Here is a 71,597-nt window from a genome sequence, read left to right on the forward strand (position 1 = left end):
CTAGCAATAGTGGAGCCTGAACTGGCCATCTCCTGTGACCAGGCAAGATTTCCAGTGGAGGGACTGGGACACCAAACCAGCCACACAACCTTTGACCTACAGTCTGTCCTGTCTGTGGGATGTTTTGGGATTGGTGCCTACCCAAATTGTAATCACAGAGGCTTCATCCAGTACCTGATGGAAACAGATGCAGAGACTCACAGCCAAACATTAGGCTGAACTCTGGGAATCCTGCTGAAAAGAGGGAGGAAGGATTGTATGATCCAGAGGGGTCAAGGACATCAAAAGAAACCCCACAGAAATAACTAACCTGGGTTCATAAGAGCTCATGTCAACCAGGGAGCCTGCCTGGGGCTGACCAAGGTCCTCCACATCTATTTGACAGTTGTGTGGCTTGACCTGCTCATGGGACTCCTGACAATGGGAACAGGGGCTGTCCCTGATGCTTTGGCTGGCTTTTAGAAACCTACTCCTCATACTGGGTTGCCTTGCCCAGCCTTAATACAAGGGGAGGAGCTTAGTTCTACCGTAACTTGAAGCCATGTTTTGATGACACCCATGGGAGGCCTGCCCCCTTCTGAACAGAAACAGAGGAGGAGTGGGTGGGGAAGGGAAAAGGGGAATTGGGAGTAGGCAATGGGTGGAGAGGATGGAGGATATAAAATAAATAAAGTTAATTAATTTTAAAAAAGGTTGGGCATGCGGATTAGCTGGTAGAGTGCTTACCTAACATATATGAGGCCATGGTTTCAATTCCAGCACAATATAAATCAGGTGTCATGGCACAGAACTTACTCCCAGCCCTCAGAAAGTAGACACAGGAGAATAAGGAAGTCAAGGTCATCCTCAGCTATGTAGAAAATTCAGGGATAGCCGGAAGATACCTGAGGTCCTACCTCAAGAAGAAGAGTCATATATCTTGAATACATTCTGAGATGTTTACACAAATTTGACTATGTGTGTGTGCACACTATCTACATACTTATAGGCTAGGGGGCACAATCAGCCTAGGTAAGGTGTGTGCAGATTCTTTATGATTGTTGCTTTTCTTCAGTTTTGAAATTATCTCAATATAAAGAGTTAAAAAGAGTTACTGAAAAAAATCAGAAAGGCCATATCAGGTTAAGTTGCAAAGCATACCTTAGAATTCTAGGTTGTGAACATTCTGTCAATTCTTTCAGAAGAACTATTAGTCATTTTCTTGGCACTGTGGTAAGAAGCCTGAAGGCAGCGCCTGAGGGAGGAAGGACCTCCTGAGGGAGGAGGGACCTCTTTGGCTCATAGTTTAAGGTGATCCCGGTTGCCATGGGGAAGTCTGGCGGAGTTCAGGATGGCAGGCTGTTCAGCTGCAGCTGCTCTCACCCCAGGACCCAGTGGGGAGAGGGCTTGGGTGGGAACCCGGGCCCGAGGTAACCTATAAATCCTCCTTTTCAGTAGTTCACTTCCTCCAGCATGGCTCCAGGGGTACCATAGTACCTAAAGGTCTATGTTCTCCTCACGCCTGGGCAGCCAAGGCCCAAGGGTTCAAACACATGAGCTTGTGCAGGAGACTGCATGTTCAATGGGTGACAAATACAACCTAATCCTATGCAGCTAACCAGGGACCTTGTACCTGGTCAAATTAGCTCAGGGTTTTAATTTTATTAATCACATTATCAAGCTTCTCTGAGTTTATAAATAGTAAGCTAAATAATGCTTTTGAATAGTCACTTACACAACTTTTATCAAAGCATAGCATTTGCTGAACACCAACCAATGTCAAGGACAGGAAGGAGAAGGGAAGTGATGTGGGAGACAGGAAGGAGAAGGGAAGTGATGTGGGAGATAGGAAGGAGATAGGAGGTGATGTGGGGGACAGGAAGGAGAAGGGAAGTGATGTGGAGGACAGGAAGGAGATGGGAAGTGATGTGGGGACAGAAAGGAGAAGGGAAGTGATGTGTGGGACAGGAAGGAGATGGGAGGTGATGTGGGGGACAGGAAGGAGATAGGAGGTGATGTGGGGGACAGTAAGGAAATGGGAAATGATTTGGAGAACAGGAAGGAGGTGAGAAGTGATGTGGGGGACAGGAAGGGCAGAATGCATTCTGAAGTAGCGTGGGCAGGCTTCTCAAGAGCCCTGCACAGGGTCCTGGCAAGTACCACAGGCCCTTGATTTGGTTTTCTTTTTCCTGAGACAGGCCGTCGATGCTGTCTGTGCTTGTTGGCTTGGAACTCAGTATGTAAAGCAGGCTGACATTGAACTTGAAGTGATCCTCCTGTCCCGGCTAGTGCTGGTATTACAGCTGTGCTTCTTCCCACTCAACAGTTTTTGGAGATGTCACTTAAGGGTGGGAGGGGACTCTGTCTTGTTCTAACAGATATGTAGTAGCTGCTTAATAAATACTTATGAGGAAAATGAGTTAATAATTAAACATACGTAATTGTTTCGAACATATATAAATGTAAAGTTAAACATTTGATCATTGAGACAGGTTTTACCTTTCTTTTGCAAGGATTGTAAGTAGTGTAGAAGAAACAGTTTTCTTTGGGACAAAAAAGAAAGTTGTTTCTGTGATACATAGATGTGTGAAAAGTTTGTGTTAACAAAATCAATAGGGATCCTGGGAAAGTGTTGCAGAAAGCACTCCTAGCATGGTCTCTGATAGGGCATCCTCACATCATCATGCATTGCCTTTGCAGTGGGGTAGCGCCCAACGTGTTGGCAAGAGTTTCCACCTAAAACCCGAGAAAAGATTCTAAAATGGAGCTAAAAACAGCTTCCTAATTGTCTCTCTCAAATGAGCGGCAGCTGCTGGTTTGAGCTACTGGCGGTTCCTAGCGTGTGCGCTTGACCTGCCACCATATGGCGGGAATGAGGCCTCTGCAAGTGGCACATTAAGCTTCGTGGTGGATTTAGCCTTTGCTAGTACAAAACGAAAAAAGAGGTTTCTGGGCTACACGCTGCTTTGACAGAAGCATAGACCCTCTGAGAGTTGATGGCTCCCAGAGCTGGCAGAAAACGTACCACCGCCATGTTGGGAAGTTGAAGTGGGCGGAGCCAGCAGCCATAGCGCCAGCGCCATTTCAGGCTTAGAAGGCTGCAGTTTAAAGCAATAGGCTCAAGCTAATATAAAAAAATAAGCCACGTAAAGATGAATATTACACAGAGAATCTGGATTGTGTTGTCTTTGGGACTTTTAACTGCAGAAAAACATTTGATTGTAAAAGCTGTTGAGTTAAACCAATATGTATATTTTAAAGATACCTTGACTTCAAAATTTGGATATAAAGATGTGTTGCTTTGGAAAGGAGACTCTGCTTTTGTTCCCACAGAAAGCCAGAGGCTATGGATTTGTTCCAGATTAAGATACATCAGGTTTGACCAGCCAAGACCCCCTGAAAGGTCTCCGATGACACCAAGGCCCAGATGATCCAACATCCATAATGGTTTGAAGGCAACTGGCTCAGACAATACACCCTCACGGACTACTCCATAATCCTAAAATATTCTTTGTGTCCCCATAAGATACAGCGCCCCCCTCCAGCAGGAAGTAGTAAGAGAAGCTACGTCCAAATTCCCAAATATACCAAGCTGACTTTGGAGATGTGTAAAAGTTAAAACCTTCCTTTTTAAGAAAAGAAAAGGGGAAGTGCTGTGGAATGGTCTGTATGTCAAATGTGTTGCTGATTGGTCAATAAAGAAATCACTGATTGGCCAGTGGCCAGGCAGGAAGTGTAGGCGGGACTAACAGAGAGGAGAATTGAGAGAACAGGAAGCTGGGTGAGAGGGACACTGCCAGCCGCCATGATGAGAAACAGCATGTGAAGATGCCGGTAAGCCACGAGCCATGTGGCAAGGTATAGATTTATAGAAATGGATTAATTTAAGATATAAGAACAGTTAGCAAGAAGCCTGCCACGGCCATACAGTTTGTAAGCAATATAAGTCTCTGTGTTTACTTGGTTGGGTCTGAATGGCTATGGGACTGGCGGGTGAGAGAGATTTGTCCTGACTGTTGGCCAGGCAGGAAAACTCTAGCTACAGTGGGGACCTCAGGGGCAGGCAGATGAGGAAGAAGTAGTCGGTATAGTGGAAGGTGCTGAGTGAGGACAAGGAGGATGTGACCAAAGGGAAGAGAGGGATGTAGAGACACTGGAGAGAAAAGAGAATGTGGCAGACAGACGAATTCAAGCTCCAAGAGGAGAGAACAGAGGTGAGGGGCCAGGGGGACTTGCATAAAGCATGGACCTTGAGTAAGAACAAGCTCGCAACATCCATTCATCTGCTGTGACAGGAGTATGTCACTGAAGGCCAGAAGGAAAGGGAGGCTGGGATTCACCAGACACTGCACTTTCTTTTCAGATTTTTGTAAACCTGAAACTGCTGTGTAAAATAAAGTCTACTGGAATGGATGACTGACTGACTGACTGACTGAATGAATGAATGAATGACTGAATGAATGAAGACAGGCTTACTTCACGAGGAAGGAACATTAAAATTCTAGGAAACTAAGCTACTCTACTGGGCTTTGACACATGCATTTGTGGCTGTTTGAATCCTCTGTTAGGACACACCCACATGAGTAAAGCTCATGGTGGGATAGGAAAAGGAGAGGGTACAGTCGAAGCTCATCGGAAAGGCTAAAACCTCTAACAAGTATATTTTTATCATGCACCTTACATAGTAGTGTTAGATATATTTCCCCATCTCCAGTTAGTTTGAAATCACTTCTGCCCCCATCACAAAGGGCATTTTCAGAGTTCTTCAATGCTTGTTCCAGGAACCAAAGCCCTGCCTCTTTTCTAATGAGGTCAGGACAGTTAAATCGTTGTTAGAGGGAAGGTACCCATTCTCCTCTGCAGCTCAATGCACCCACCTACTATCTAGAGCTGGCCTCCTGGATATGTGAGCTGTGCAGAGCCTGTGTTAAAAATGTCTCACTCTATGATGTGAGAGGCAGCTTAGTTTGTAGAGTGCTTGCCTAGTGTACACAGAAGGCTTGGGTTTGATTGGTCCTTAGCACACACACTGGATGTAGTCCTGCGTACATGCATGAACTAGAGACAATGATAGGATATGTGAGATACTGTCTCAAAAAAAAAAGTCTCACTCTTGATTTTATTCTTAGTGGAAGGTAGCCATCTTCAGATTCCCAAACATCCTTGCACAAAGGGCCTGGCATTTTGATCTTGCATAAGAATCTTAGCAGGTCCCAGCCTCATCTTTGCCCTGTGACACACTATTACAGTAACAGTTCACTTCTCCCCAGTGTCTATCCAGGAGTTCCTACCACAGACTGATCCCGCAGGGACCGAATAATTAGGTGTCCCACTTGGAATGGGTCCGCCAGAGAGCTGGCAGTGCAGAGGGTCTGAGGTGAGCTGGACGAAGTTACAGTGAGAATCTGACTGAGTATCGCGTGGGATGTGTGCCTCCTACAAGCCAAGTTTTCCTATTGAAGGTGAACAAACAAACAAAACCCCCTAGAGATGCATTTTTATATCAGCCGTGAGCTCATTCTATTTTAAACTCTGACCCAATTAGAAGAAACATCTTCCCGCGTACCAAACAATCTGCTTGGACACCGCCTGGCTGAAAGTTTGTGGACGCTGGCTCAGAACTTCAGAACCACAAACACATCTCTTCCCTCCCTGTTTCTCATCAGGCCTGACTTTTGTCTCGTTCTTTCTCTTAGAATACCAGTTACTTGTGTAGTGTGGAGGATTCAAACCTTGGGAGTGAATGGCTGCCCTGGCCTGGGCAAGCAGGGACTTCCTCCTAGTTCCTGTTAAACCTGCAGGGCGCATCATGGCGGGCCGGTGCCCTGCCCCATGCCGGCCCCACTGCTCTGTGTCAGGGTCCCCGTTCACTTGTTTGGTCACCCTTCCGCCTATGTGCCTGGCAGATCACTCAGATTTCATTCAGTAATTTGGAAGCCAAGCCCCAGGCGTTCTAAACTCTGTTACCTTTCCTTGTCCCAATCCCCTACCTGGCAGGGGAGCTGTACAAGCGTTACATTTAATGCGCGGCTGCACAGCTTCAAGAGTGCCACAGTTGTGCAAGGTTCCAGCCACATGGCAGCACACGGCGCCAGGCCTTCCCGCCATGCCCTTCACCAGAGAGCAAACAGCAGTGAGCAGTGTGAAGATGGCAGACAGTATCTGACGCCCCTGCTCATCCAATGAGCCACAAGAAACCTACCGTGCAGCTCTGTCAGCCTCCGACCATGATGTTCTTTCATGCTGTCGTGAGTGTGTTATCAGTGAGTCCTCAGAGAGCTGGGTCATTTTATTGGATTCACTTATTTAAAACAATAAAGATGACCATTATGATTAACCTTCATTGTCAACTTGCCAACATTTGGAACCACCTATGATGAAAAAGATGTGTTTGTGGTAAGCAGCTCACCTTTGCCTGCCCCAGCGTATCTGAAACCTCTGACCTTCGTGGGCAACTGTGCTCATGTATACATATCCACACTCATACATATAACTAAAAATAATAAAATAGATCTTAATTAAATGGAAAAAAGTAATGTGTTTGGGCATCTGACTGACCAAGGTTGGACTTGTGACAGTTTGTCAGTTTGAGGAGATTCAGAATCACCCAGGAGACAACCTCTGGTGTCTTTGGGATTTTGGACAGGTTTAACCAAGGAGGGAAGGTCCATCCTGGTGTGGGTGGCACCATCCCGTGGGCTGGAGTCCCAGACGGAATATAGAGAATGGAGCCAAGCACAGACATACACAAAACTACTGTGAAAAGCCATTTACACTTAAGAGTTTCTCTAAAACAGAGAGGAATTAGCTCTTGCCCCCCAAGGGCTGATACATTCAGCAACCACGGCACTCTTCTAGAGAGTAGCTTTATAATGTGTGTCGGGCATGGTCGGTGCCAAACTCAGTCATCCTCCAGGAAGAATGGAGCACTGATCCCCAGGCCATCGATGCCTTCCAGTTCTGTTTCATTGCCTTCAGTAACGGATGGGTCACGTGCTTTTCCTTGGCTCCTTTTATTCTTATGAGTACAAAGTGGATTATTTTTCTCTTTGATCTCAGAATGTGAGTTGGAAATGGTTTTTCTTTCCATAGCATGTTGTAGGCAGTTATAAAACCTGTAAATAATTAAACATATGGTTACATATATGAGCATTCACTCTGAGTGAATGACTGAAACACACCTAGAACTGATCTATTTCTGAAGCTTGACAATGTCATGTTTTATAAATCACAAAGTCAACTACAACTTCCTTTGCCTTCATCACTGTAAAAATGTATTCTCACTCTTTAAGACGATATTCTCAGACACCCACTTCCAGTCCAGTGCTGTGCTCCCATCTCTGCACGGAGCACGCCCCCTCTTCCCCTTCAGCTCCCTCCACCACAGGGGTATCCTTATAAACCCTGCCCCAGGGCCTGGTCAGGGGTCCCTTCACCATACTTCTAACTGCATACTAATCGCCCATCTTGGAAACCCAGTGACTCCAAGGCCCATTTGGGCAGAATTACAGTTCTTCAGAGCCTGTCAGAATGCCCAGCTGAGCTGCTACAAAAGCTAAGGATCTACCTGGACTCATCTCTCAACTGCAGAGCCCAGCAGACCTTCCCATTTCACTGGCATCTATGTAAGTACTTTTTGAAAGAACACTAAGCACATTTCATCCTCATCCAGTCTACTTCCTTTATGACAATGGACAGGACACTGTTAATTTCTAGTGTCCTGTGGTGGTATTGTGTTCCCCAAAATATTGTGCACCCTAATAAACTTATCTGGGGTCAGAGAACAGGATAGCCACAATATTAAACATAGAAGTTAGGCAGTGGTAGCACACGCCTTTAAGTCTAGCATTCCAAAGGCAGAGATCCATCTGTTCAAGGATACAGCCAAGCATGGTGACTCATGCCTTTAATCCCAGAAAGCGAGCCTTTAATCCCAGGGAGTGATGGCAGAAAGTAGGAAGATATATAAGGCATGAAGACCAGAAACCAGAAGCATTTGGCTGGTTAAGCTTTCAGGCTTTCAAGCAGTTCAGCTGAGATTCATTCTGGATGAGGACTCAGAGGCTTCCGGTCTGAGGAAACAGGATCAGCTGAGGAATTGGCAAGGTGAGGTGGCTGTGGCTTGTTCTGCTTCTCTAATCTTCCAGCTTCACCCCAATACCTGGCTTCAGGTTTGATTTTATTAATAAGAACTTTTAAGATTCCTGCTACAGTGTCCTGCTGACAAGAACCACACACTGTCTAACCTGGAAACTGAGGTCAACACTGGGATGGGTTAGCTATGGAGTTCTCATCTGATGTGGAGTTAGCAGACAAAAAGGCAGCCAGAAAAAGATTTCACCAACCCTTTCTTACTCAGTCATTAGCCAGTGGTAAAATCACCAGCCAGTTAAAGTAAATACTCACAAAGACCTAAATATAAGAACTCAAACAAACAAAAAAAACAGGGAAATATCACCAGACTGAATTTGGCAATGAGGCTTTCTTGGGCTTAATACCAAAAACAGGCAACAAAAGAAAATCAGACAAACAGATTCATAAGAATCTAAAACTTCTATGGAAAGGCACTGCTGATAATGAACAGGAAGTCCACAGAATTCAGAAAGCATCTGCCAATCACACATCCGCTGACCACCCAGCATCCAGAGGAAACCCTGCATCTCAGGGCAGAACCACAATCCAGGACACGTGAACAGACACGTGTAAATATGACAGATATGCAGTCAATAAAGAGTATGTGCTCACCACCACCAACACCAGAGAACACAAGTCAGAGTCCCCAGAGGTGCCTCCTCACACTGCCCTGCTGCTGTTGGCCACGATGCAAGATAGAGCAGCTGCTGTGGGTGGCGGGGTGTGGCTCTTCAGGAAGTCACAGACAGTTTTACCACGCTACTCTAGTTCTGAGTATATACCCAAGAGAACTGGAAGTGGTGAGATGAGTGTGTGTTTGGTAAACAATTGTCTGTCAACAGATGAACACGGTATTGTAGCTTCTTTTAATGTTTTATTATTCAATAAAGCTTGGGATGGAGCAAAGATCACTTCACCCTCTTCACCTTTCCTATCAAAAAAGGAATCTTTTTAGCATATTTTTAGCCCCTCCTTCTTCTCTGCAGCCTTCAATCTCCTCTGAGTCAGCCAGAAAACTCTATGGTTCACTCCATGGGCGGTCTCAGAGTGAAAACACAAACAAATCTCTGCAACAGCAGGAAACAAAACATGGTCCACAGATACAACGGAGTGTTCCCAGTTTGGAAAAGAAAAGTGACTGATACATGCTACAGTATAGTAGAGCCCTTAAGGTTTAGCTAGTCGGGGAGATGTAGCTCAGTGGTAAGCCTCTTGTAAAGCATGCACAAGGCCCTAGGTTCAATACCCAGTACTGCAACAAACAAAACCACTACCGCAGCCCAGGAGTGCACTAAGACAGTAGACACAAAAGGACAGACTGCATAACCAAGCGGCCGGAGTGGCCAAGCTCCCACACAGAAAACAGTGTCAGAGGCGCTGCAGGAAAGAGTGAGGCCGGTGCTCCGCGGGGACAGTTTCTGTTCAGGATGATGACAGTTCTGGAGGTGGATGGTGGTGATGGTTATACTAATGATGTGGATGTGGATGCCACTGGTTAAAATGGTAAATTCCTGTTACACATATTTTACCACAGTAAAAAAGATTTAAAAAAAAATCCATCAGTGGAAACAGATTCAATTACTTTGTCTTTCTGATTTCTTTATTCTTAACAATATTATATGCCAATATATTCAGCCCTTTATTCTGTTTTATTTAATATTTTATTACACAGTTGATGAAAAGAAGAACATGGTTCATTTCTTTCTACTCAGTGCCATATGGCTCCATCGGATCTAGGTCCTGACCTGGTATTAACAGACAAAGAAACCCCTCCGGAGGCAGATCTACAAACTTCCAGTTTTCCACCTGGAAATTGTTATGTATGAAATATCTTTTGGTGTCTGTCAGTCCCTGTCTCTTCCAGTCTCCAAAGTGGCTCTTTATGAAGCAGGCCATGGTCCCCGGACTGCCCTGCCTGGCTCCAGATGCTGCAGGCCTCAGCTGCTCAGCTGGCCGAGTCCCTTCCCACAGAGAAGCAGGCATGGGAACTATTTTTCACAAACATGACCTCTCCTCTATTAGAAACATTTAGGGTTTGAGGAGATGGCTCAGTGGGTAGCGGCACTGGCTGCACCAGCGTCAGGTTCTGAGTTCAGATCCCAGCACCCAACCAGAGGCCTACAGCGACAACCCTGTGAGAAGCAGAGGCTGGAGGGTAGCTGAGACTTTCTGCCCCCATCCCAGCACCAGGGGTAGTGAGGGACCTGTCCCAAGGCAGAGAGTGAGAGAACAGGACACACAAGACTTCACACACACACACACACACACACACACACACACACACATACATAGGCACACATACACCACACTCACACATGTGTGAACACTGACACACACTGTGTGCCATGCACACATTATTTTTAAGTACTTTAGCTCTTAACTTTGCCGTGCTTCTGAAACTGTTCGTTGTTAGTGACTTTATTTGTTGGGTTGAGAGCTCCAATCCTTTTAGCTTTCTGAACCATGAAGAACCCCACCCCCCCATCCACTGGTATGGACGGCCTTTGCTCCTCCAGTACCAGGCACTCTGTGCCCGCATCTTCCAACACCAGGCACTCTGTGCCCGCATCTTCCAACACCAGGCACTCTGTGCCCACATCTTCCAGTACCAGGCACTCTGTGCCCGCATCTTCCAACACCAGGCACTCTGTGCCCGCATCTTCCAGTACCAGGCACTCTGTGCCCGCATCTTCCAGTACCAGGCACTCTGTGCCCGCATCTTCCAGTACCAGGCACTCTGTGCCCGCATCTTCCAGTACCAGGCACTCTGTGCCCGCATCTTCCAACACCAGGCACTCTGTGCCCGCATCTTCCAACACCAGGCACTCTGTGCCCGCATCTTCCAGTACCAGGCACTCTGTGCCCGCATCTTCCAGTACCAGGCACTCTGTGCCCGCATCTTCCAACACCAGGCACTCGGTGCCCGCATCTGGCTGATGTGCACACAGCCCCCGGAGGAGCACACTAATTTGCTCACACATTCTGAATCCACACGTAATCTTGTAATCAGGATCTTAAGACACTTTTTACCCTTCTTTAATTTTTCCCTGATTTTATATGATGAGCCTGGCTCTCTTGATAGCAGCATGTAGACTATCATCTCAAAATACATTTCTGAGTCAATAGATTTAACTCATAATTTGATTTTATGGTTGGCGAGCGTGGCTCAATTAACTTCACCAGGTGTATAGTTAGTTGATCTGGGGCTATATTTATAATCTTGTTGAAATTCAGGGCAGAATATAGAGAAACTGAGCAGTTGCTTCCTGTGTCTCCACAAAGGGCCCCAGTGGAGCACCCCAGTGGAGCACCACCTGTAGACGTGACACTCTGGCGGCAGTAAGCATCCGTGTGCAGTTCATGTCTGCAGCCAGGCATGTGTCAGGTGACTACCTGACAGCCTCACTTTGGTTAGAATGTCCATACTCTGTGGCCAGGATTCATGCCCAATTTTTCAAAACCAGGATCTACCTGCTACAATATTCTGAGACAGCCACTGTACATGGGGAATCGGCTTCTTTCCCCTGCATCTAATCTGGTACAGGTCACATGACTCCCGAGGGAAAGCTTTGTTAGTTCTAGAACTGTATGCTCCTGGAAGGAACTGCTGTGTTATGAGTGAATGAAGAGGAAGAGCTCTCCTGTTCTGAGAGGCCACGGCAGGCGCCAAGGCCTACCACAAAGAACAAGCTGTTTGATGACATTAGTAACTGTTCTTTGAGCTAGCATTTCTTCAGGTCAGAGACAACACAATCAAAAACAAGACAGTGACTTGGTAGACGTGGCCGAGGAACGGGTGGGACAGGGTTGAACTCGGGCTGCTACAGGGCCTAGTTCCCACTGCTCTCAGCGGCACCTTCGCTCTTAGCTGCAGCTGGAAATCCCCAGGTAGTCACGGGGTTCAGGCAGGCAAGTCAAGCCATGGGCTTCTTTGCAGTGTATGGACATGACCTGACCAATACCGAGATGACAGACAGACTGACAGACAGACGTCCTATCTACATCCTGCTCTGAGACCAGCCTGGGGGCTGCTGCACAGGTCGTGAATAAAGAGACAACGAAAATGGAAAGAAAAATGATGGAAGGGATATTTAGGCAGTGACGGGATGTGAGACTGACAAAAGGGTGGGAAGAAAGAAAAAGGGAAATTACAAATGGCGTCAACATGTTCACCGCTTGGTAACTTGGAAGTGTACAACTCGGGCTGGTGAGCCACAGTGAGATGGCGGTGGGTAAAAACGCCTGCACACAGACCTGATGGCCTGAGCTGAGTCTCTAAAACCCATGTAACCCAGAAAGTTGTCATCTGACCTCCACAACAGTGTGCTTTGGCACACACACACACACACACACACACACACAAAAAAAAAAAAAAAAAAAAAAAAAACAAAAAAAAAAAAACAAAAACAAAAACAAAAAAACAAAAAAACCCAAAACCAAAACCAACAGAGAGAGATACACAGCTTCTCTGGAGGACTTGGGTGGCACTGCTCACACACATGGAAGGCAGTGTTTACAGAAAACTCTTTAAAGGGAGCTGTGCCAGTCCATGTGCCAGGCAGTACAACTGAGGACGAAGAACAGAAGATGTGAATTGAAATCTAGTCTTCTTTCCAGTGGGCCAATGGTGCAATTCCGTATCTGCTCCACAGCAACAGCTGGCTGTTGAACTAGCCCGGGGTCTAAGACACCATCAGACTGAAAAGGGGCGTCTAAGCAACATGCAGGGCAGTGTGCACAACTTCCCTTCACCCTCTGCTCCCACAGCTGTTGGGCTCTTTCCCAAATGATTACTCTGTCGTTTTCAGTGGCCCTGCTGGTCACATGTGTAGCGGTCCCTGCAAAGCCTCCCTCTGCAATCTCTGAGTGCCCGTCACAGTGCGCTCCACAGTGTGCTCTAGTCCCACTGGTGACCTCAATCATCTTTCTTTTCTCCACAGGAGGTTTACAATTACACAGCAGTTTGGATTATAAACTTCAGGAGCATGTGTCCCTATTTTTAAGAATGACATAGGCATATATGAAAAACATGGAAATAGATAATTAATTGTACCTTCCAATTCTTTTCTTGTTTTCCTCCATTTTCTGATTTGCTATAGTCACCAGGAACTCAATGTATTCCTCTGTCACCATCAGTTTTCCCTGACGGCTTAGTGGAACTTCTAATCCATGTGTGCTCCGCACAGCCTAGAAGAGAGGCCGGTTAGAAACGGAGAAAAGAGCCCAATGAGAGGGTCCTAGACAGGGCTCAGTGGAAACAGGTAACTTCCATCAGAGCATGCAGGCCCTTGACTTGAGGTAATGAAACTCAAACAAATCAAACAGATTTCTCATCAGGTACAGCTGCTCTTCAAGAAGGGCACCTATACACTCTTTTTCAGAGAATCAGATAATATTAAAGAATTCAGTAACTTTGAATAGTTGCAATCCCACAATAGCTAAGAAAGCTTTAGTAAATGATTTTAAAAAAGGAAACAAATGAAACCTCCATAGAGGACTCAAGGAAAAATCAGAGTCTTTCAGCATCCGCTGGAGCTGAGTATGGCAATGGGGAAGCCATGCTTCCTCCATCATGCAGCGTGGCTGCCAATCTCAGTGACTCTGTCGAGGAAGCAGTCAGCATATCCCCTGTGCATCCAACAGCTGGGTAGAGGATAAGGACAGCAGAAAAAAAAAAGATCCTACAAACCCCACCAGTATCAAAGAATAAAAATTCATCTTTACTGAGTTTCTCTTAGCTCAGGCAACCCAACAAAGGAGCACATCCTGGTTCTTGCCTCTAAGAGCTCAAACGTAGAACCACACAGAACTGCAGTGCAACCCGGGGCTCCGACAGAAAAAGCACACAGATCCACGCAGCACAAACACACGTGAAGGATACTCCTAACATGACAAATGCCTGGTGAAGCCCGGGACGCAGCTCCACACAAACACCAGCACTGGGGCTGGCATCTCCAGGGACAGAGACAATTTCATCAGACATAAAAACAGGGAGTGGATGTTTTAGCCAGAGCAGCAACAGTTTTCTATGGCTGAAACACTGGTCAGGGATGGAAGGGCTGGAGAAAGCTCTCAGAAGCCAGCCCATCAGGAGACAATCTTAGGAACAAGATGGATGCTGAGCTCTGGCTCAGGGGCAGGGGGCAGATATGACCACAACAGCGACTAACTGGATACAGGGGACAAAGGAGAGAAAGGTAAGGACATATTTGTGCCCCCCTTGGGCACCAGGTGTGTTGTGGAGTGAGGGCTTTGATGACTGTTCAGATGCTTCCGAAGTCCTTTGTAAGCCACCTCTATTTGGGAAACAAGGTTTTTGTTAAAAGTGAGAGTTGAGAGCTAGAATAGCAGGAATTTGACAAAATCAAATACAGTATGTGCTGTGCAAACAGGGAACGCAACAGGAGGGCAGAACTGGGCAAGATTACTATGGGTTTGCTTGGCCAGGAAAGCACAAAGCGAATGCAGGATTGAAGACCAGGAGGACCATCTAGACTGAGGGCCGGCCAACTTTCTGTGAAGGGACAGATAATAAACACCCTTGATTTTGCAGATCACGCAGTATCTATTACTGCTCAGTTCTGATGGAGTGGTACAGAATAAGCTGTACCCAATCATGAATCAGAGGGTAGAGTGCAGTTGGCTCCCCAGGGGCTGCACTTGACCAAGAAGAGCAGTCTGCTGTGTGGTGATATTTCATCTGTGTACCCCAATAAAGCTTATCTGAGGATCAGAGGAATAGGACAAGCCACAGCCAACTTCACCTTACCAGCCCTCAGCCTCCAGAGAGACCTACTTCCTGTATACCCACACCTATATGCCTTTTTCGTCTCACTTCCTCTTTCCACCCAGCTACATCACTTCCCGTCTGTCTGTACAAACCTCCAGACTTCCATGGTTAGTGCTGAGATTAAAGGCATGTGTCAGCACGCCTAGCTCTGTTCCTAGTGTGGCTTTGAACTCACAGAGATGCAGATGAATCTCTGCTTCCCGAATGCTAGGATTAAAGGTGTGTGCTACCATTGCCTGACTTCTATGTTTAATATAGTGGCCGGCTTTTTCCTCTGATCTTCAGATAAACTTTATTAGGGTGCACAATAATTGGGGGACACAATATATCACCACACTGCTGGACCTCTGAGCAGACAGCAGACCCCAAGGCGTTAAAGAACTCACACAGGTTATAAAGCACAGCTGTGATCAGGTCACCAACATGAAGGACCCGATGTCTATGAGGCACTCTAGATGGTACAAGCATACTTATTCCATTATCCCTTGATGACTCAGGATGAGGCTGGGAGAGCAGAGAATCAGGTTCAAAGTAAGCAGAGAAGGGGGATCTGAAACAGGGACTCAAATAGAAACCGAACTCTGGACGTTCCACATAGGGAAGAGCCTGCCACTTAAGGTCTGGGGCCAGAGGACAGTAAGACATTTTGAGGAGGGAGGGAAAAAGTAGGAGTGACAGCAGGCAGCTCCAGTGATCTTTATTATGTCAGAACTGTTCTTGACGATGAGCCTTACCAGCATGGTCTTTCCCCGCTTTCCCACTGTGATGCCAGAGTTCCTGAAGCCAGAATCAATGGCCACCGAGTGCTGCAAGGAAACACAATACCCTAAGTCATGCCAGCTAGCCAGACCCTCAATTCTGTCTCAGAAGTGGCAGAAACAGATACCTGCAAAACCATTAATGCGTTTGGCTGTATGGACTGTGCTTTACAGCCCCATTATATGCCTGTTACACAGACCTGAAGAGCAGCTCTGGAAATGTCACCAAGAGAGGATAGAACAGGGACCTGGCCAATGACCACGAACTAAAGCATATGACCAAACCATATTAGACAAAAGCAAACTCCAAATGAATGAGGTGCTTTCTCTAAGAAAGAGCAAAGTTCCCTCAGCGTCCTTTCCAGTCCTAAAGAAAACCATGAGATGTTATGGGACAAGCAGTGATGGGCCTGAACAGGCTGAACCTATGGCCATGTCCAGATGTCTGAGTGGCCTCTACAGGACACAGGCCTTCCTTCAGCTCAGCAGTTCTTGACTTGGCATGGGTTTGTCCCTCAGGGGCATTCTGCAACATGAGGAGATATTGGGAGTTGCCAATCTGCCACAATTACAGGGCAGTGGTGGTGGTGGTGGTGACATTGATATACAAGTAGTAGTATAGCCAGGGCTGCTACCACAACATTCTATGGTGCAAAGAATAGACTCTATACAAAGCATGATCTGGCTTCAAATATCAGAAGTGCAAGCATTGAGAATTTACTCTGAGTGGCTCTCCTTTTGAGATATCACCAGTTCCCCGGGTAAGGCACCGTATGCATTGTGCTGAGGAGTCTCATTTCCAGTTCAGATCACTCATCCACAGTGGACTCTATGTTTAAAAATCCATTTCTCTTTCACCTAGTTTTTGACATCGGGCACTGTGCTGGTTGAAAGAAAATTGCCTCCATAAGGGAGTGGCACTGTTAGGAGATGTGGCTTTGTTAGAGTAGGTGTGAACTTGTTGGGGAAAGCATGTCACTGTGGGAGTGGGCTTTGAGGTCTCCTATGCTCAAGGTACTAAACCCAGTGTCACAGTTCACTTGCTGTTGCCTGCAGATCAAGAAGCAGAACTCTCAGCTCCTTCTTCAGCACCATGTCCACCTGCATGCCACCATGTCCCACCATGATAATGGACTGAACCTCTGAACTGAAAGTCACCCCAATTAAAAGTTTTCTTTTGTAAGAGTTGCTGTGGTCATGGTGTCTCTTCACAGCAATTAAAACTCTAACTAAGACAGGCACCATCATCCATTAAATGTCTCAGGCTCCAAAGTGAGCTCACTTTAGCTTTTTACCCCTCTACCTCGCACACAGTTCCTGTTGCTTCTACCTTCACAGCACACCTTGGTTCACCCAGCTCCACCTCTGTGCAGGCTGTTCAAGTCCCCATGACCCTCATGGACTTCTGTAGGAGTCTGTTTCCATCTATGCGCTTTAGCCCTTCTTATAAACCAGCCACAATGGAGTCCAAATGCTACACCGTGAGGTGTAACATTCTACATGATTGAGTCCCTCCTTCTCCAGTCTCATCTGCTTCCTGTCTGTCCTCTGAATACTCCAAAGCCTTTCTTGATAGCGGCCTCTATTTCTGATGCTCCCTCTGCCTGGACTATTCTGTGCTGGATTCTTATCACGTGTCTTGTTCCCATTCCCTCTCCAGCTGCCCTCTTTAAATCACAGCGCCCAGACCACACCCTAATCAGCACTCATCCCAACGAGAAACTGTTTGTCTTCTTACTGCATATCTCCCTCTGCAATAAATACAAACTTCTCTGGGGAGACAGCATGGGCCTTTTCTACTTTTCTCTAGCACCCCACAGACTGGGTGACATTAGGTGTGCTCAAAGGCAGGGGACAGCTGTGGCTCCACTGAATCAGCTCTGCATGTTAGACTCCCACCACAGCTCTGGCCCAGGAGAGTGCATCCAGGTGCCACTGGGATTAGAGATCAGAGCTGGACATGGGTATGGAAACTGGAAAGGTAAAGCTTAAGCTGCACTGGTGGTATGTTCTGAAGTTAGAGAATGTTAAGACATATGCAAATCTAGAGGAAAAAAAATCTCAGGCTGCTGAGCACTAATGCTTTAAGGGCATCTTCTAGGGGCTTCAGTTTCTTTTCACTTTCTCCACAGTGATTGTCTCTGGGTACATAGCTTTAAATGGCGTGTACTGGCATCTCTCCAGTGTGTATCTTCAGTCTAGCCTACACCCTGGAGCAGCCTCCTACACAAACACCAACCTCAGTTGAACTGGCCTTCAAGGCATCCATGACGTGCTAACCCCAGCCACAGCACTTGCAGAAAGGGCTTTTGTGTTGATAATGCTAGTGAGGTCTTCAACATGGGAACCTAAGCCAACAGGGCTAATGTCCTTATAGGAGATGCTAGTGGTGTACATTCACAGAGGAAAGGCCATAAGAGGCCACAGGAGAGAGGTGGCTGGAGAAACCAATCCTGACAGCCTTTGACCTTTGACCTCCAGCACAGAAAAAATTAAGTATCTTTTGTTCTAAATCATTCACTCTGCAGTATTTTTTTTTATGGCATCCCTGATAGACAGGCATTCGGCATTTAAGATGCATGCCTCAAACACGCTATTACTTTCCTGCACCATCCTCTTGAAGACACTACCTGGCACCCAGGTGCTCAGGCCAGACCTAAGACTTACTCCCTCAGTCTTTTTCTCCTTCAGGCCGTCTGATCCCTGACATCATCACTCTGTTAACCCGAAAGCTAGAATATATCTGACTCTGTCACCCCCTCCTGTTCTTCGCTGTCACCTAGGGCCATGCCACCACACCCCACCGAGCCCTGACTGCATCAACCCTTTACAACTAGCCCCTGGCTGAGAGAGAACCTGACTCTTCATGTTGGCCTAAGGCCTGAGGTTCCTGGCCTCTTCCTCTGCTCGGTGAACACACCGAGCCCTTTCTCGGAATTCCCTCCTGGAATTCTGTATTAGGGACATTTTAATCTGCTTGGAATCCTGGCTTCCCAGCTGTAGGCCTAACTTTTTCTGTTCTTTTTCAGTCTTACCTCCAGGAACCTTCTTCAGAGGCGCTTGTGAGAGGGGCTGGCGCACAGCTCTCCTCAGCTGCTCTGTGACCCACAGTGGAGTGCTCTTACTATTACTAAATTGCACTTGGAATGGAACAACTCAGCATGTAAACAAGTAAAAGGTGCAAAAACACAAAGGGGAATGTCAGACATGCAGTCCCACAGAGTTTCCTCCTAAAACTCGGCAAGAAAACCAAAGACACAAACCTATGAAATTCACACGCAGGACGCCAAGGAAGATGCGGCCCTGCATGGGTATGTGTTTTATTTTCCAGAGATTTCCAGGAGTCCCTGCTCTAACACTCGATAAATAGCTGGACTGACCAACCAGATGGAAACAATTAAATCAAAACGACATCAAATGATTTTAAAAGGTGGCTTAAGCCCAAAATGAATGTTACCCACAGACGTCTAGAGTCAGGAGGAGGCACAAAGTCTTACCAGGGTCTGTGCGTCCTGCAGTGTCCGGCACTGCACATGGAGGATAAACGGTTCAAACTTCAGAACAGCATTGCTGGTCGCACCCTTCAGTGCTGCCATCTGCAGGGACCAAAGGGCAGCATCAGGCAGGACCCCCTATGGCCTACCTTCTCTAGCTGTCCCAGAAATCTTCACACTCTGCTTTTTGGCATTCTTTCATTAACATCATTATATGCTTGTTTTGTTAATTTTTTTCTTTATATCTATTTATTTACTGGGTGGGACATCTGCACTATGACACCTATGAAGGTCCAGGACAGCCTTCCTTGGTTCTCTTCTTTTACCACGTGGGTCCAGGAGATCAGCCTGGGTCAGCAGACTTGGCAGCAGGTGTTTTAACCACTGAGCCACCTCATCAGGCCTATTTGCTTATTTTCTTAAAAAACTTGATTTCTAGTTTTCCCATAAATCTGAGCCTTCTGGTAAACTACCGTTTCCTTTATTTTCTTGAAGGGGCATAGTACACAAAGCCTGCCCTTGGAAGGCTGGTGAAATGTTTTGGGTTAGACTGAGACAGGGACATATGCATTATGAAGGACTCAGGCAAGGCCGATGTCTCCCCACTGTGCGCAGGAAGAGCTTGGTGCTGGGTATAAGATGGGCTCATAAGCATGGAAACGATGTCACACACAGAGAATTCAGAGCATAGTCAGTACTCTGTTCCCTCTGTACTGGGTACAAGTCCATTTCCTTGAATCATACCTGTCTCGCAGATGCCATAGCGTAAAGGTAAAGGTCTTTTAAGTGAAGCACAAAGTGGATGTGTGGACTACAGTGGTCCTTAGCTGCATTACAGCTCTAACAGCCAGGGTAAGCACACAGTTTTAACAGCTGGTACTCCACAGGGGATGGGCTGTACTCTCTTTCCCATGCCAGGTCTGGATCTTACTCCTCATTCTTGCTCTACGTAAACATTATACCATGGAAGCCTAGCACATGCTGTTTGTTCTTAGCAACCCTGAGTTATGTACCAGTCTCTTTCCTGAGTGGCATGTGGCATGGACAATTTATACAGTGGCACACAGTAAGCACATAATACTACATCTGAGCTAAAATTTATACCAGACAGTTACTATTTCTGTCTGCCTGGCATCCATGGGCAGCACCCTCTCCCCTTCACACCACTAGTTCTCTGAGCCATCAATTACAACCTGTCATTCTCACTCTCCCTATCAATCAGGAGCTTCAACTGCCTGCGTCTGACCAGAGACTATATCACCCACTAGCAAAAGCAGTTCATTTACCATGAAGCACTGGATCCACACAGGACAACTCAGAGTCCTTCTTTGGGATTCGTCCATGAATGTTAGGAAAACATTTCTGCTGGGATCGCTGGCAGTTCCCCTCGATGCTGCAAAGATCCTCTGCAGCAGAAGAGCAAGTGCAGGCAGGAGGAACACACAGCCTGCAGCTCCCAGACACAGAGGGAGGGTTCTCCCCATTTCACACGAGAATCCCTGGATCCGCCATGCCTCCCCAATCTCCACCTGTCCTTTCACGCTGTCTGCACAGGTGGGACGGATTTCTAAAAGGACCAGAAGGGAAAGGCACCTGCCTGATGGGACCTTCCATGTGCTCACCTAACACTTCAGTCTCAGAGAATAGACAAAGAAGGCCATGATCCATGATGTATAATTATTTCCAACACCAAAGCCAGCAGCGCAGAGAGGGCGAATCCCCTTCTATCATTTGTGCTACACACTCTCCGTTGCTGGAGAGGAAGCTCTGCTGAGCCGCAGGCACAGGGACACTTTCACACCATCACCTCCTACTGCCCAATGGGGCCAACAGAGTGAAAACTTCCTAGGCTTCACCACCTTCAGCCATTACAATTACACATGTGAATCTTCTATTCTTTCCACACATACTTAAGGTAACTGTGAATTTTTAAAGTTTGTCTTTTAAATATTAACAACTTACCACATCGTCTTTCCCACAAGGTTTGTGGGTGACCAGCATCCAGCAGCAGTGCTGTTTCTGAACCCCAGAACCATCTGTGCTCTAAAAAAAAAAAAAAAAAGACAATCTAATTATAATAGTTAACGAAACAAGTACACTGCATTGTATAATATGATGGGCATTCTTAAATTAATACTCATAAAGATTACTAAAAATAATTCAATATATTGGGGGTAAAAATAACCTAAAAGAAAAATCAACTAAAATAATTTAGGGCTTGAATGGTAACAGTACTTGTGTGTTCAGAAGCATGGCCATGTTTTTTGTTTGCATCCATGTTTGTGCTGTGATGCTAGGGATGGAGCCCAAGGCCTCATAAATGCTATGTGGGCACACTGACCATGGGGACAAATGCCATTGGTCATGTTTTTGTTGGAAGAAAGGGTGATAAGGGGTTCTGTGCTAGCAGCATCTGATCAGGAGACACCAGTACAACGGTCTGGCTAACACTACACAAAACTTACCATTTGCTGACATCTGTGATGGGCAGGACTTCCAACACCTCCCTCATCACTACTGGCATAACTTTGTGATTTCTATATTAGAATGTCTTGGCAAAGAAGCTAAGACCAAAGTGTCCAAGATCTGAAAGGGCTCCCATCACAACCTTGACTTAAACACTGTTTATTTGTAAGATCTAGTAGGAATATGTAGGTCCTTCCCCAAGACACTTGAAAGTGAAAGCAGGAGACCTTGGATAGGGAGATCACTGTGACTCTAAAATAATTATTTATACAAGGGCTCTGGAGGATACACTGCCATCTGGTCTCGGAAACATGTGTCTGAATAACTGGTTTCCATAAGAAGACTTTAGTCACATGTATTTGGCCTTGTGTTGGGTGCTATAAACCTCAGAGCCAAATGGGTGGTCCACATTTAACAAATTCATAGAATCTAATACCATGACTTGGCAACACCTGTGGCTCATCTATGTTCCTCTCATCCTGGTTTTTCACTCTCCTTCTTTCCTAATAAGTCGGAGTAAAATTAAATACCAGTAAAGCATAAGATACATTAGCTAAAAAGAGATCCAGATAGAGTCCTCAGACAGTTCAGGGTGAGCAGTCACTACTAAGTGGGTACTGTGCTTAAGTCTGTCTATCTGCACCTCTTTGGGTGTTTGGCAGAAGAGGGAAGCTTGGGGACTCAGGTCTCATATACTCACACCCTATAATGTAGATATAGGGAAAGCATTTACAGAAGCTGAGGCAGGAAGAACACAGGTTAAGGGCTTCCTCGGTCTCTGGAATGTGTTCCAGACCAGCCTGGACAACTTCAAAATAAAAGGCAGGGAGGAGCTGGGGACACGGCTCAGGTGCAGAGCTCCTCTGCCTAGCATGAGTGAGGCCCGAGTTCTCAGTGCTAACACTCCTGAATGAAGAACACGGGCAAGACAAGGTCACAAAGAGCCAAGGAGAAGAGTTCAATTTCGGCAATTAGTTAAAATGGGGATAGGGTTGCAGGACGTAGCACAATATAAATTTTGATTTTCTGAAATAAGAAATGTCACGACTTTCAGCACAGATGTTTAGCCAAGAAAATCCTGCCTTAAAAGGTGAATATAAAAAAAGACAAATGTGTTAATGTGTAACATGGTTTAGAGGAGAGAAAACAGTGTTTCAGAAACTCATTAGGAAAGTTCTGAAAAAACCCCAGATGGGGCAGTGGAAGAAGAGGCAGGGACAGCTATCTTTTGAGCAAGAGTGCCAATGCACAGAACCAGAACGGGATGGAAGCAATACAAACATGAACAGGTCTTGCTATTCCTGCAGTTTGGTAAATGATTAATTACGCTGGATCTAAAATCTGTACCCATGCATGCTCTGGATACAATAACAGTAACACAATGAACACGAGGCAACTTTTAACGAACAACGTGGGCCAGGCATGATGATCAATGCTGGGAATAAATGATCCTATTTCCTCCACACATAATCCTATGCAACAGATGTTGTCTAGTTATCCTCAGCTCATAGGACAGGAATTGATGAGAGAATGGATAGCTGGTTAGAGTTCTCGGCCTGGGCCTGTGCATCTTCCACAGGTCCTGCTGCAGTGAGAGCCGAAAACGGCCAGGGCTGCAATAATGGCGTGGGCCACTAGGAGGCTGTGACCCCTTAACTCCAGCGATGCTCATCTAAGGAAGCACCGAGACGTGGTCAGGGCGTGAACTTCCATTCCTCCAGCATTCTATAAATCGAGTTTTCCTAGCTGTCTCCGCTCAAGCTAGTTTCACCATCATCTGGGCGGCCCTGTTAGAATTGCAACGCCGATCGTAAAGCCCGGTAGTTAGCAAACAACCCCGTGGGGGCGGGTAACCGAGGTCCCCTGGCCGCACAGGCACGGCGGCCCCGGGCTCACCCCGTCCAGGAGGAGGATGCGGCCTGCGCAGGAGCTGGTGGTGAAAAACTCCTCCCGCGAATTCAGCAGCTCCACAACCTCGGCCGCGTCCTCGTCCACACTGCCTTTCCGGCTGAGGTCCGCCTTGCTCAGACTCTGCGCCTTCCATCGGCGGAACTCTGCGCTGCGGTCCATGCGCGAGCGACAGGGACCTGGCTCCCGGCTTCGGAACCCGCTCCCGTCTCCGTGGGCGCAGCCATATTGCCGCCACGGTGGCCGGAGAGGACCAAACTTCTCCATCTGTGCCATTGGCGGATTCCAGCCTCCGTCCCCGGAGGGTAGAGGAGGCGTTAGGAGGTGGAACCTTGCAAAAGTTGGAAAAGACCGGCCCGTCTCTATTGCCAGGGAACTTCTGGAGGTTAGGAGGTTTTGATTTCTACTCTAAAGAAGGGTAAGTTGTTTTAAAACGTCGATCTCATCCAAATGATCCGCGCTTGGTTTTGACTAGTTTTCTTTCCTTCTCTGTGCCCTGGGACACCAGCTCACAAACCTGGCGGTCTCCCAGGACTCCAAGCTCCTAGCCCTGTCTGCTGGGAGGCTTTTAAAAAAAGAAAGAAAAGAAACCTACCAATACCACCACCACCACCACCACCACCACCACCACCAAAAACAAGTCCTAGGCTCCAGGAGGATCTGCACTTGAGATGTGCACAGTAGAAGGCCGGTGGTTGGGGGCGGGGGTGATTCCTGCTGACCCCTGGATTCTCAACTCCCCAGCTCCAGGCAGAGGACTTTCTGTGCTCTGACCTCCAGTCTGCACGCAGCTGGAGATGTTAACTTCTTTTAGACTCCATGGCACTAACCTACCATAGTTCTCAAAAGAAAGAAGAGAGACCGAGACACAGACAGAGTGACAGAGAGGAAAAACCCTAATACTTTTGTTAACTACACCTTGCACGTTTACAGTTTGTAGAGGGCCTCAGCCCTATGAGCAGAAAAGACATGTTCATGATTGAAAGGTGCAAAGGTCAGGTGTGGACTGCTTGCCAGCTTCGGAGGAGCCCCCAAAGCCACCATGACGCCCTGCTGGCTTCTGCTCTGAGAATGTATCACACAGCAATGTCTTCCCACCCTCTCACACTGGAGCCTGGTGATATCTGTGAGAGCAAGACCATGACAACATCACACAGCCTTGAGAATTGTCCTGGCCACTTTAATTTTGATCATTTATTTGCATTTCCAAGTTAATAATAAGCCACATGCTCTGATGAGCCTTTCTAGAACAGTGGCAGTACATCTTATAACTGCTGGTCTCTTTCTTAGCCTTCACTTAAAAAGATCTCCAGTGCTGCGGGGCCCCAGGAATATATCATAAGAACTCAGCTGGTTATGGCAAAATCACTACCTGGAGGGATCAAGGAATTCCACCAGAGGAAGCCAAATTCCAAGGAGTTTTTGGTGTTATTTGGCTTGTTATATATCAGCTGTATTCTGTTACGAAAATCATGTGTGCCTTCATAGTTTTCCCAATTGACTTTTCCCTAAGAAGGGCTAACAGTGTGGACTGATCACTCTCCAGACATACACATTCAAGGTATTTGGAGAACAGCCTCAGGAAAGGCTTCCTCTGGAATCAGATATCTTCCTTAGCCACTTTCAAGGACTAAAAGTAATAACAGTCCACATGCGAGTCTCCTGATTTAAGATAAATTCCACAAGGAGACACTGCCTAGGTCAGGTGGACGTTAAATAATAGCTTTACACAGTTTAGCTTGGACCCTCCTTTCTTACAGCTTTACTAACTTTATAGACTTCTAACTCCTTACCTAACCACTTCTAAGAGTATTTAGATAACCTTCTGTGCTAACAGCTATGCTCAGCCCGAATCCCAGTTCAAGCCTCCCTGTAATTATCATCATTGGCAGCATCCGGCCAGGTCCATCCCCAGATGGAGGAAAGTACCTTATCAGAGATACCTCTGTACGCTCTAAGAACAGACTTAAGCATCCAGGCTACCTGTTTGAGAAGGCCTGGAAGATGTGCCAGTTAAGCTTACCTTCCTCCTTTCCCAGAGGCTTCTAGCTGTACACAGATTGCCTAGTGACCAAGCACACTTTCCCCCACCCTGCAGAAAAAATGGCAGATAGCTTGGACAGATAGGAGCCACAGGAAAAAAGAAGGCAGTTTTATTTTCTCCCATTAACCAGCAACTTATAGAGTCTTAACATTTTCTACCAACCACGTTTAAGACTATAGTGAAGCACATAAGATCCCTTTTCTTAGATATTACCCGAATTTAGCCTTTAGTTAACTCATTTCCTCCTTAGTCACTTCCCTTTTGGGTTGCAAATTATAATTACCAATTACTGCCCCTCTATGTGATTCTTATCACCCCTCCGTTTGACCCTGGAAGCCTGGCTTTGCACTGCCAAGGGATTACTGCTTGTAAGTGTATATATATCAGGACTTCCAGGGAACGAGAGGACGGAGAAGAGAAAAGAGAATGGAAGAACTAGATGGGTAAGAAATTGAGAGGAACAAACTGAGATGGGGGAAGAACTAGATTGAGGGACTAGAAGAGAGTACTAGAGGAACGAGATGGAAGATGAGGAAGAGTCAGATGGGAAAGTCCTAGCTGGGTAAGAACAAGGCAAAAAGGACCTAGATGAGGCAGAATTAAGATGAGAGAATTAAGATAGAACTTGGAGCAGTAGATAAATATAGAGAGAAATCAGGCAAGAAAGTGGCTAGGCATGAGAACAGAATTGAAGCTGTGTATATAGGATGTTATCCCAGAGGAATTAAAGCAAGTGGACTATAGAGCTCAGTGTGCTGAGATTCTATTTCCCAAAAATAGTCCTCGCCATTAGTAGTTCTCTCTCCTGAGCCCCTGGGATGTATAGTATTAAGGCTGGTCCCTCTAATATTATACAAGACTCCAGAAATTCTTAATTTATTTTATTCTGTTCTTCTTCTTTTTAAAATCTATGTATTTTGTGTATATAGGCATGTCTGCACCATGTACATGCCTAGTGCTCTCAGAGGACAGAAGAGGGTGTAGGATCTCTCAGACTGGAGTTAGAGTTGGCTGTGAGTCTGAGCCACCATGTTGGTGCTGGAAATCCAAATGAAGTTCTCAGCAAGAGGACAAGTGCTCTATGCTGCTAGCCCTAGCCTAACCCCAGCCCCTCTGCTCTTGGTTAGTAATGTGGCATTACTCTGATGTTGAGATATACTTCTAATATTTTTCCTACCTCTTCAATTTTCATTTAAACATATGAATGATTTCAAGCATAGCTTAGAGGAGGAATTTTTAACTGTGTGTGTTCTAGAAACAAAAGCAAAATAAAAAAATAAATCAAGGTACTATAAATACTTTTCATAACATAGGTATTTGATAAATAGGACAGTCATTTAAACACGGCATAGTTTTAAAAAAACAGAGCAGCCAGGCAGGGAGTTACATGCACTAGGAAGGCTGAGGTAGGAAAATCACCAAGACTCCAGTCCAACCTGGTCTACAAACTGAGTTCTAGGTCAGCCTAGGCTACATTGTGAGATGCTCCTAAAGTGGCAGAAGGCTCCGCCTTGTCCAGTGTGAGAGCATGGGCGATGCTAAAGTTTACTGTCCTCCAGGCATTCCATTCGGGGTTCTCTGTGCTGTTGCAGATGGTCTCCACAGGTAGCCGACTCAGAACATGATCTGCCATCCGGGTAGGTTAGCTTTCCCCGTAGAGTCATATCCTCTGTGTTTCTACTGTTTTTTTTTTTTGTTTGTTTGTTTATGTATAGGCATTTGAAGAATGCCCAAGTAGATGGCTTCATTAGAAAATATGTGCTCCAATGAAGCCTTTATCTAATTATTATGTATCAATAAAAAATCAGGAGTCAGATATCAGGGTAAGAACCTGAATGATCAGGGAAGCAATGGAGAAGTCACCAGTGACCTCCTCCTTCTTCCTTTCCTCAATCCAAAAGGCTGAGATACTTTCTCAGCATCACCTTACTACTTCCTGTCTCCTATCTGTCTACAGTCCGTCAAGAACTCTATGGTTAACTTTGTTCAGCTAGTGGTCAGCTTCACCCTCTGACTCAAAGCAAACTTTATTGACAGAATGTGATCAAAATGTCACACAACACTCTAGCCTGTAGCTTAGTGACATTTCCCACCCAGTTTCTTATACATTCCAGAATGCATTTCAGAGAAATTAAAGACAATCTTGGCCAACATCTCCAAAAGTGAATTTGGAAGATTGTAAGTTAGAAAAACAAAATCAGCCAACATTTAAGGCTCAGGACTTGGGCTCTAGCTCTGCTGTAACCTATGGGACCCTGTCTGAGTCCCTGAACTTCTTCTGATGTCTTCTTATCCATAAAATAGGATCTTTGCTTTTACTTCTGCATAAGATAACAGTTTTAGTAACTTTTCATTTTTGTGAAATTAATTGAGTGGAGATTAAAAAAACACACACTTTTAGGAAGAGCTGAGTATTATGAGGACGTAAGGATTTTCAGAGTTGCTATTAGTATAACATGCTGTTTTATTCTTTGTGATTCTCTTTGATAACAGCACCAGTGTTCCAAAGTGAATGATGATAGTGTGGTTGAGTTCAAAGGCAGTGAGTTTGGTCTGGAATGCGATTAGTCCAATGCAAAGGCTCAGTGGGGAATAAGATCAAGAGAAACAGAAGGGTGGTAGCCACTCCTGCAGCATTAGGACCAAGTGGAAGGGGACTTGAAGAGGGCCTGTCTCCCAGGAGGCCCAGGACAGAGTGAGAAGTCTCTGCCTCCCTCCTTCTTTCCTCTTCCTCCCTCTTTTCTTCCCTCCCTCAAAATGTAAGAAAATGAGTGAATTAGCCACAACATACAGACCCTGGTTTAGAACAATTTTGATTTTATTATTACCATAGTCTTTTCAGGCTAATAATGATGTCTATTGGAAAGACAAATGTGTGCTGTGGGATGTTCTGTATGGCAAATGTGTTGCTCTGATTGGTTGGTAAATAAAACACTGATTGGCCAGTAGTCAGGCAGGAGGAAGTAAAGGCGGGACATGGAGGAGAATAAAGCTGGGAAGTGGAAGGCTGAGTCAGAGACACTGCCAGCCACCACTATGACAAACAGCATGTGAAGATGCCTGTAAGCCACGAGCCACGTGGCAAGGTATAGATTAATGGAAATGGATTAATTGAAGCTGTAAGAACAGTTAGCAAGAAGCCTGCCACGGCCATACAGTTTGTAACCAATATAAGTCTCTGTGTTTACTTGGTCGGGTCTGAGCGGCTGTGGGACTGGCAGGTGAGAGAGATTTGTCCTGACTGTGGGCCAGGCAGGAAAACTCTAGCTACAGATGTGTTGGAAATAGAAACTGAAAATGCAAAAAGCAGAGTGAGGTAGTACATGTCTAAAACCATTCAAGATGCAGAGGCTCTATGATGGAGAGTTAGAGGCCAGTGTGGACTACATAGGATGTTCAAGACCAGCCTGGTCCACATAGCTAGATTCTATCTCAAAAAAGCCAAAATCAGGAGGGGGAGCCCAGTTGTAGATGCTTAGCAGGCATAGGGCCCAGGTTCCAGCCACGGCCTAGCAATGAAAGAAAACAATTACACAAATGAAACAGTGAGTTTTGTGTGTGTGTGCATGTATGTTGTGTGTGTACAGCTCATAGCAGCCTTTATTGACATTTTCTGGGTTTAGTACGGTACCTCTATTGGAAAGTGTCATCCTTTAAGCAAAGAGCATGACCTGGATCAGAAAGCTGTGACTATTTCCTTACAAGAGATTCCTCAAGGTCATGATTGATGACTGTTGGTGTTCCTTTATAGAAAGGTGAGGTCACTGGACTCTTGTTTGATATTCCAGCCACTCCCCTTCTATACCTTCAGCCCAACTGTATGCAATTCTGCCCTAACTGTGCTTGGCCTCATTGTCCCAGAGGACATTTGGCAGATGGAAGCTTGACTGGAGAGGGTTTCCACCTATCCATCCATGCTGGGTGAGACTTCCCAGTGGTGTGGTTGGTTGGAGTCATCTGCAGCCTTGGAAGTGACCCTCACTCACTCTCTGTACGCCAGCACTGCAGACGTGCTGGAGCCCGAGTCAGACTTGATTGTTGCTGAGGCCCTCTAACAAGGTGGGTGTTTGTTTACATCTCTCCAGGGAGAGAGTTTGCCACACCCACGTTTAATATTGAAAACGTGTATGTTGAGTGAACAGTGGACAATGCATACTTGGTATTAGTGTTTTGCTTGACTTCTTGTCTGGACTGGATAGAAAACTCTGCATTTGTTTTTCTCAGGTTCTGAGTTTTACATCTCTCTTATTCCTGGTGTTTGGGCAATGTGATTATTCTTCAAGTTAACAAAAACCTCCTAGGTGGTAGCAGAATCTAACTATTTGATTTGATTTATTTAAAGAAATTATTAAAAGCCACAATTAAAATTATGGAGATATAGTTAAAACTTGTTTATTACATCTCTACCAGTTTGGTGTTTCCAATTACACAATTTTATTTGCTATTTAGCTTTGCTTTTCTTAGAATTTATTTTTAACTGGGCTTTTCTTTCTTTTAATAATAACAGGAGAGCAGAAAGGTTACCTGGAAATTTGTAATGTTTAAACAACTGCACCTTTTTTTTTTTTTAGGTTTAAAATTTCTTTCTCCTTTTGTGACAATGAACTATAGAGGGGCCATGAGAGATGATTCAGTGGATAAAGGCACTTGCCACCAACCCTAACCACCTCAGTTTGATCCCTGGGACCCACATGGTGGAAGGAGAGAACTGACTCTTGGCTGTTCTCTGACACACCTGTGCCCTGCCATGTGCCCACACCTTCTTTTACACATATACACACATATATAAATAAATGTAATTAAAAAAAACTACAGGAAGTCTCATGTTTTCATAACCTGATAAATTTCAAAAATGGAATGCTAAAAGGTTAAAGAAAATATGACAATTCAGTACAATTCAATCAATATAAAGTTAGTAAATGTACAAAATAATTGCATATATTGCTCCTGAATGCCTATAAACACATTGGACCATTACTAGCATTGAATTTATGGTACTAACCAATTTTTTTTTTTTTTTTGGTTTTTCGAGACAGGGTTTGTAGCTTTGTGCCTTTCCTGGAACTCACTTTGTAGACCAGGCTGGCCTTGAACTCACAGAGATCCGCCTGGCTCGGCCTCCCAAGTGCTGGGATTAAAGGTGTGCACCACCACGGGAAAGACTGAATTCATCTTACATCTTTTTTTTTTTTTTTTTTTTGGTTTTTCAAGTTTCTCTGTGTAGCTTTGCGCCTTTCCTGGATCTCGTTCAGTAGACCAGGCTGGCCTCGAACTCATAAAGATCTGCCTGCCTCTGCCTCCCAAGTGCTGGGATTAAAGGCGTGTGCCACCACCACTCAGCAAGTACTAACCAATTCTTAAAAGTGTGGCCCAGAGGTCATGTGGAGGATGAGTGTATTCAGCCTCAATTATATCTATAATGCTCTAAGTTATTAAAAGGCTAACTTGCTAAAGCTAGGCATAAATGTTTATTCCTTGTTTTTCTCTATATGTTTGCAGCATAATCTGACTAAAGATCCCTAAACCTAATGTTTGTTCATAAAATATTTAAGACACTACAACCCAAGCTTATACAAACAAACAAACAAACAAACAAAAAACCATCAGATATGGTATCCTGCTATGTTGGTCCAGATGTTTTCGTTTGCATTTGAGTCCCTTGTAGAAGGCACTAAATCCCCATGGGAAGTAGTATGGAGTATTTTGCTTTGTAGTAAAGGATTTTCAGGATGAAAGGTCCTTAGACATGAAATGAGATCATTGGCAAGCTCCTGGTTTAAATTGTTGTTTGAAAATTTGTTTGATCTGTCCTCTCTTGGGGGGAGAAAAAGCAGTGATAGCCTAGATACGATATGACAATACATTAATTTTTTCTCAGTCTCTAGATCACCATGGCAACTGGACAGAAGTTGATGAGGGCTGTTCGAGTGTTTGAATTTGGTGGACCAGAAGTGCTGAAACTCCAGTCCAATGTGGCAGTTCCTGTCCCAAAAGGCCGTCAGGTGGGGATGGTTATTTACGGTGCAGACAGTGCTCGCAGGCAGTGCTCGCTCAGAGCAGATGCACAACCATCTACAAAGATGCTAGGTCAGATGCCACCGCTTAACCATTTGTGTGACTCCATTGTGGGAGCCCACAACTGACTCAGTTCCCCAGTTTGAATCTGAAGCCTGTTCTGAGTCAATAGAGTTCAAGCTTATTTGCTCCAGGACCGTGAGAAAGTCCTGACTAGCCTATGGGAAAGAACATATTATCTATCTAAATTCAGGCTGCTGACGCCAGCCAGAGGTACATCGTGATAGAAAATGAAACTGCCTGCTCCTTGATGCAAGGCAGGATAGATAGTGGTTGAATGCCTGTGCTGTGCATTGTTCTACCTCTGTCCTTCAAAACTGTATATAAGCTGGCTGTGAAATAAACTTGGGACTCTCCGGCATTGACTGCCAGACCTCTTGACTCACCCAGCTACCCAGTCAACTCATCGGCAGGCTCCGACAAATCTCAACAAAATAACGCATTGAGAATTACTGAAGTAGGCATTTGAAAAAGAATAACTTCTGGATACCACAAAGTTTCTAATGTTGAAAATCAGCTTTGTAGTATAGTGATTTGAGTTCTAGTATGTAATGTAGTAGTCATGGGAATTCTGAATAAGTTTTGCTATCATGAACCTCTCTGATTTTTATTTCTTACATGGTGGGAAAGAAATTTCTCTTTGCATTAATGCTCTGTCATATTGGACTTAAGAGAATTCAGTGGTGAGATTTAATTGTCTCTCGTGATTTTTTTTATCAATATCCTTTTCAGTCAAATTGTATATATTTATTAAGGTACATTCCATAAATACCCTAGTCTAATATCCTTAGCAAGCCTTAGAAGAAAAAATTTTTTGAGCTTATCGGTAGCTCATCTTTCCAGGTTCACTTCTTATTACTCTCTCAGTAGACTGTAACAACCTTAAGTTTATCGACTTTCTTCAAGAGACTCTCATTCTGTCATCATACATATTTCTTCAACCTGAAAAATACACGGCCCCCATTCCTATAGAATTTCTCCCTACTTTTTAAGGGCTTCTTCTGTAAGACCTCCCTTTACTCTTATAGCAGAGATAGGTACTTACTGTGTTCTGAAGAAAACCACACTTTTCTGCAACATGGGGACTTGAACCTGGGGACTTCAGCGCACTTCTACTGACAGTCTGCACCCCCATCCACAAACTCAGCTTCTTTTTAGATGTAAATCACAACCTCAATAGTTCAGCAACAGAAGATATTTTTCCCCAATTCCCACAGTACTGGTGGGGAACCCTCCTCTACCAGTGACGTGGAGACCCAGGCCTCTTTCCTTGTAGGCTTTGTGGACTTTAGCATGGGGCTCTCATGGAAACAGAGATTTTGGGGAGATTTCCCTGGACCAGGCCTGCAAGTGACTCTAAGTACTTTGCCTCACTGTCCTGTGGCTCCACCTCAGTCTGTTGGCTCCTCATGTGTGCAGGACGGTGTCTTCGTTACTTTTCTATTGCTGTAAAGAGACATCATGGCCAAGGCAACTAACAGAAAGGTTCGATTACTGGGTCTTACGGTCCAGAGCATGAGTCCATGGGGTTTCCGTCGCTGTGATGAAACCATGACGAAAAGTAACTTGGGAAGGAAAGGGTTTATTTCACTCACACTTCCATGTAATGACTCATCATTGAAAGCAGTGAGGGCAGGAACTCAAACCGGGCAGGAACCTGAAGGCAAGAGCTGATGCAGAGGCCATGGAGGGGAGCTGCTTACTGGTGTTCTCTTCATAGTTTGCTCAGCCTGCTTTATTACAGCACCCAGGACCTCCAGATCAATGGTGGCACGAAGCACTGGGCTGGGCCCACACACATTAATCACTAATTAAGAAAATAACCTACTGGCCTTCCTATAGCCCCATCTTGCTGGGGCACTTTCTCAGCTGAGGTCCCCTCCTCTCAGATGACTAGAGCTTGTGTCAAGTTGACATAGAACTAGCCAGCATAATTTATTCCTTATCAACTTGACAAACAAACACATCGCTGTTACATTGCAATCTTTCCTTTCTTGTTCATCCCCAAGATCTCAGACTAATATCATCAGAGTTTAAAATATTCCACAGACTTAGGAAGCGCCACAGCCTTTACAAATTGAAACACTTTAGAATTCAGTCTTTAAAAGTTCAAAGCCTCTTAACTATGGGCTCTTGTGAAATCACAGTAGGTCAAATGCCTTCTTAGTCCAAGAGGTATAGTCACAATCTGAACAAAGCAAAGCCAGTGTCTTCCACACTCCACCAAACCCAGCAGGGTCAGGTCTCACTACAGTAGCCTACTCCCTGGTACCAACTGGTCTTAAGGTTTCTATTACTGTGATGAAACACCATAATCAAATGCAACTTGAGGGGAAGAGGGGTTATTGCACTCACAGTTCCACGTCACAGTTCATCATCCAAAGCAGTGAGGGCAGGAACTCAAACCGGGCAGGAACCTGGAGGCAGGAGCTGATTCAGAGGCCATGGAGGGGAGCTGCTTACTGACTTGCTCATCATGGCTTGCTCTACCTGCTTTCTTATAGCACCCAGGACCACCAGGGATGGCCCACCCACAATGGGCTGGGCCCTCCCACATGAGTATTTAAGAAAATACCCTACAGAGTAAGTAGCCTACAGTCACATCATGTGGAAGCCATTTCTCAAATGAGGTTCCCTGCTCTCAGATGACTATAGTGTGTGCCAAGTTGACATAAAAACTAGCTGGCACACTGGGAAATAATGTTCCTCATACATATCTAAGAAGAAGAGGAAGTAAGTCTTATGGATACGTGGAGTTCACTGAAACACTCCTCTTTGAGCATCTTTTATTGTTTCCTGAACGTTTTGATAGTATGTAAGCCAGTCTACCCTACTTCTTACTGCAGACCTAGAATACAGGCTTGCTGAAGGCAGGGTCATGTTCTGCTTGCTTTACTTTCTCAGTTTTTCTAGCTCCATCCTTATCCTTATAGCCTCGTTGTAAGGCAATGTGAAGGTGCTCTGTGTGAACTGAATTGTATTGTCATTGCAGGTTCTAATCAAAGTCCATGCCTGTGGCATCAACCCAGTAGAGACATATATTCGCTCTGGCACCTACAGTCGGAAACCCGCCTTACCCTTCACTCCAGGCACCGATGTGGCTGGGATCATAGAATCTGTTGGAGAGAGTGTGTCGGCTTTCAAGGTATTCGATTCTTAATTATTTCTATTTTGACTTAATAGTGTTCCTCTGAAATTAATTCTAACTTTAAAGGCTTTCAAAGGTACCCACTGCACGGTTTCTGCTAGTTGGGGGACTCCTGGTCAAAAAAGAAAGTTCTTTTCCAGCAGTCTGCTCGTCTGCACTGTTGGGCATCAGTACTGGGTAATTTCTGTGTCACCGTCACCATGACTCAGTGAGTGAGTGGTGGTCCCTTTAGCCTGATAGAAACTTGTGAGTGAAGAGAACAAACAGGGAGATGACAGATGGCCCAACTCTTGTCATACACAGACAGAAATTTTAAATTTCTTTTCACAAAGTAGAGGAAAGGTTAACTGCTTTGGAGGATAAATAAACCATAAGCATATGCAGAGTCACTGTGCCGTTTTGGCATTGAGATCAGGCCTACGGTCTTGGCTATTGCTCCTATTCTGCCTAAAGACATGGCCAGCATGGATAGTGTCTGTGTGGTATGCTTATGTCTACCCTCGTTCCTCCTGTTTTCTTGACCTGCTCAACTTTGGCGCCGTATTCACCAACAATGGGTCTAACTGGAGAAACTTAATGTGCTCCTTTGCAGGAAGTGGACAGATTTCTGCAGTTCTCAGCTTGTGGCATTGTGGCTTCTGCCTCAGTGTCTCTAAAACTCTCTTGCTAATGCAGTAATGGTCTCGATACTCCCAGAGTCAATGGCCCTTTTATGTCCTTATCTTTCTTAACTTCCCGGTGACATTTGGCACCTCCAGTCACTTAACTTCTTCTTAGCCAACAACCAGAAACCAGCTTCCATTGGGTCTCCACGGTGCCACCTGCACCGCTGTCCTTTTTTCCAGGCTTCCTTGTTTTCCATCCTTGCTCTTGGAATGCTACCTTAATCCTGTCACCTCAAGCTCTCAGTCCCATCCAGACCTGCTTTCTGTGTTCATTCTCTTTCCACAGTGGTCCGTAGCCATAGGCTATCTGTTTCCTTTCTCAACTAAGTCCTGGGACTGTATCTAAAATGGTACTTGCTGGCTATATTAATCAAACAATTAAATTCTCATTGTAAGTCTAGTTCCTATGCCACAGTAGTGACCTTTCAAGTGCTTACTAGTCCTGTGCATCGAGCTGCTCCCTTCCTAGACAGGGTAGGTGTAGGACATGTCTCTCACCACAGACTCTTCTTTGGGGAAGTGCTGTGTCCTGCTGGTCATTCCCCAGGAGGCCCTTCCTCCATCTCTGGTCTGACTACCTTGGTGACAGCTGGTGTTTCAGGCCCATCTCAGGCCACCTGGCACTGCTCTCCCTCTCCTCTCTGGCCACTGCCTGTGGCTTACTTCAGGTTGTCTCTCCTACTGAAGTAACTGTGACCCAGAATTCCTGTTCCTGGAGCCCTAACTCTAGAAAGCCCCATTGAACTCTCGCATTCATTACTTGCGTGTTTTGGTGTTGAAGGGCCCCTGGTGTGAAGGAGGAGGACTGTCGCAGTTCTTTCCATCCTTGTCTGCCACTCCTCCTCACGCTGCTGTTGTCTTCAGGACTGGACTCTCTTCCCTGTACAGTCCATGTCCTCTCATGGCTGTGTCGTGCCTATGCTGTTTCCACTACTGAAGCATAAGTGTGGCTTCAAGGGCTTCTGTACTCCTGTTTTCTTTTTTCCCATGTTACTTCCTGTGGTTATTGTATGCTCCATATGAATACTTACCTACTGTTTGGAGCATGAACTGAAGTTCGCAGAAAATAACCCTCTACCCTGTGTTAATGATTGTGCAAACATACTGGAATGGTATGGCTTCCATGATGATGTAGAGCTGGTGTGCTGTGGGTCCTGAGCTAAACTGTCTTGGTCTATCTAAGCCCTGCTAACAGTCATCCATGGCTCACCTCTTTGTTTGACCTAACATCCATCTTTATGACTATTAGGACAACCCTTTGGGAATGCGCACACAGACCACAAGCTTCCACCAACTTTAATGCTAAGAATAGCATCAGACATCGTCTGAGGCCTATAGCAAAGAATTCCCCTCTCTGCTGTAACTGCCTATCACGATGTTGCCACGAATGCATCTGAAGAGTGCTTGATTTATGCTTTCTCTGTTCTTTACTTCATGAAGCTGTTAACACCTGGGACCATGGAGTTTAGCTGTGGTCACTCATGGCTCCAGGATGAATTCTTGCTCCCTTTGAGGTGAAAGCTTTGTTTTTGCACAAACAAGAGGAAATGCTTGTCATGTCTCAGCATTTGCTCTTGGCTGACTCCTTTGCCACCCGACTTCCTTCACTATGTTGCCTCATCTGGTTCTGCTCTTCAGATCTCGTCCTGACATCCACAACCTGCCTCCAACACTGGTGTCCCTGTGGAGCTTCCTCATCCCCTTTCTTCCCTCGGCCCGTCTCACCATTGCGTGTCTCCCTTCCCCTCCTCTTAGAGGTGAGCATGCTTGAGATTGGAGACAGTGTCTTGCCATTGATATCCCTCGCAGAACTCCAAAATAATGCTTTCCTCTAGCAAGTTCTTAATGTTTGAATCACATGGAAGTCCCTCAGACCTGTTTTCAAGCTGTAAAACAGGGACTCATCTTCCTTCGTCTCGCTTGCCCATTCTCAGATGATGCTGCCCAATGTTCACAGTCGCCTTTGGTGCCCAGCTTCCTTCCAGAGCCTTTTCACATCTGTCCTATAGCACAATCCTGGTAGCTTTTCATATTTCTTTATTATGGGGCCAGTTTGAGTGTACCGAGGCCATCATTGCTCAATATTTTGTCTATTCCATGGTCTGTTTACTGTCTTTTTATCCCCTAAAGATGTAGGTCGTGTGTTTAGGTGGCCAGCCATTTTTCCAAGCACGTGGGGTATGTTAGACCAGGCTGTGCATGTGCTTTTCCATGACCAGGGTGCAGCAGGTGGCCATTAAAATGGTGCTTTGCTTCCTGCTGTGAGAGGTCCTGGGGTCTGCTGTGGCTCTGTCTGCTATTTCAATGTATGGCTTAACTGGATGACACTACGGAACTTAGGTTCACTTCAGTTTCCCCGTCTGTAGTGGGGATGATGGAGCACGCACCTTCTCTAGGTCATTGTGGTGGTTATGTAGAAGGCTACAGCGTCTAGCTTAGTAAGTGTTCAGCAGATCTACACTAGCATCCCCCTGTCTCCTTTAATGCTTCTTTTTATAAGTTCCCATTTAGAAAACATTAACAGAGGTTCAGTGTCTCAGTTGTGTTTATGAGATGCTGAGTTGCAGATATCTAAATGTAAATAATTATTTCTTACTGTAAGGCTAGCATTGGAAAAGTCTCGTCCATCTTGGAGTAGTTGGAATTTCTGTGGCAGGCATTTGTTGATCTTTTCCAGAAAGGTGACCGGGTCTTCTGCTCCAGCACAGTGTCTGGTGGTTATGCAGAGTTTGCCCTTGCAGTGGATCACACCGTCTACACCCTGCCTGAGACACTGGACTTCAGGCAGGGGGCTGCCCTTGGGATCCCGTACTTCACAGCCTGCCGTGCGCTGTTCCACAGGTGAGGCGGCACTGGGATTTCATAGCCAGCCCAAGCAGGCAGCTCTCCCCACCTGCTTTCTGCCTGTGCTGTGGCTGCTTGTCCTTTCTGGCTGCTAGTCATTTGCCATTAAGCTTTTCTGGGGTCATGATAATCATGGAGGGGCCAGGAGTTTGATCATTTTGAGGAAGAATGAGGAAATTAATTCCTTGAATGCAGATTATCTTCTCAAAAACTGGGAATCAGGAGGGAAATGTTAGAAGACCCTGAGGTAAGTGTTTATCTGTGTCTTAGTCACTGTTCTATTGCTGTGAAGAGATGCTGTGACTGTGGCAACTGTTATAAAGGAAAGCATTTAATTGAGGGCTTGGTTATGGTTTCAGAGCATTGATTAGTCCAAGATCATCATAACAAAGAGGACAGCAGCAGACAGGCACGATGCTGGAGAAGGAGCTGAGAGTGATGCCCTGATCCAGAAGCAGAGAGAGGGAGCCTGGGCCTGGCTTGGGCTTTTGAAACCTCAGACTCTACCCCCAGTGACACACTTCCTCCAACAAGGCCACACCTCCTAATCCTCCCAATTTCATCTAACAGCAGCACTCCCTGGTGACCACGCATTCAAATATATGAGCCTGTGGAGGCCATTCCTATTCAAACCACCACAATCTTAGTGACTTTTCTATGGCTGTGATATGACACCATGACCAAGGCAACTTATAGTGGAAAGAGCATATTTATTGGACCTTGAGTTTCAAAGAGTGAGTCCATGACCATTATAGTGGAAACATGGCAGCAGGCAGACAGGCGTGGCACTGGAGCATTCGCTGAGAGCTTGTATCTGATCCACAACTACAAGGTGCGATTGGGGTGGACTTTCTAAACCTCAAAACCTACCCTCAGTGACAAACCTTCTTCAACAAAACCACACCTCCTAATCCTTCCCAAACAGTCCCTCCAACTGGGGACCAATTATTCCAATGCATGAGCCTATGTGGGCCATTCTCATTCAAACTACCACTGTGTTGGGAGATGTTCTTGTTTATTTAATTTTTTGAAGCATCAGCCAGACATGTCCCTGTTTAGAACCAAAAGGGGACATAGTGGGAGAGGAGAGGTAAACCCTGCAAGAGAAGATGGAAAGGACCCAGGCAGGAGACAGGCTTCAGGTTTTATGAGGAAAACCCACCCATGAGACCTAGAAGAAAAGATGTAACTATGGAAACATTTGCAGGTAGGAAGCAGGATGTTGAAGGCGCTTCTAGACATTGGAGAATCAGAGATGAGGGTACAAAAGTTCAGGGCCATGGGATTTTCTCCTACATTTGTTATACATTGTCTTAGTTTGGGTTTTTATTACTGTGAAGAGACACCATGACCATGGCAACTCATAAAGAAACATTCAACTGGGGTGGCTCACTTACAGTTTCGGAGGTTCCGTCCATATCATCATGGTGGGGAGCAAGGTAGCTTGAAGGTAGATATGGTGCTGGGGCTGAGGGTGCTACATCTTACAGGCAACAGGAAGTTACCTCACTGTCACTCTGAGTAAAGCTTGAGTAAAAAACAACCTCAAAGTCCACCTCCACAGTGACACACTTCCTCCAACAAGGCCACACCTCCTAATAGTGCCACTCCCTTTGGGGACCATTTTCTTCAAGCCACCACATACATTTGGCGAATGTTTCAAGGGAGTCAAGTTTTCTGATTAATCCAAAGCTCTTTGGTGGTGAGATGAAATCAGGCAGAGGTAACAAGAGCTCTGAAGAGAAGGAGCAGCCAACAGTGGTCACTGCTGCATCTGTGGGCCCTGGTGTCTGGCCCTTCTCCGGTTGTTCCTGTTGAACATGGAAGAGAGTGGATGAAAGTTAGGGATCATAGGACACAGGTGCTGGATATTCTTCATGAAGGTTGGAATCCAGAACACAGCTGGGCTGGGGTTGAGTAAACGTCATGAGAGTTAACAAGCTAACAGCATGTATATATTGGTGAAATTATTTAGGCCACTCCACGTAGTTAAAAGGAGATTTATTTAATGGCGTAACTTACAAATTAAGGGATAGGTAGGTCGCGGGGTCTGGGGAAGGTGTATCACAGTCCAGCGGTGTTCTCTGGAGCTCTCCTCTGTCTACCTCCACCATCCAGCGTCCTGGAACCAAGAGAGCGTTCCCCGATCCGGATCTTGGGTCCCCAGGCGCCTCCCTTGGCCCCGCCTTGTAGGCGTGACAGTTGCCGAAGTCTCAATGGGGGTTGGAACTTCCAGAACAAAGCTGGAATGGCTACCCACTACATCTCCCCCTTTTTGTCTAAATAAGAAGGTTCTAACCTAATACAAGACTATATACAAAGGAATGGTTATCAAATATTGTCCAGGAATAATGAGGGATAATGACCTAGATAAGATGGAACTACAACCAATGCAAACAATATCAAGCAAGAAACACATATTAAAATCCAGAGAAGTATAGAGCATAGATAAATGGCATGTTACAAAGATCATTCCAAAAGGTGTCCTACCCTAAAGAACCTGAATCTAATACTTAATATGTTCTATCTACTAAGTTGTAACTATAACTGCTAGTCTTCAATCCCATCAAAGACCTGAGAAGGAATATAATGGTACCTGAGAAATGGTAGATGGATGCAAGCAACTTTCGGGAATCTTGCGAGAGTAGACCGAGACAGCTGGCAGCCTGGACAATCACCTAATGTTTCTCAGCATTGTTGGTGCATTCAAATTGGCTACAGGCCTAAAGTATCTGACAGACCATTTTCAGAAGCAGGAATTCTGAAAGACCATCTTACCCTGTCTTGGCAGAGTACAGTGGTCGCTTTCCTTGTGTCCCGCTTGTCCAGAAAGGATAGCATTGCATTTGTACTGTCAGCTGTCGAGGCAAGGGCAGTTCTTTGCCCAGTAGGCCATTTTGTGCCAAGAAGACAAACTTCCAAATGGAAATGTCTAGAAGCCCAACATTCTCTCGGGATCAAATTGGTGCAGCCAGGAGCAATTGTGTCTCGCATCAACAGAATTCTAAGTTATTTAAATGCCATATTCTCTAGGTCTATGAAGTGTTTGAAGATTACCTGTCCATCTGACCTATGTATCTGTAAATCTGTATAACCTGACTAACGTAACTATAGAGATGACAAGCATAGGTGACTATAAATCTACAAGTCTTATCTACTGAAATAACCTAAGGACTAAGGCTTCACGTAAACAAGGTAGACAGTCTATAAGCAAGTGTATGGTAAAGAACGATGACTTCAAAGTTGTGACAATACACAAGATGTTATAACAGAGGTAGGAGTGTATAGTGTGATATACAATATGACAATAATCTTAAATATATATCAATATTTATAACAGAGGTAGGAGTATGTAGTGGGATATGCAATATGACAATAATCTTAAATATATATCAATATACCGAATATCCTAAACAGAAGTAGAACATACATAAAGTATGACAGATATAAATTTACATTTGTATCAATATACAAACATTTCAAATAAGAGTAGAAATATATGTACATTATACCAAGTATAGTTCTGTATTTGTATCAATATACAAATTATCTTAAACAGGAATATAAAAATAGTTTACATTTGTATCAACATATAAGAATCCATAACAGTGCAAATTACAGTGCAAATTATTTAAGGCTGCTATTTTACTAAATTTGTTTACTAGTATACACAATAATCTACCATAATGTCTTATACGTATCCATTCCATTTCTTCTTTTCCTTTTTTTTTTTTTTTTTTTTTGGGGGGGAGTACTGAGTTTAATATTTCCTTCCACCCCCAACCCTGTAACCATCATCCATAACCCTGAGAATTATGAAACCTAAGGGAGAAGGGGCGTCGTTTTCTTAGAATTGCTTCCTGCTGTTTAGGGGGTGATGTTATCTCTGTTGGGTACTGTGAGAAAGCGCAGATAGTTAAATTTCAGTTAGACTAACTGTAGGTTCTGCAGCAAGTCTTAGAGTAATGGGTAAGATTGTCTGAAATTCTGGTAAGAAGTGTAGTATGATGATGATTACCATGGCATCATTCTGGATTGGGTAGAGTTGTTGTTGGGGCCCCATCTTCCTTCTGGAGACTTCTGAGATTGCTATTAGAAAAACTTATTTGTTATCAAAATGGAAGATTTGGATTTAAAGAGGACATAGCATGTAAGAAAGGATTCTGAGAAATCAAGAGTAAGCATGGAGAGAATTAGAATCTAGAAGACAATGGTCCCTTTTTATTGGTTTCCTTCTGTCCCACACCAGAGGGCTCTTCTGATATGGTACTGAAGAATCTCTCAAACTTTTCTTTTAGCAATGTGCTTGGGTTTAGAGAAGGAGTGAGCCAATTCCATCTCCAAAGCCAGCTTGGCTTATAATTGAATTGGGACCACAACTTTTCTATATTAATAGAGAGATAGATGTTAGACAGTGAGATTTTTACCGTGTGTAGATTGGTACCAATAGATTCTTTCTTTCTGCTGTAAACATCCGGATATCCAAGGCCTTATGATTTTTGGAAGATGGGTATTTCCATTATCCTGGAAAGACAAAAACAGAACCCTACCCCAACCTTGATTGTTAAATTTTTCTTACAACTTGTAGAGATGTCACATTGGTGGATGATCTTTTACTTCACCTCATCAAGGGTTTTTTCCTGTTCAAATCGAATTTTTATTAATTTTGTTGGTATCCATAGCTTTTCTTCTCCTGTAGAAACAAAGGCAAAACCCCTTCCCCAACGTAGAACATATCCAGGTTTCCATTCTGAGGTCAGCACATCCTTGAAATAAACCGGTTGGTTTAGCTCGGGAGTTTTGTCTGTCGTCCAATGTCTCTCTGCAGCTGTTGTTCCTTTCTCATCAGCATTGAGAAAATTCAAGGTTAATAAAGCACTATGCAATCTATTTTTAGGAGTCATTGTTACCTGTTGCTGTTTATTTAGCATATCCTTTAAAGTTCGATTGGATCTTTCTATGACTGCTTGGCCTGTGGGATTGTGTGGTATACCTGTAACATGCTTTATATTGTAATAAGCAAAGAATTGTCTCATTTTATTGGAGACATATGCTGGAGCATTGTCTGTCTTAATTTGTACAGGTATCCCCATGATGGCCATAACTTCTAATAGGTGTGTAATCACAGAATCAGCCTTTTCAGAACTCATAGGAGTTGCCCATTGAAATCCTGAATAGGTGTCAATGGTATGATGTACATACTTTAATCTTCCAAATTCTGCAAAATGAAACACATCCATCTGCCAAATTTCATTTCCTTGTATACCTTTTGGATTGCTCCCTGCAGGTAATGGAAGTTGGTTATAGATGGAACAAGTAGGACATTTTTTCACAATATCCTTAGCCTGTTGCCAAGTGATGGAGAAATCCTTCTTCAAACCTTTGCTATTTGTGTGGTATTTCTTATGAAATTCTGAAGCTTCTAGCACATTACCTATTAGTAACTGATCAATCTCATCATTACCTTGTGCTAGAGGTCCTGGCAGACCTGTATGGGATCTGATATGTGTTATATATATAGGATGTTCCCTTTTTCTGATGATTTCCTGCAATTGTATGAATAATGAAGTTAATTCTGTATTATCAGGAATAAATTCAGCAGTTTCAATATGTAAAACAACTCTCTCTGCATATTGAGAGTCAGTGACTATATTGAGGGGTTCTGTGAAGTCCATCAGTACCATAAGAATGGCATACAGTTCTGCCTTTTGTACAGAGCTGTATGGACTTTGTACCACTTTACTTAAGTCTCCTGATTTATATCCTGCTTTCCCTGATTTATTTGCATCAGTATAGAATGTGAGGACTCCAGAAATTGGCTTTTGTCGTACAATGTGAGGAAGGACCCATTCGGTTTTCTTTATAAATTCTATTCTCTTGCTTTTGGGATAGTGGTTGTTAATCTCTCCCAAAAAGTTACTGCAGGCTCTCTGCCAGTATTCATTATCTTTCCATAGTGATGAAATTTCTTCATTAGTTAAAGGTACTACAATTTCTGCTGGGTCCATTCCTGTCAACTGGCGAAGTCTTAGTTTACCTTTTTGAATCAAATCAGAGATCTTTTCTATATAAGTCTTTAATTTCTTATTTGGTTTACGTGGTAGGAATATCCATTCCAATATAATATCTTCCCTCTGCATCAAAATACCTGTTGGGGAATGTCTGGAGGGGAATATGACAAGAATGCATTTAAGTTCTGGATCCACACGATCCACATGTGCTTCTCGAATTGTCTTTTCTACTAGAGCCAATTCCTTCTCAGCTTCGGCTGATAATTCTCTTGGACTATTTAATTCTTTGTCCCCTTCTAGAGTATTAGCCAAATTTTGTAGTCCATCTTTGGGTATTCCCATGATACCCAGTAAGTTGGAAATGCTTCCTAATAACTTTTGAAAATCATTAAGAGTCTTCAATCGATCTCTCCTTAGCTGTACCTTTTGGGGTCTAATTTTTTGTAGCTCTATCTTATATCCTAAGTAGTTAATAGAATCTCCTCTTTGTATTTTTTCAGGAGCAAGTTGCAGTCCCCAGTGAGGCAAAACTTTTTTTACTTCTTCAAACATGCTTTCTAATGTATCTAACTTTGGATCAGCTAATAGGATATCATCCATATAGTGATAAATTATGGATTGTGGAAACTTTACACGAATTATCTCCAATGGTTTCTGCACAAAGTATTGGCACAAAGTAGGGCTGTTTAACATTCCCTGTGGGAGGACCTTCCATTGATATCTCTTGACTGGCTGAGAATTGTTATAATTAGGTACTGTGAAGGCAAATTTTTCTCTATCATTTTCTTGTAAGGGTATGGTAAAGAAACAGTCTTTTAAGTCAATAACTATTATAGGCCATTCTTTAGGTAGCAGAGAGGGCAAGGGCATCCCAGTCTGTAGGGAGCCCATTGGCTGAATTACTTTATTAATAGCTCTCAGATCTGTCAGCATTCTCCAATTACCAGACTTTTTTTTAATAACAAATACAGGAGAATTCCAAGGGCTGGTAGATTCTTCAATGTGTTGAGCATTTAACTGCTCTTGAACCAGCTGTTCTAAAGCTTGTAGCTTCTCTTTTGTCAAAGGCCATTGTCCAACCCAGACAGGTTTATTAGTTAGCCATTTTAAAGGTAAGGCAGTTGGTACTTCTGAGAGTTCAACAGCAGTTGTGCTCTGTTTGTGAACAGCCTGAATGGTTGGTGCCTGATTTTTATAGCATGCGATGATATTATTCCTAGAAACATGCATTGGTCTGTATTCTTTTTCTGAAAGTGTAGGAATTTTAATCTGGGTATTCCACTGTTGTAACAGATCTCGGCCCCAAAGATTTACTGCTACATTTGCTACATATGGCTTCAGTCTTCCTCTCTGTCCTTCTGGCCCTATGCATTCAACCCATCTCGAACTCTGTTTTATCTGAGATAGGGTGCCAATCCCTAAAAGTTGGACATCTACCTCTTGAAGAGGCCAATTCGGATGCCATGATTTTGGTGTAATTATAGTCACATCTGCACCTGTGTCTACCAGTCCCTCCATAACCAGGCCATTAATTCGAATTCTAAGCTTTGGTCTTTGACCATTTATGGAAGTCTGCCAAAATATTTGTTTTATAGTGTTCTTTGTAAACTGTGATCCATCCATCAGAGCTGTTTTATCATCCATTGCAGTATCGGTTTTTACATTAGGCAGTGGTTTATTCAGTTGTCCTGGAGAGGAATTTCTTCCACAGTGGCTGGGAATGTTCGTACTACATTTGATTTGGGGGCCTGCAAGAGGCCCCCTGAGGCGTTTCCCGCCAGTAAAGGGTTACCTCGTATATCTATTTTTGATCTGCACTCACTGGTCCAATGTCGGCCTTTGCCACACCTTCTACATAATCCGGGAGGTGGTTGGGGTCTCCTGTTTAGGCTATTCCTAAAAGGAGTATTACTCCTAGGAGTACCCCATGTACAGTTTTTACTTATATGACCTGGTGTACCACATTTAAAACATTTGGTAACACGGGGCCTTCTTTCACCTCTGGGATTTGTCTCTCCTATCCAAGCCTCATTACTGTAGTTACGAGACTCAACACCATTAGTATACTGAATCCATTCTTCCAAAGGAGCTGATCTGATCTTTAATGGTGTAAGTATTCTTCTGCATTCTGCATTAGCATTGTCGAATGCCAAGGACTCAATTAATACTTTTCTTAATTCTTTATCTGATACAGCTCTTGTTATAGCTGTGTTCAGTCTTTGTAAAAAATCAGTGAAGGGTTCGTGCGGTCCCTGAAATATCTTTGTGTATACCTCAGTTGGTTTTCCAGGTTCTGGAATTTTTTCCCAAGCATTTAGAGCTGCTGTACGGCATAGGGATATTGTATGTTCATCATAAATGGCTTGTACATTCCTGTCAGCAAAACATCCCTCACCAAGTATTTGATCTTGGGAGATCACAAAACCTCTGAGTTTACCTTGTTGTTCTAAATTTTTTGCCTCTTCTCTCAACCAGCTTTTCCACTGTAGCTGCTGACTATATTCTAGAACAGCTGAAATCAACTGATGCCAGTCATCTGGGATGATTCTATGTGAGGTAGACCATGAATTTAACAATTGTTTTACGTATGTGGAGTGTATCCCATATGTAACTACTGCTTCCTTTATATTTTTAAAGTCCCTTGTTGAAATTGGTTGTAATGTATATGTATTATATGGCTCGGGGTGTGTGTCATCCGCTGGCTTCTCATGGATGATAACAGGATAAGCCATTGTGTGAGAGCCATTTGGAGATGTTACAACCTCTATGGTCTTGCCCTTCTGCTTATTAGGTCCCTTGTCATGTTTACTGAGAGTTTCTTCTAAGGCCTGCAAACGAGCACCTAGGGTCTGTTCTATGGAGTGAACCTCCTCTCTGGCAAGGGACTCCAGATTTCTCATGGAATCATAGAAGTTTTTATGTTCCTCAGAAACACATGATTCCATGGACCTTATCTTATCAATTAATGATAATCTTTCTTCCTTATATAGTGTCTGGAGAGTTAGTGTTCTGTCCATTAAATATTCACATTTATTATCAATAAGATCAATTTTTGGTACAAGCCTGTTTTGTAAATCCTGATTAGCAGATTCCAGAGAAAGAATCTTTTTCTCTAAGGTCTCATTGCTATCCATTAAAGCAGATTCCAGAGATAGAATCTTTTTCTGTAAGCCATCATTGTTAGTTTTGAAAGCCTGTAAATCCTGGTTAGCAGATTCCAGAGAGAGAATCTTTTTCTCTAAGGTCTCATTGCTATCCATTAAAGCAGATTCCAGAGATAGAATCTTTTTCTGTAAGCCGTCATTGCTCTCGCTTAAAGCCTGTATCAGTCCCAATAATAACTCATCTTTGTTCTTGTTTTTAAACCAGTGTTTGAACACTGTGTGAATTATTACGATGAATGCCAAAATGGTACAGGCCAGATATGCCTTAGGAAGGTCGTATATTTCCAGGAAGATGTCATTCATCATACAGGCAAAAAGGTTTTCAAATTCTTGTGAGGTAATGTTGTCAGCCATATTACCAGAATTACTCAAAATTTGTCAGTCAATTTTAAGGTGTAAAATTATCAAGTACTTTTACTTACCTTTCGTGGTTTTGGGGGGTGTAGTAGCACTTTTCAGCCAGCAGGTGGTGATGGTACAGCTCCAAAGCAGGGCCTGCTGGTGATCTTGGCTGACTGCAGCTCGCTGGAGTCAAGATGGCGGAGCCGAGCCGCAGCTGGCGTGCGTGCACTCAGGAAGCTGGGGAGTGCCTCTTTTGCTGGTCTCGGGGCTAAGCTAGGGAGCTGAGACCGGACTAGCTGCTCCCTTTTTCGGGAATGGAACCGTGTAGGCGTTCCCTGGTTATATGGAACTTTGCAGGCGGGTTTAGGTACCTGCTAGCCGGGGAGGAGGCTGAGGGCAGGAGCCACCCAGGCTTTTGGGATTTGCCCCACGTGAGCGCCAGATATTGGTGAAATTATTTAGGCCACTCCACGTAGTTAAAAGGAGATTTATTTAATGGCGTAACTTACAAATTAAGGGATAGGTAGGTCGCGGGGTCTGGGGAAGGTGTATCACAGTCCAGCGGTGTTCTCTGGAGCTCTCCTCTGTCTACCTCCACCATCCAGCGTCCTGGAACCAAGAGAGCGTTCGCTGATCCGGATCTCGGGTCCCCAGGCGCCTCCCTTGGCCCCGCCTTGTAGGCGTGACAGTTGCCGAAGTCTCAATGGGGGTTGGAACTTCCAGAACAAAGCTGGAATGGCTACCCACTACATGTATACAGTTTGAACCCCAGGGGACAGGACGATGACCATCAGAAACAAAATGAACTAGGGACATTTGTGCGTGTTTGGGTGCCACTCTATATATCTGTATGCACATATATCTTCTCAAATCAACTAGACATGTATAATTGATTAATGATTTTAAAGACTTGGCTCCCAAAGTTGTAGAGGTTTATGAGGACTGAAATTTGGTGGAGGAGGCAGCAGGATGGAGAGTTGGGGATGGCTGCAGTCTAAGCCTCACAGTGTGCTAGCACAGTGGCTTAGGAGACATAGCCTGTGTTCTGTGCAGGTCCTCACCTGACTGGATGAGGTCCACCCACACTGTAAAGGGATGAAACTGTCAATTAATTGTTAATTTTGTACAAAATTACAAACAATAACAAAAACAAAATATCAACAAAGATGCTCTTTTAGGAACATCCAGAATGATACTTGAGAAAATCTGAAGTGCTTTCCCAGGCACATTGTTATACAACATTAACCAGCATGGCTGCATGCAGGGCAGCATGGCAGAGCCGTGGGGGTGAGGGAGAAGGTCCATGCAGAGGAGAGGGTGTGAGGGAGAAGGTCCATGCAGAGCAGAGGGTGTGAGGGAGAAGGTCCATGCAGAGGAGAGGGTGTGAGGGAGAAGGTCCATGCAGAGCAGAGGGTGTGAGGGAGAAGGTCCATGCAGAGCAGAGGGTGTGAGGGAGAAGGTCCATGCAGAGTAGAGGGTGTGAGGGAGAAGGTCCATGCAGAGGAGGGGGTGTGAGGGAGAAGGTCCATGCAGAGGAGAGGGTGTGAGGGAGAAGATTTCTTTCTTTTACTCTAGGCCTTGAGATTTGGGGAAATGTGTTCTTCATGTTTGAGGGATGTTCTAAGGTTTTCAAGGCGTGTTTTATCTCTCAGGGTATATTGTTAGTAATCTTACTCCCCTACATTTGTACCTCTAAGGTATCAGGGTTTTTGATATTTGTGTCTCAGTTTATCATTTAAACTCTGTCTCTCTCCCTGTCTTCACTTCCCTGTCTATAAACAAGAGTGAGGGAGGCTTCAGTGATTGCCACGTGTAAGCCGTGAGCAGGGACTCAGGGCTATATGTTCTCATTCTAGAAAGAACGGAGTCCCCTAAAAGGGGCCCTCTTTCCATGTTCCCAGAGTGAGCTGGGTGATAAGGGTGTAGTGGTGACATGAGGGCTCATGTGCTTGAATAGTGGAGCACTCCCCATGCTGTCTCGGTGTCTCTTCCTAGCATCCAGTGTTTGAAAGACCGTGGTAATGGGGCACAGGAGTAAAGCCTGGCGGGCACTTTACAGGGGCCCTGGGGCCCTTGATGACTCAGCACTGCCCTTCTCTGGACTCTCAGACCTGATGTCCAGAGGTGTGGAAGGGCTAGGACATTTTCTTGGCCCTGCCAGAAGCAGTTACCTGCTGTTACCTGGGTAACGCTGGACCACAGGATAAAGACTGAGGCGCAGAAAACTTGTTGGGAACACTCTCTGTGGGGACACATAGACATGAGGGACTCCAATTTTTCTGGTTCGGAAGTTCCACCAACATACGAGGACTGTAGCCTGAGAACTGCAGTGTGATTTCTGCATCCATCATGGACAGAGGCAGGTAACAGATGCCCAGTGGCACCCCTGAGTGGGTACTGCATGGAAGGTTTGTGTTCACTGCGGCTCTGGGAACCATTCTTGAGCCTTGGGGTTAGAGGATACTTGATTCCATGTCAGGATGCAGTAGCTCTTTGGGTGTTAGCTGAAGCAAGAGTAGAAACTCCTCGAAGATGATTGAAAACAGCAGCTCTTGGTCAGCTTAGGAGGAGAGAGTAACGGCCCCTCTGCTTTGTTCTGCAGCGCCCGTGTGCGAGCTGGGGAAAGCGTCTTGGTTCATGGAGCGAGTGGAGGAGTAAGTATCTATAGTTTTAAGTCTATGTTTAAGTAAGCATGGAGTTATGGGTCTCACATAATAGTTCTTGAAATCTCTTTACCTTTTTACTTTTTAAATTTTAAAAAGTTATTCTTTGAGAATTAATGTGGTGGGTTTTCCACCCATGTAGGGAGTACACCAAGACTGGCCTGCCTTTGCCTCTGGGTGGTGTTTCTCATTGTTCATAGAATTTTGTGACGTTTTAAGCTGCTCGAAGGTTAGCAATAGTTGTTGCATATTCCCTTAGATAACAAAATAAGGTTCATTAAACCTCTTGGGCAGTGTGGCCAGCTTCTCTTCTGTCCAGTCCTCCCTGCCAACACACACACACACACACACACACACACACACACACACACACACACACACTGTGATGACATCCAAGGAGTGCTTGGTAGATAGCTGTGTCCTCAACACCACAGGCCAAGGCTGAAGATGTTGAGGATCAGTGGGGAAAGGATTTAGAACTTAGCACCTAAGCCTCTTTAGGCAATCACTAAGTATAGCACTGTTAGCCTCCTCCTCAGAAATCTTACTGCAGTCTGCCTCCAAGGAGCATGGCAGGAAAGGTAGAGGGATACATTTGGAATTTAATTCTACAGCACAGGGAGGCTTTGAAATGTTGCAGACAAGATTTCACGTTTTTAAAACCCAGGGCCCGGGGCACGATGGCTCACCTTCAGGGAACTTGTCAGCTTTCAGTACTGGGTGTTCTGGGAGGACAAGGAAAGGAGTCACTCATGGGCACAGCATGCCCCATGTAATGGTGGTGGTGCCCTGACAGTATGACTCTGCTTCTAAAAGTGCCAGGTAACTCAAAAGTTAGGCCACTTTGTGTCTCTTTAGAGATGAACTTCCTTGTTTCATGTCTGGCTTCTGACTCAAAGAAGTCACTCCTGAGGATTTCATGGATCAGACTGTTTATCAAAAAGTCCAGGGTGTCTCTGAGAACACACAACTGCTGAACTCACCGTTTACTACCACCAAAGGCTGGTTTTGGATAAGGTTTAAATTTAACCCAATAACCAAAGGTTTGAAAAACACATGAGTTTATTTAAATTACTATGGCTTTCTGAGAGCCTGGCGCTCTGTAGAGAAGAGAGATTTTGGTACAGTGGAGAGAGAGGAGTTTAAAGGAAATCTCTTTATTCCCTGTCACTTCAGATGGATTGGTTTGCTTTTTGAAAAGGTAAAATCCAAACTGTTGGTTTTCGGAGCTGACTGAGCCTGCTAAATCCTGGCTGGCTGGGCCGGCGGCCGGCGGCTGGAGTGGGAAGCTCCTGATCCCCTGCCGTATCTGAGGGAGACAGCACTGGCTTTTGCCTGGCTTCTGTTTGTACTTTCTGTTCTCATTTAATTCACATTTCTGTGGGATTATGCTGTGGGTTTAAAGTGATGTGGATTTACGAACACAGCCATTGTCCTAGTATGTTGGTTGGGAGTGCCTCCTTTTAGTGGTAGCAAAGTAAGTTGGAGAAAAATAAAAATAGCTGGCAGATAATGGCACATAATCTCTTGGAAAAATATTGTGAGTCTAATTGTTGGCAAGAAAATAACAGCCAGAGCCATTCAGAAGACGACCGGGTGGCCCCTCAAAGGAGCATTACATGATAGGTTTGCATTAAATCTGTACTTTAAAATGTGATTTTATTAGAGTCATAGTGTCAATAGAAAATTTAAGTCATCGGAGTGGATTGCGATGACCTTGTAGTGCAGCGTTTCACCTAATGGCCTCCTGTCCTCTTCATCCCCAAACAAGTATGGGGTCCTGCATACTTGTTTTGGTTAGGCTAGAAACCCCATAGCCTGACTTGCATAGCCTCATGGACCTTACAGTCTTTAAGCCTATTGTAGCCTGGGAGGCTAGAATTGCTCCTGCTCAAGTGAGTTTCTCTCATTTCTCATTGTAATTATTTTTCCTATCTTGCCCAATCCCGTTGGCCTTCCAGATCATAGCTTCTTCGGTTTTTAATTGAGTTTTTTACATTTATTGATTTGTGTGTCTGTGCATGCTCTTGGTGGTCAGAGGACAACTTGCCTGCGTTGGTTCTCCACTTCTACCACATGGTTTCTGACTTGGCTCGGTGGAAAGCAGTCTAACCTGCTGATCTGGTGTCAGCATGTATCAAATCAATGTCGACTGTATTGTATTTGTATTGTGTTGGAATCTATGGTTTTAAGAAGATGGTGTGATATGGGAGGGAATATGCTCACTTTTGGCCTCTACATGTGCACTGGATGTATACACTAGCACATGCACACATATACTCACAAAGAAGGCTTGATTTTAAAAATTGCTATTGAATTGCTGCCTTGACTTTCATTAAAAATAGTTCAATAAATTGTGACCTGGGGGTAGGGAAGATTTTCAACAATTTCTGAAGTGGGCCTAAACATGTCTGCCACTTTTTTACTACATATATTTATGTGAAGTGTCATTCTTACACTTGACAATTACAAAGTCAGAATAATGGGTCAAACTCTGAGAGGTCTGATTTGTGTGTCTGTTTCGTGTGTCCATATGCCTAAGGTTTTGTAAAAGGAGTCCTGAGTGGAAAATGCTGAGGAAGCCCTGGTCTGTGAATGAAACACATTAACAGAAAATGACAGCCTAACAAGGTGGCTCATGTTGAAAATCCTAACACTTGGGAGGCTGAGGCAGAGGCTCACTATGATTTCAGACCAGCCTGGGCTATGTAGTGAGTTTCTCAAAAGAAAAGAGAAATGGGGTGCTGGAGAAATGGCTCAGAGGTTAAGAGCAATGACTGCTCTTTCAAAGGATCCAGGTTCAATTCCCAGCACCCACATGGCAGCTCACAACTGTCTATATAACTCGAAGATTGACACCCTCACACAGACATACATGTAGGCAAAACACCAATGCACATAAAATAAAAATGAATAAATGATAAAAAAGAAAAAAAGAAATGGCTGAATATCTTCTTTTCAAGCAATAAGTGCTTTTCTAAATTTGACTTTGAATAAAACTGGGGATATAAAAAACATATGATAAATCACAGTTGGGAAGGGTTTTATTCTATGAAAAATGAGAGTAAATGGATGCAGTTAGAGAGCCCAAGCTCTGCTCTGGATCAGCAGTTCCCAGTGGGGTGATTTCACATCACTCTACTGTAGCACGAATCTTAAAAGGTCTTATTAATAAAAACAAACCCGGTGCCAGTTATTGGGGTGAACGCTGGAAGATCAGAGAAGCAGAACAAGCCACAGCCACCTCACCTCGCCATTTCCTCAGCTGATCCTGTTTCCTCAGACTGGATGCCTCTGTGTCCTCATCTGAGGGCTCTCAGCTGAACTGCTGCTAAAAGCCTAAAAGCTTAACCAGCTCTAGGTCCTCACACCTTATATACCTTTCTGCTTCCTGTCATCACTTCCTGGGATTAAAGGCATGAGTCATCATGCCTGGCTGTTTCCAGTGTGGCTTTGAACTCAGAGATCCGAATGGATCTCTGCCTCCCAAGTGATAGGATTAAAGGAGTGTGTGCCACCATTTTCTGGCCTCTATGTCTATCTAGTGTCTGTTCTGTCCTCTGTCCCAGATGAGTTTATTAGGATGCATAATGTATTGGGGAACACAATATATGACCACACTCCACTTCCTTACTGTGGATTCACCAGGGTCTAGAGGGTCTACCTGCCAGTGTGAGGATACAAGTCTAGGGTACAGCTGTGAGCACACCTGCAGAGCTTAGATTCTCCAGGGAGTGCCATGTTTCTCAATATTGTCCAGAACCTTTACTGTGCCCTGGACCTTGGCTGTTGACTTTGTCTCCACTGGGTCATGTGATCCTTCCCTGAGCCATGTCATCCCTCTTTCTGCCCTTTGACCATCCTAAGCATGTCCCTGCTCTATCCGTTCAGCCAGCCCCGCCCTTCACCGTCGGCAATTGGCCAGTGTTTGACTGGCTCTCCTCCCGCCCCGCCCCCCCCTTCCGGGCCTCCTTTCTTCCAGTCACCTTTCCTGATGACCTAGACAGCCCCTCTCCACATCCCTAACCCAGGTTGTTGTTTTTCTCTAGTGCTTTCTGTTCGCTTCACTGACTTACTGGCTTGTTTGTTCATTTACTATCTTCCTTTGTCTTTAGAATGTAATTTTTTTACATTAAGTGCATGGGCAGCACAAGACAGGCACTCAATAAATGAGCCTATAAACCTGTGTCTCTGACTTAAATGGTAGAGGCCTTATGCTTGTTATCAGACTGTCATATTAATTGGTTAGATATAGTTAGCAGCAGTGTTGAAGTCATCTTTAAAGCCTGTACCTCCTGCACAAAGCAGGTATTAGCAGGTGTTCTGAGACAGTGGTTAATGGTTACTTTGTGCAGTCTGATTCGGCCTTGTTCTGCTGTGTGAGATTTGGACAAAGTTGGTGTATTTAGAGCTTGCCCATTCCTTATCAGCATAATACAGATAGAGGTGATGAAGACCTCACCGAGCATTGTGAGGATAAGTTGAGCACAGTGTAGGGAGAACTTAGCGTGTCACCAGAATGGTACGAATATGAACTCAAAGCTGGTTTTCATCTAACCTTCAGGATTGATTATAACTAGGACAGTGGTTCTCAACCTTCCTAATGCTGTGACACATTAATACAGTTCCTCACGTTGTGGTGACCCCAACCATAAAGTTATTTCTTTGCTACTTCATAACTGTAATTTTGCTAGTGTTAGGAATCATAATGTAAGTATCTGATATACAGCCCTGTGAAAGTGTTGCTCAGCTTCCAGGTTGAGAAACACTGCCCTAGAGGGATCTGCAGATTCCTGTTGGCATCAAAGGCTTTTCGGGAATGCAGAGAATGTGGAATGTCAGGCTTATATTTTGTTTTTCAGGTTGGAATAGCTACGTGCCAGATTGCCAGAGCTCATGGCTTAAAAGTTTTGGGCACAGCTGGTTCTGAGGAAGGAAAAAAGCTTGTTCTGCAAAATGGAGCTCATGAAGTGTTTGATCATAAAGAAGTTAATTATATTGATAAAATCAAGGTAAAGTTTTCTACAGTTTTAAGCAGTCAAACATCACTTCTTTTTACTCATTTTAAAAACAAGTTATTTTAACTACTGCCCTTTTAATGAATAAATAGGACTTTGCTTAATAAATAAGATTGCTTCCGTTTTCATATCTCTGTGTGTTTTAATTGGTTTAAAAGGCACAGGCATCTAGTTTTCATCCTTTGCTGTCATATTTTCATTGTGCATGCGTATTAAATGAGGTGGAGCTTTTCTGATGGCTCAAAAAATTGAAAAGTCACATTGTAAGTAAAGCTTGCAGTCCACGACGCTCTTATGGCAGCTGTTATGATGTAAAATTCCCATTGCAGTTGAGATTCCCAGAATTACGCATCAGATGTATCTACCCGGAAAATATGCTGCTTGTTAATGGGGTCCTTGGGGAGGAATAATCACTGTCCTTCCCATCATGGTGAGGAGCGTTCAGGTAATTGTTGCATACAACCCAGTTCATACAGGTCTTATCTGTTTTGCCTGGCCAGCGCTCTGCCTCTGCCTTCTTTTCCCAACCTTCGCCTCAACCCTCAAGTCCCTGTTTGTATACTGCTAATAACTAATTCAAGACTGACTCCTTGCTCACCCTCACAAGCACTTTCTTGAGTTTGGAGAATGAGAATTCCCGGCACTGAGTGTTTTAGAGAGGTCATTACCCAAGGAGGAAGAATGTGGTGGTGGTGGTGTGGGGCAGTTATTTCCACCATACTGCCTTGCCAAAAAACACCAGTCAAGGCTCTCATTTGTGCCTTGTACAGGGGAGCTGGCACCCCATGCTTACTCCTGGAGTGTTTACAGAGGTTATGGAAGCCTGGTTCCTGGGTGAGCTGGCTGCTTGTTTGTCCAGAGTCTGAGGTCTTGACTCCTTCACCTGCCCTGCGGCTTCTCTGTTTCTTATGTTCCCAGAAATGTCCAGGCCTCTCCCTCCCCTCTGCTCTCCTTCCCTGTCCTCTCCCCTTCCCTCTCCAGTTCCTTTACTGCCTAACGTCTGGAAACACAGGGGACTCACTGCTCCCTCTCTGACTTCCTCCCTCTCTCCCCTCCTCCCTCCCTCCCTCTCTCCCTCCCTCCTTCCCAGTGCAGTTCTGCATTTGTGTTATTGGACATCTACCCAGGCTGCCTCTCGGGTCAGAGGTGAGGCCTTGTGACTAGGCTGGTCTTGTGTCTGTCTTCATCCTCAGGAGTGAGACCTTGACTCCATCTCCTTGAACCTGGCTGTCTTCCTACACACTGGCATCACGTTAACCTCCTTCCTCTTCATGTTATTACACACTGTGTGTCTGTGTGTCTGTGTGTCTGTGTGCTCTGTTGCCTCTTTGACCGGAGTTTCATTCCTGTGTGCCACCGGCCTAGCAGTCTTTGCCATACATGTTGTCAAGGCAAGAACCCAATCTCAGTGTTTATTCTCATTTTAAATCATCTCCCTGCTGCCCTCCACGTTGCCCACGTTACTCTGCCAGCTTCACCCCTGCAAGGGTCTCTCAAGTCCTTGTCACTGCTACTTAAGCCTCCGTTTCCACAGCCTGATGAGTGTTTTAACTGAGCTCAGAGCCCCTTTATCTTCTACTGTTCCCAGAGAATTTTGTCCCTTTAAATGTATCAAGAAATAACTAGAATGGATCTCTCTTCAAATAGGAATTTTGACTTCCTGCCTCTTACTGAGTTTCTAATACTTAAAACATTGAATTAATCAACACCTGAAAAATAAAACCAAACACCTAGTCCTTCACTAAGGCACTGTTCAGCATGTTTTCAGCTCTAACAGTTTGTGTTTTCCTCTCCCACCAGGCTGTGGCTGAGGAAGAGTTCCCCAAAGGTCCTGTGTGTAGATTTTCCTCATCTCCCTTCTTGTGTTTAGGAGACCCCTTTTCATCCTCCAGGTCATTTCCTCTGAGGAACTTTCTTTGACCAGTGTAGGCAATTAAACTTTAACTCTTTCTTCTGTAACTCATGGCTTACGTCTGCTAACACAGTACTCAGGCCTTCCTTCTGTAATTCATGGCCTCCCTCTGCTAGCACAGTACTCAGGCATTCTGTAAAAGCTGTGCTTGTGGTGGTTTCCACCCAGATTTCTAGTTTTAAGTGCACTACATCCATTCTTTGCACCAATGCCTGGTGTACGTATTCACTTTTGTTAAAATAAAGTAAAACAAATGTAATAGAAAATAACTATAATACTGCTGGCTCTTCAAGAACCATTTTTAAATATGGAGAACCAATACTCTACAGTGCAGACAAAAAGAATCAGTGTAGCAAGCAATGAGAAAGCACTTAGAGCAGCACTGAATATGCACACACAGAAGTACACACCCTACCCACCCACAGATACACACCCCAGTCCACCCCACACATCCTGAAAGCACCAATGGGAGAGAGACCCCTAGGGTTTGGGAAGTTTTGATTTGTTTCTTCCTCTCTGTAGACATTTTTAACGATAGGAAATTTTTAACTAAGGAAAAACATTTTATGTTCAAGTTGACTAGCGCGCACACACACACACACACACACACATAATCTGTACAGATTTTATCTCATATGGCAATTTATCTGGTGCCTCTCAGTCTTCACACTGCAGAGTGTGGCTGTTTGCTTGGCATGGCATCATTGCCTTGTAATTAGACCATTTTAAAGCATGCATTGTTAGTCTTAAAAACGTAGCATTTACATGCCATCTGAAACACATTTCTGTGAAACATGCTACTGGAGAAGTGAGTTTACAGCCGTTCACCTTTATCATGTTCTTTTTATTATGCAGAAATCTGTGGGTGACGAGGGGGTTAATGTGATTATTGAGATGCTGTCGAATGTCAACCTGAATAATGACTTGAAGCTTCTGTCCCGGGGAGGACGGGTAATCGTAAGTATTGTCCTTCATCCCTTTGACGTTCTCTGCCATTTCCCCCTTCACAGGCATCTTCACAGTGTACCTGATCTTTTCATGACAGGTTGTTGGCTCTAGAGGTCCTATTGAAATAAACCCAAGGGACACCATGGCAAAGGAGACGAGTATAATTGGAGTTTCTCTCTTTTCATCCACCAAGGTAGGTAAGAAGGTGGTTCTGATGTTGCTAACATAAACACTTGGAAGTTTGTCTAGTCAACAGATTTACAGTAGATGCTGAGCTTGGTCACCCGACTGGAGAGGTAGATACCGGTCAGTCACTGGATGGTTTGTGAGAGCAGCAGTATAATTCAGTCTGTTTGGGAGAAGGCATGCTAATCATAACTATTTCAAGACAGTATTTCCTATACTAACACTGTTCCAGGCTTGTGTGATTGACAGAATTAAAAGGGAGTTCTGGGCTAATTGTCAAATTTGCACATTTGCAAGAGGACCTTTCTGGTATGGCTCCCCGATATCCACGTTCCTTAATACCTCCGAACATGAGTCATGTGGTCCACTGCTGAGAGACAGAGAACAACAAAAACACACTTTAAAACATTTTTGTCTCTTTCCCCTAGGAGGAATTTCAGCAATTCGCAGGTATCCTCCAAGCAGGAATGGAAGAAGGTTGGTTAAAACCCGTGATAGGTTCTGAGTACCCATTGGAGAAGGTGGTCCAGGCCCATGAAGACATCATCCATAGCAGTGGGAAGACCGGGAAAATGATTCTTCTCCCATGATGACCAACTCCTTCTAGGACGCCCTGTGTCACTGTGACATCTTCCTCCCCAAGTCTTTCTTCTGTCTGTCATCTTTAATCAGCATTCATTTCATTGGGTTTCATGTATTAAAAACATGATGTTCGGGGGTAGACACAGTGGAGTAGCACCATAGCAGAGAGCAGCATGCAGCCTTAGGTGGGGTTGGCATGCATCTCAAAACTGGTTTTACTTCTTTCTCTTGGTTTTCTTGGTTTGGTTTAGTGTTTCTGTTTTTTTTGTTTGTTTGTTTTGTTTTGTTTTTTTGAGACAGGATCTTGCTCTGTAGTTCATGCTAGCCTTGAACTCATGGTCATCGTTCTGTCTCAGCCTTCTAAGTGCCAGGGTAACAGTCATGGACTGCCACACACAGCTTCATTTCAGAACTTCTTAATTGATTGACTTCAGGCCTTTGACTCTTGACCTCCAGGGGCTTCCAAGCCTGCCTACTTTTATTTAAGGTGCCCAGTCCTCTGGTCGGCATGGCTGTCTTGGATTCTGAAGACTTTCTGGGCTGAAAAACATCCTTTTAAAACCAATATCATCTCAGTCTGTGAGCCTCTGGGAAGGGTAAAACGAGCAATGCCTGAGACAGCTGTCAGTCAGTTTTCCTAACATTTCTGAAAATGCTAGAATACTCACATGCTGGTCACCAACCATGTTCCAGGAGATCAGCAACCTTATTCTGGGTCTGTGGAATTGAGTACAGTCACCCATTCAATGCTTCATGGTTATTTAGAGTTTCCTGTATGTGTGACACAAGCCTCATAATTTTGCTTAAAATTGTAAGTTCACAAATTTAACACATTAGGAAAGGCCTGCTTTGGTTTTCATAGGACGGTAAGTTGGAGTCAGTCCTGTAGGATCCTGAAGCCTATGTCTGTCTCACCTGTGTAGCACAAACCTCACTTCTGCATGGCTCCTGACCTTGTGACTGCTTAGTAGGCCTGTTTTGTGCTGGAATTCTTTTAGACTAAATAAAAGGACAGCCTTTTAGAAATCTCACCCCAGTATTATGTCCAAGGAGATAAGGTTCCATAACTCACTTTTGGTTTTGTTTTTCTCCACATGAACATATCGCCTGTTTATTGTCGAATTATATGGGTAATTGTCTTGTTTCATTTGTTCAGTTGAACAACAGTTTGCTAAGGAGTGAGCAGAAATCACTGTTCATGCAGTTGGGGGATGTGGGCACTGATATCTTGATGTTTGTGCTGTGACCAAAGTGTTGTAGCCATTAGCATGGTCTAAGTTCAGCCACTGTTACTTACTGGTTAACTAACCTATAAAATAACATTTTAACAAAGTTTCAGAAAGACAGTGTCTTGGATCCTTAGAGTAGTATTTTAGATGCTTCCTAAAGTGGAGGATTCTTTCTTAGGCACAAAGATTAAGGAATGATACTTGTGTGGACAGCTTGGTCTGTTTGCATATTTGCCTTGTGAATAGGAGCTAACACACAGACCCCCATACTACTTCACAGTCATTGCTATAGGGCAGTTACTTTTGAGGGCAAAACTAGCCACACTTTGAGCTAACTGCCAGGGTTAAGGTGCTGCAGCACCAGGTGTGTTTCTGTGTGAATCTCTGTAATTCTGGCTCCAGTGCCACCCCAGCTTCTGAATCACTGCAATCACTAATTAGGGCTCAGGGCCCAGGTCACCATGGGCTGTCCTCCATGAAAGGCAGATAATGATCGTTTCAACTCTCAGCCTTCTGGATTTCTGCTCTTGACTTCTTTGAGTTTGATGTCCAAGACTCATGTTAGAGAACAAGGTGATAAACAACCCTGACTCCCAAAGCTGGAACAGCACACTCACAGGCACATGACCAGGAGCTTGGCATGGATTGAGTTTTGTTGGTCATTGATGTTAAACTTCAAACTCTTGAACTTACGTCTCAAGGCCTTTGGCTTTTCTAACTTAGTATTCCTCTGGCTCCTATGGGCATGGAACAGCCTGCTGCCCAGCTCTGCTCTGCATGGGTTCCTCTTGTGTTTTCTGACTCTGTTTATCATCCTCACCTGGCTTCACTTATTTTCTGATTGGATAGTAGTTATTTAGGCTCAGTCTCTTCATCAGTAGCTCAGCACCCTTCGAGTAGTCTGGGAAAGCACTCTGCTGCAATCAGAGGTGACAAAGATAAGTCAAACATGACCCATGTCCTAGGGTCCATTGTTGAATGGAGTAAGACCCTGTGAAATATTTCTCACCTTTGGGGGACATCTGCCAGGAATCCCCAGAGAAACATCATCATCAAGGCACATATTAAGAGGGTTTGAAGGAATTCCGTCAAACAGTTGTAGGGGTTGGTGTGTCAGGGGCAGCAGGCCAGAATGTAGGTTGGGCTTTTTACTTTGGAGTTCTGAGGCAGAATTCTCTCTATGAAACTTTAGTTTTTGCTATTAAATCCTTCAACTCACTGGAAATGGCCTCCTTATACTATTGAAAGAAATATCCTTAGAGTTGCTATAGTTTTGTTTTTTTTTTTTTGCAAACAGATAAAACATGCCTTTGTTGACATGTAATGAACCATCACAGGTGTCCTGGGCTCACAGGGCAGTCACTTAACGTTGCTTGGAAGTTCTACCTGCACATTTAATGCTTCTGATGCTCTTTGTAGCTTTTTATATGTGCTTTGGCCATGGAACCAGGTCTGGGGACAACCTTAGATACTCTGAAAGAGGAAAGAAAACCAGGAAACTTCATAATGTTCTTAAGTAAACATTAAAGCAAGAAATTACTTGTTTCCCTGGGATTCCCACTGTTCTCAGGATAAAGAGCCATTTTTCTGTACCAGGTAACTTCCAAGAACAGTAAAAAACCCATCAGGTCAGTCTGCCCTGACTCAGCTTCTTTGGTCAGCCACATCCCAAGGCAGGAAAGCACCCCAGCACAATCCTTAGCCATCTCTAATAATGGCAATTTTGAGTACATTGCTTTTTAAAATGCCATTTAAAATTGCAATAACAATTTTATTGCTTCAAAGAGCCCATATTTTGGGAACTTCCTCTACCCAAGGAAAAGGTCTAGGAAGTGTTATGTCATAGAAACCTGGGTTCACTGTTGTCTGCCAATGGCCTGTCAGGCATCCATGATGGCCCATGTGTGTCCCTTTAGAGTAAATCTGAACTGATTTCCAAACCAGTGTGTGATACAAACATTCATTAAACATATGCTGAGTATGTAATGGGAAGAATTCTCCTTCAGCTAAGAATTCAATGTAAGACTCAGAGATCCCAGAAGAACCTCTAATTCTCTATGAGTGTGCAGTAGGCCCTTAGTCAATGCATGAGAAGTCTCCCCTGACAACACATAATCAACAGTTTACAAGGGGTAGGGAATGTTGTCATAATATTGTCTACAGGGCCATCCTAGGATAATCTTCTCTTCCCTGCCCCAGAAGAGATTTTTCTCTGGAGCTGAGCAAATTTTTCAGAAGCAGAAATTGTAGGTTTTTAATTAGGAGAGTTTATCTAGAGCATGATATATAAGTGGATTTCAGTGAGGTTTTTTGTTGCTGCTGTTGTTTGTTTGTTTTTTTTTGGTTTGGGGGTTTTGTTTTGGTTTGGTTTGTTTTGTTTTATAAAACAACCAGAAGTCCCAGTTCCTGGTTTACTCTTCTCAACTCTTCATAAAAATTACCTAGGAAGACTGTAATGTCAGAAACTAAAGTGACACACACCACCATCACTGGGGATTTCTGAATCCATTGTCATTTGAGTCACTGAGCTAAATTAGGAAGGAAGAAGTCCAAATTCAGTCATTGTCTCTAACCCAGGACACAGGAGCTACAGTTCTGGAAAGCCACACCCTTCTCACCTGCCCAAAGCTCATCTGAGGCAGGGGTGGCTAAGGTCAGGGCCAGGCCACTGTATCCATCAGTTCCTTCTCTCTGCACATTAGAGTCAATTCCCAAAGCAGTTGCATTTTTGACCTGTAGTGTCCCCAAAGGCCGAAGTGCCAACTGCTTGCTTGGTCTTGTGCTTGGTGATACTGAGAGGTGGCAGGACATTCGATTGGTAGAGATGTTAGAGGTGCTGAGTCACAGGGTGTGCCATCAAGAGGACTATGGGACTCCAACCTCTTCCTTTAGTGTCTGCAGTAAGGGTGATGGGTCTTCATTTACCACATGCTTCTGCTGTGATGAGCATCAGGCCACGGGCCCCACAGCCTTGATGTCAACCACTCGTAGACTGAAGTCTCCAAAGTGAATCTCAAACACACCGTTTCTACTTGTAGAATAAAAAAGGTTTATTTTAGTGGACTGTCTCGGGTGTTAACAGGGATGGCAAACTGGTCAACCCAAATTGGCAGTTGCTACCCAGAAAGTATTTTGCACACAAATGTTGATCGGAGGATCCCTGTGTTGCAGCACAGGCTGGAAGGGAAACCACACTTCAGCAATGAATGTTTTCTGACAACAGAGGCCAGATTATCCAAAGACTGAGAAGTCCATGCCACAGTACAGTAAGTAAGCACATGGGTTGACACAAGGAGTTAAGAGGCTACTTTCCTACAGGTACAGATTTGAATGGACTGGAGCACTATGGACAGGAAGGAGGGGCCACGTGCACATGTAACCCGACACAGCTAAAATATAGATCTCATTTGATCCAACATTATTCCCTCCACAAGAAGTTCTCCTGAAGAGTCAGGCATATCTACAAGGATATGTGTCCAAGTGATTTTCATCCTAACCATACTAATAGTAAACTATTGGAAACAACCAACTTTCCATCAATTGAGTAATTAGCAGGCTATTGCAAACACATGTGACAGGTATTGCCCAACCAAAATAATACCCCCAGGAAAATGAGAAAAGCAATGAAAGAAAAATGTTGTGAGCTAAACAACAGAGTAGTTGATTGCCCAGAGACTCATGTCTGAAAAACACTGCTGGTGGTAAGAGGTGCATGCTAAGGTTTCTGGAGTCCACATGATTAGATTTGGAAAGTGTGTTAGTTATTTTCTCCTCGCTATGACAAAATGCTCATCCAAGACAACTAGTGGAAGGAAGGGCTTCCTAGGGTTAAAGTGCTATGGGACGTCCAGTCCTTCACGGCTGGGAACGGGTGCTGAGGCTGATGAATGAGATTGCTCATTTCCCCTTAATTCTGTCTAGGCAACTTGCTCACATATATAGTATGTCTATGGAAATTCCTTCACAGATGTGCCCAGATGTGTGTCTCCTTGACGATTTTACAGCCAGTCATGTGAACAATGAAGTTTAACCACCATAGAAAGGAACAGAGAGAAGAGTCATTACTTATGTGATGCAGAATCTGGAAACTGCAAGAGGATAAAGAGGAAAACTTGATGGGTTCAGAAGGTGACGGATGAGAATATAAAAATTCATAGAAAACCATAATCGTTTAGAGAATATAGAAGACTCACAATTGCAACATTACTGTGATTGCTATTTTAAAATACAATGAAAATGTAAGTAACCAAATTTATAAGAAACATACAGAGTCTTAGAAAGAGAACTGTAAGACTCTCCTGCTTGCAACATAAAGAAATAACCAAGAAGTGGTTCTTAGCCAGATTGCTGTGAAGAGTCTCCCATTGTGCTCCACAACTTCCAAGTAATTTCTAACAGAATTTCAGTATACATTTTTAGAAGCTTCATAAAATATTTTAAATGGTTTTTAGAGAGAGAAAACAGACAGAAAATCAGAATATAACTAACTGAACTTTTAAAGACTGAGGGACTTCTCAAAGTTGGAATGTTTTATATTGTGATATTAATATTAACATGCAGTCTTGGGGAGAAACAAGAAAGGAAAGGTTATGGTTTAATAGTGATATATTTGTGTGTGAAGTTGACAAGGGGACTGGTTAGTTTTGTGACAACTTGACATAAGCTTCAGTCGTTTTGTAATAGGGAACTACAAATGAGAAAATAACCTTTGTAAGGCCGGTAAGCACGTTTGTGGGGGCATTTCCAGGATTAATGATTGATGTCAGAGTGAGTGGTGCCATCATTGGCCAGGTGGTCTTGGGCTATGTCAAGAAAGCAGCCTGAGCAAGCTATGGGGAACAAACCAATATACAGTATTCCAGCATAGCCTCTTCAGTTCCTGATTCCAAGTTCCTGCTTGACTTCCTATCATGACTTCCCTTCATGGTGGACTATAAGCTGTAAGATGAAATAAACTCTTTCCCCTCCAAGTTGCTTTTAACAATACCCTTCACACCAGCAGTAGAACACAAACTAAGACAGTAGGTCATAATTATTTTGTTGTTTTTAATTCTTGTTTTTTAAATAGCAAGTTGTCCTTTTCAACATTTCATTTTATCTTAAAGGTTATTTTTACCTCCCTCCCTCCTTCCCTCTTTCCCTGTTCTCTCTCTCTCTCTCTCTCTCTCTCTCTCTCTCTCTCTCTCTCTCCTTTTTCTTTCTTTCTTGCCATATGTGTGAGTGGGTGTGAAGACCATATGACAATGTGCAGGAGCCAGTTCTCTTTTTCCATCATGTGGGGTCTCGGGATTGAACTCAGATCATCAGTCTTGGCAACAAGCATCCTTACCTACTGAGCCATCTTGCTTGCCTCACTTCTTTTAAAAAAAAAAGGCAGAATATTTGTCTGATGATGAACACTATCTGATTAAAAAGGGAGTTCCGTGTTTGCATCTCTAGGAGCGAGCTATTAGCCATCCCTTGGGGTTAGTCTAGTAGCTGAGATGAACTCAGGCTTCCACATTGTCTGCAGATGCTGCCCTTGCTCACAGCTTGACCTTTGGAATTCCACTGTAAGTATCACTCCTCCTCAAAGTGCTTTTGGTAGCACGACCACTGCATTTCAACAACATGGGATCTACATCTTATCTGGTGAAATACTGTTTAGCTTAGAATTTGGTACCAAATTCTGTCTTACTGTGTTTCCCTGTCATTAGGGCTTTTATGTGTCCCGTGGTTCATTACAGTGTAAGTTCTGGGTTTATTAGGTGATTTTGCTTAGTCTTGTTTACAGGCTCATTATCATAGCTTCTAAGTGCTCCTCAGATTATGTTCCCATTTTATGTCTCTCAAACTACATTTCCACATAAACAAAGACCCTTAAGTTGCTGGAATTCTTTTTTATGAATTTTTTTTATTCATTTTACTTAACAACCACACATGCCACACACATGCCCCCTCCTGTGCCCCTCCAGCCTCCCCACCCCCATCCACCTTCATCCCCTCCTCCAAAAGGGTAAGGGCTCCCATGGGGAGTTAGCAAAGCCTGGCACTTCTTCATGTCTTTATTGCCAGCCTACTGGTTAACCAAATGAAGAACACTCTTTCCTGGCATTTTGCTCTATCAAGCGATGGGTAATCTGATTATTTCTTTCTTCACAATGAAGAAAACAGCACTTTGTATTCACAAACTTATTTGCATCTTTTTGCCCCAGTCTGGTTTGTACAGATGTGACATACAAACATGTCCCTGAATCCCATGTTACGGCCTCTTAGTGAACTTGGTTTTATTGAATCCTGGATCTTCATCCTCTATAACAATACAAACACCTCCCTTCCTTTCTCACCCTGACTTCTAGAATATGATGCTCCTTTCCCGGAGCCATTTCTTCTCAGCTTCTATGCAGTCTCCTTTTTCCCACTGACTTCGTGAACCTCGGTGTGCTTTCCTTCTGCTTATATCACCTCACTTTACTTCTGATCCCGGCCTGGGTATCGTCTGTGTGTTGATACCTTGGACTTGTTTCCAGCCTGTTCTGTGTCCTCAGGCCCATATATTAGACTGACCACTGGTCATCATTTAAGTATTCCCCTAACTGCTCAGAATTGCTGTGTTCCTGGGCAACTGACTGCAACACTCGGTTCACCTGCCAGTGTTTTCTGTCTCAGAGGATAAGGAGCTGTGTGTAGTTGGCTGGGCCTGAGCTTGTCAGTCTTCCCCCTCCAGGTCCTGTGTTCAGACTCAATCCCTCCTGCTGCAGCACCTGTGTTCAGACTCTATTCCTCCCACTCCAGATCCTGTGTTCAGACTCAGATCTTCCCCCTCTAGATCCTATGTTCAGACTCAATTCCTCCCCATCCAGATCCTATGTCCAGACTCAATTCTTCCCCCTCCAGATCAATGTTCAGACTCAATATCCCCACCCCAGGTCCTTGTTCACTCACACACATGAAGGAAAAGCAGCAGCCAGGATTGCATGGCCTTGTCCCTGGCAGCCCAGGGTAAGATGATTTGGGTCCACACAGTCCTGCACTCCCAAGGAACAGTTGGCAATGAATTTTCAGGGATCCATCTACCTCCAATCATACAGTAGAATCACTGGAACAACTTGATGGTTGCTAGTGTTGTGACCTCATCTATCCCATCCTCAGGTCCCTGGGTGATGAGGACTGGTGGAATTCAGCAACTAGACAGCACGTAAAATTGGTTTCAGATCAGAAACCATTGTCAGTCCATTTGGGCTGCTGATAAAACACCTGAGGCTGGGTGGTTGATAAACAACAGGATTTGTTTCTCACAGTTGTGATTTCAACATGAAGGTGCCAGCAGATGTAGTACCCAGTAATAATATATTTGACCTGCTGTGTCTGCCATGGGGCATGAAGATACCCTGTCATGTCCTGCCATGGTGGAAGTGGGGATGTCTTTCTCGGTTCATTCTACTTACACAGGCTCCGGCCAGTGTAACAGCAGGCTCTGCTCAGCCTTCCCCTCCAACTTGCCCTTCCCCCTCAGCATGTCCCAGCTCCTACACCTGCTCAAGACATTCTCTCCATTGGTTATCATTTTCCCCAGTAAGTCTGAAAGTTATTCATTGGTCAGTGTCAAGTTGACCGGTAAATAACTTTGTTGTCATATTCAGAAGATGTACAAGACATTTCTCCCCTTGGAAGTTTAAGTGGGATGTATGAGTAGCCATCCATCAGCTGTTACTCAGACCTGAGTGAAAACAAATGGCTATCACAAGCCAGAGGACAGAAAGCTGATCTGGTGAGGTTCAGTATGACAAGCAGTGTGTTGACTGGGAGGAACAGATAGTTTCCTCTTCGTTTGTGTTATTTATAAGCACAGAGCTCTGAAGAGTGGACCCAGGGCCCACTCCAGCTGGGCACTTGCCCTGTAGTGCAGGGCTGTGCTGCTCCTTCTGTAATGCTTTTGTGCTGGAACCCAGTGTGATGGTTACAAACTAGACTGCCAGGCACAAGGGTGGGTTATGAGTAAAAGATTAGGTGAACTCTGTACTTTCCAGCTTGTAACATCTTCTTGACTCCATTCAAGGAGAAACACAAACTGTAGCAGCATGCTTGTGAAGAAAATCTATTATATTACAGTGCACCCATTGAGCAGACAATAAATGAAATTCCAGTCACATCACAGAAGAGCCGGTAGCTGTGGATGTAGGCAGGCTTTCACATTAATTGTGACATATGTACTTGATACAATGGTGAAGAAGTTGGCTTAATATGATACCTAAACACAAGTTCTGGGTACCTGTCGTCTTTCTGCAGGAAAAACCCCATTTTCAACAGCTCAAAGACAAAAGTGGACTTAAGTAACTACAGTAAAACAATCCATTGTAGCAGATGTTTCCTTTACTGTTTTATTTGGATGAAACAGAATCTAATTCCCGTAACCAGATTCCATTTTTACCTCTAAAACTTTTAAGGATCTAATTCAAACTTATATTTTAAATCCTGAAAGTACATAAGACAGGTCAGCAATAATTTTAAAATGTCAATTCAGCTTAGGAGACAAGAGCAATTGAAGCGCCTTGTGATGAGTCACACTTGTTTTCACTTGCTGCATTAGAGCTTGCAATCCTATTTAATTGGCATGTAATTTAATTGCCACATAAGTTATTTAATTATGCACTATAAATGGGAAGCGTTGTTTGCAGGCATCATATCTCTTGGTTGAAATTTGGAATGCCAGCTCTTTCCCTGGTCTCCTGTTTATCTCTGATCTGTTTCTGTAGGTCATCTGTGTTCCCTTATGTGACATAGTAACTGATTTTGTCATTGTTTCTAGCAGGCATATGTGTATACATTTGTATTTTCCATTTTTAGTAGCAAATTAAGCAACCCCAAAATTAATCTTCTTCAGTAACAAGAATAAAGGCACAAAGGCTTGTGTTATTTCTTTACTGAATTATAATATTTTCTGTTTCAGGTCAGCAAACTCTACATTCCATTCTTCCAAATTCTAGTTTGTTCCTTTGGAAGACTTATATAAATATGACTTCCACTGGGAGGCTTTCCTTGCCTCACTGATGGTTAGAATTTTTTAAGTACCAAAATAGTAGGGTAGGGAGGAAGTGGTGTAGAGTGTCACCTTCCTAAGTGGGGTGACGCTGGACCCTACTAGGGAAAGACTAATGTTACTTGGTTACATATGGGATAATAAGTACTGATCCAATTGTTAGGGAAAACACACTGGCTAAGTCATGTGATTCTACACAATCTTGACACATAAAATAATTTTAAGACTTTAGCTTTCTCCTATAAATATTTCATAAATAAAGATTGAATGAGTGGATGGATTCCAATGATCTATTGTCCTGCATGACTCCACTGTTCTGTTTGTTTTAGTTAGGGATTTGTCTAGAAATTTTTGTTTTATGTAAGGAAGAGAATAGTGCCTGCCGTAAATCAAGTGATTTGGTAAATCAGGACAACCTCTGGAATCCTAATTACCAAAACCTTCCATAAGCTCTTCAAATAAACATCACTTATTTGACAAACATCTGCTAAACATCTGCCCTGAGCCAGGCTCTGTCCTGGAGCAGGTGACTGGTGCCAGGTGCATCTGACAGGCTCTGCTTTCACAGCATTTGCCTTTCAGCAGAGAGAGACCACAAGCACTTGGACAGGTGAGCCTGTAATGCTGAGACTATACAAAAAGATGTGACAGGAGGGAGAGGGAGGGGTGGAGTGGGTGGGAGTTGACACTTCTTTAGACATATTCAGGAAAGCCCCATTATGTTTTAGATCAGGATGTGCCAATATACTGATGATGAATTCCAGCCTGGAGCAAAAACTGGCTCTTGTAAGGGGGACAATATTTGAACAGGAGACTTATAGGAAGTTTGGTCCTGGAATAGATAGCTGTGTGGACTGCTTTCCAGGTAGAGGAAGAACAAAATACCAGAGGGAAGGAGTGTATGTGGTGTGTTTCAGGAGGAAAGACCTGGTACAAATGGAGAAGGAGGGGGTCAGAGGTGACATCCGCAAGGTCTCAGGGTGATGTGTACACAGATGAAAGCATCTAGATTCCAGTCTGAGGAAGACAACTCGTGTGCTCATAAGAGCTGGGTATAGAACCAGAAGCACTCTGCCACTTCAAGCAGAGGATGATCAAACAGAGAAGGTTCTCAAGCCTCATAGAAGAGTGGAGAGTGGGGCAGGGGGACTCAAGGCTGATGTCTAGATCAAGTCTGTAAAGTAGATGCTCTGTGTATTTGCTACTTCTGCTCTTATCTGGGGGTAGGGAGATAAGGCACACGCTGACCTGGACTCTAAGGGTTAATGAGCCATTAGCTACACCATATCCACTTCCAACCAGCTGAGAGTCTGTTGCTTTACCTCAGTGTAGCGTGAATCCTAATTGGTCTTAATAATAAAAACCCAGAGCCAGATATGGGTAAATGCTGAGAGATCAGAGAAGCAGAGCAGCCAGCAACTAGAAAGACTTCTTACCTCTACAGAATCCTCAGCCTGAAAGGGCAGAGCTCCTGCTCCACCCTCTCTGCCCAGCCATATCACTTCCTGTTTCCTCTTCCCAACTGCTGGGATTAAAGGCGAGTACCACCACTGCCTGGCCTCTACAGGCTAGCTCTGCACTCTCATCTTCAGGAAAGATTCATTTGTTAAAGCAGAAACAAATTATCACCACAATCAGCACTGAAGCAGGCGGGTTAGGTGCTTGCTGTCAGCCATGACCAAGGACAGGATGGAGGTACTGCTTAACTTCGTGTTTCAAATCTTGCTTGGGTGTCTGAAATTTAGAATTTGCATTCATAATCTCATCACAAAATCCAGCTGTCTAATTTATGTTTTGGAGACAGTAGAACGGGGCCAGCAGGATGGATTAGGGCCAAGCTTGAGGAACAAAATCAATTTCTGGGCCTGTGGTGGTGTGAATGAGAACGGCTCCCATACATTCATATGTTTGGATACCTGTTTCCCAGTTGGGAAGGGTTAGGAGGTGTGGCCTCATTAGAGAAGATGTGTCACTGCAGGTGGGATTTGAGGCTTGAAAAGCCCACACCATTCCCAGTGTCTCTCTTTCTCTGCCTCTTGCTTTGAATCAAAATGTAAGCTCTCAATTCCTGCTCTACACTGAGCCTGCTTGCTGCCATGCTCTCTGCTCCCTGCTATGATGGTCAAGGACTCTACCCCTCTGGAGCTGTAAGCCCCAAATAAACTCTTGTCTAAGTTGTCTTGGTCATGATGTCTTATCACAACAATAGAAAATTAAGT

General features: G+C 44.3%; 2 protein-coding genes across 3 annotated transcripts; one reads left to right on the forward strand and one right to left on the reverse strand.

Annotated features, from left to right (window-relative positions):
- Positions 1 to 6,733: 6,733 nt before the first annotated feature.
- Positions 6,734 to 23,793, reverse strand: Tyw3 (tRNA-yW synthesizing protein 3 homolog). Its single transcript, XM_059266492.1, has 6 exons — positions 23,517 to 23,793; positions 21,117 to 21,197; positions 19,158 to 19,256; positions 15,637 to 15,708; positions 13,166 to 13,299; positions 6,734 to 7,094 (listed from the first exon to the last, which is right to left on the reverse strand). The coding sequence occupies exons 1-6, from the start codon at positions 23,688 to 23,690 to the stop codon at positions 6,881 to 6,883; spliced, it is 774 nt and encodes a 257-aa protein (XP_059122475.1). The 5' UTR covers positions 23,691 to 23,793; the 3' UTR covers positions 6,734 to 6,880.
- Positions 23,729 to 60,161, forward strand: Cryz (crystallin zeta). 2 transcript variants are annotated; one of them, XM_059266491.1, is made up of 10 exons: positions 23,729 to 23,946; positions 31,451 to 31,574; positions 34,640 to 34,792; positions 38,138 to 38,301; positions 50,424 to 50,475; positions 55,347 to 55,496; positions 58,270 to 58,371; positions 58,460 to 58,555; positions 58,977 to 59,025; positions 59,993 to 60,161. In XM_059266491.1, exons 2-10 carry the CDS (start codon positions 31,464 to 31,466, stop codon positions 59,998 to 60,000), a joined length of 885 nt encoding a protein of 294 aa, XP_059122474.1. In that variant the 5' UTR covers positions 23,729 to 23,946; positions 31,451 to 31,463; the 3' UTR covers positions 60,001 to 60,161. The 2 variants fall into 2 exon arrangements, with proteins under 2 accessions (XP_059122474.1, XP_059122473.1); XM_059266490.1 differs by having other exon boundaries at positions 23,732 to 23,946; positions 58,977 to 60,161.
- The last annotated feature ends 11,436 nt before the right edge of the window (positions 60,162 to 71,597 follow it).

This window comes from Peromyscus eremicus, chromosome 6 (assembly GCF_949786415.1).
Source record: "Peromyscus eremicus chromosome 6, PerEre_H2_v1, whole genome shotgun sequence".
NCBI classification, from domain to species: domain Eukaryota; kingdom Metazoa; phylum Chordata; class Mammalia; order Rodentia; family Cricetidae; genus Peromyscus; species Peromyscus eremicus.

Excerpts from the sequence above, each read along its gene's own strand:
- Tyw3 (XM_059266492.1), bottom strand. The coding sequence starts at position 23,690 with ATGGACCGCAGCGCAGAGTTCCGCCGATGGAAGGCGCAGAGTCTGAGC. Across the intron at positions 21,198-23,516 it reads GCATCCTCCTCCTGGACGGG|AGCACAGATGGTTCTGGGGT; the intron begins GTGAGCCCGGGG and ends TTTTTTTTTTAG. Across the intron at positions 7,095-13,165 it reads AACAAGAAAAGAATTGGAAG|GTTTTATAACTGCCTACAAC; the intron begins GTACAATTAATT and ends AATTATTTACAG.
- Cryz (XM_059266490.1), top strand. The coding sequence starts at position 31,464 with ATGGCAACTGGACAGAAGTTGATGAGGGCTGTTCGAGTGTTTGAATTT. Across the intron at positions 38,302-50,423 it reads TGCCGTGCGCTGTTCCACAG|CGCCCGTGTGCGAGCTGGGG; the intron begins GTGAGGCGGCAC and ends TTTGTTCTGCAG. Across the intron at positions 50,476-55,346 it reads TTCATGGAGCGAGTGGAGGA|GTTGGAATAGCTACGTGCCA; the intron begins GTAAGTATCTAT and ends TTTGTTTTTCAG.